Raw genomic sequence first — 60,948 nt, 5'->3', positions numbered from 1 at the left:
TTGTAAAATTTTTTAAACCTTGATTTTTGAATAACATTGTCGCTATTTCAGATTAGGTTTAAATTATAATGTATTGGTTATTTTAAAAAGCTTTGTAACTAAGTCAGTTGAATGGAAGAAAAGTCTCAAAAAATGGATTTTTGTTCCTACCCCCACGTTAGTGGGGAGGAGGAACTATATACTCAACTGGGTTTTTTTGTTCAATTTTGGCCGATGGATATATTCATAGTAGAGAATTGTGAGTGGTATCACTTAAAAGCCCGTCCAGCGTAGAATACGAAATTAAAAAAAAATTTTCAATTTTCATTTTTTACAGGGAGTTATACGAGGTTTAAAGTTTTGTGAACATTCGACTGTTTTTGTTCACATTTTCAGTAGTCTTTGCTAAAATTTGGCACAATTTAGCTAATATAGTTCAGAATAAGTTAATTTTTAACGGCAGAGTGCTGTTGTTACCGTTAGAGATAAAAAAAGCGTTGCTGAATTGTTGGATTGAAGTTTTTTTGGCTAAAAATTGTGATAAAATTTTCAAAATTCAAACTTTTTTCATCAAAAATGGCACAAAATATGCTTTTTTGGTCCACTTTGTTAAAGTTCGCCAGACTTAGTGACCTAGAAACCTTAAAACAGACTCCGACTCCCTAATCTCAAAAAGAGCGCTAGTTGAAATTAGACGCCGTATGAAAGTCTTCTGGATTTAAAACTTTGCCGGTTTTTGCAGATTTAACTCTATAATTATACAAAATGCATCGTTCTTTTTTTAATATTTGAAGAATTCCACTCAGCAATTGGTCTAATTCGCAAACACTTGGGACACTTGGTCGGTTTGCATGGCGCGCAACAAAGTCAGGGAGATGTTCGACAAAATCATGGATTCTTAGAATCAGAGACTTTTTAGTTTTTATTTTGATGCTGCCTTTTTTCAAAATATTTTGCTTCTGTTGTTTTTTTTAATGTTAACTACTGACAATATTTTTTATTCCCGGCTCCGTTAATGACAGCTCCAATTTACATAAACTTGAGGCCAATTGTAGATAGTTTATTTTCGGAGAACCAAAGGGTTTTTATTACTTTGAGGAAGAGTTTTCGTAAAATTTAACTGAATTCTTGTCTTTTGCCTTCAATTGTTATTCTTTTGGCAGTCTGATTTTTAAGTTTAACCACTCAAAGATCTAAATTTGTTCCTCAAGAGTTGCATGTGAACCTTTTCTATTCACTCGGTTGTTACCTAATGTCTCTTATGTTATTGAATGTATTTGTTTTAAGGAAATTTCTGATTGTTTGAACTTGTCAATTTTTTATATTATTTTAGTCAACATTTTGTTTATTCTCAGTAAGTACAGGTCAATCTTTCCTCCGTATAGAATACAAACTAAATTTTGGGCCAATTGTTTTAACACAAGGTTTTCTTGCTTTTGAGTTTTCATACAAAATTTTCTGATTTTTGTGCATAATTTCCCATTTTGCTGTTGTTTTTGTTTCTTTTGAAAATTGTAACATTATTTAACAATCGAACTGAAAAACGTTTTACAACATTTGAAACTAAAAATTTTGTTTGTTTCAATAACATATGGCTTGAAGGGCTGCGACACCGTTCTCTTGCAGAAATTGGTAGTTTTTTTTTGCCCTTTATTTGTTGTTAATTTTTGTTTTCATATGCCAAATATTGTGTAATTAGAGGTCTAAGTGGCCAAATATAGATAAACAAATGAATTTAATAACTGATATCGCTAAATAGCTAATGGTTGTTTTGACTTTCGAATTGAATTTCTAAAAAAAAGAGTAATAGTGTTCTTCAACTTATCCCTTTTTGTTCTGGTCTGCGTTTTTTTTCGTATTTTACAATGTTGTATTTCCTAATTTAGCCTCATTTTTTACAGCTGTTTTTAATGTTTTGTTCAATCAAACAATAATTTTTCTGTTGTTTAAACGTTTTAAATGATGTCTTCAGGGCTTAGAGAATTTGTTTCAGAAGAATTTTGTGAAGTTTATAAAGTTTTCAGTTTTTGTGGTTCTTTTTGTTGTCATTTTGTGATAGTCGTTTTACAAACATTAACGTTATGATGATCAAAGGAGACGAAAACGAAGATGTTGTATTCTCGCGGTTAATATCTTATAGATTTAATGGCTTCAAAACTGTGGTTTTGTAAAGTTGTTTGTGAAACTTAGTAGTTCAGCTTGTATTTAATGTTATTTTATAGTCTAATGATTTAGTCTCATTTATAACAGTCGCAATTAGTTTTCCGAGTAGTTGCAAGACAAACTGTCTACTCTGTTAGTCGAAAGCTTTTGTTGGCTGTGAATTTTGAAAATATTGGTTTTTAATTGAAAAAAAAAGAGATAGATTTTTGAGATCTGACAATTTTATTTCTGTTAAATTGTAGCTAATCATCTCTATATACAATTCAGATCATTTATCTATTGAAATACAATTTGCTCTTCATAACGGTTTTATTTTCCTCAAATGGTCTTTCTTCTTGGAGCAAACATTTTTCATAAAACCAATTTTCGTGATTTTTGCATATTTGCCCCTTTTTTGTAGGTTTTTAATCTCTTTTCACAGCATCACAATAATGGGCGTCTTTTGATTTAAAAATTTTGTTACCCAAAAAACTCTAACGAAGATTTTTATTGTTTTTAGTGATCAGCTTAATATTTAATTGATTGGAGGGGACATCGTTTTCGTGCATAATTTTTCGTGCAAATTTTTAGTTTTTGCCTGTACTTGTCGTTTTTTTTGTAGTCGTATGACATATCCTGGATAATGAAAGGCCTCAATCGCTCTCTATTGTGGTATGAAAGACTCTCTCAATGATTTCGTTTGATGCGTAATGTTTTTAATAATTTCGAATTTAAATCTTTTTTAAAAAAAGCAATGTTTTAATAAACTTTGGCCCTTTTGCTCATTTCTAGTCGACTTGTTGCCAAGTCGCATTTAGGAAAAGTCCCATGTTTTATTCCAAAAAAGTGCCGGTTAATCTTCTGAGTATAAATTTTATCTGATGCCATTTTGATTTGGTTATTAGTGGTTTTCAAAAAATGGACAAAGAGTTTCGGTCGTAATTAATATTTGTAACTATTTGATTTTTATTGCCGTCTTTTCTTGTAGAAATATTATGGTAGCCACAGGTCACATAGGACCTCTAGAGTAGATTGTTTTATTCTTTTAGTAGTTTGTTGAACGATATGTTGATATGTTAATTTTTTTTTATCTCTGCCTCATTTGGTAGACAATTAAGTGAAAAATGTAGATAAGCGGGGTCGGAACTTAATGTGCGAACGCACATTACCGAGCCTCCTTGTTGCAATGAAAGATTAAATGGCTGAATGCAAAAATATTAAACGCGGGTGAAACAGGTAAACAGGAAATTAGCAGTAAAGAGGTAAAACTAACTCCAGGTTGCAGGTTTAACTAAGTTGGCTCGTTAGCCTTTTAACAAATGGTCTAACAACATAAAGTGGATCAGTATAAATCCTATCGATATTGTCTGAGAATAATATGTCGCCAAATTAATATTGGCACGGACTGATCAAACCCAGTGAATTTCAGTCCAGTTATGCCAGCAACTGCATCGTCTTCCCGGCGAGCTGGTAGAAAAGCAGTGGAAATAGAGCCCGAAAATGATCAATCAGCTGTTCATAAAGATGAACCTTCTACAGTGGAGAGTGCGAGATCTCGAAGACGTGCAGTAAAGGTATGTAATTGTTGCTTTCTAACAACAAATAATTTAATCTGGTTAGAATTTTGAATGTTCAAGTGACTGCATCAAGTGTTTTCAAAGTTCTATTTTTGTTTTTGATTAGTATGTCTTAATGGTTTTTTTAAAAAGTAGAATTTTTTTCTACGGAGTCTTTTCGAACGGAAGCTTAACAATGTGGCTCGTGCGAGTGTGTGGGTCAATATCGTCAATGAGAGAACGAAACATGAGTTGAAGGAAGATGAGAAATCAAATTCACTACAAAGTTAGAGCAATGATTGCGGAAAGAGACCAAAAAATGATTTGGCATGTGGTTAAGAATTGTTGAGGATTGTGATGTAAATAATAAAGTCCCTCAATACAGTTGTAAATCAATACAGTTGATTTAGGTAAAGCACTAGCCGTTTTGGGAGCATTAGACCTTAATAGTCACCAAAGCATTCGACCATACAAAAAAAGCCAGAGAAAACGAAACTCATTTTCTTAAAAAGTAGCTGAGTCAAAAGCTCCGAAACCAATAAAAGCAAAGTAAATAATCGATGCAACTATCTGTCTTTGATCAGCCGATTGTGATCAAAACTCTTTGGAGACAAGTTAATTAAATGGACGAAAATTGATGGCTAAGTTGACATGATAAGACAGAAAACAGTAAATGTGATCAGAACTCAAAAATCACCTAATTTTGTCATGGTAATGAGAACAATCAGATTTAATGAAAACAATTTGGATCTTTTGTGTCTGTGCCCGTAGTACGTCATGCACTCACAGTAACTGAGCACTTGCAATTGTGCAAAATAAATTGGTAAAATTCATAGAAGCATTAGTGAAAACATGTTGAAGTAATGAAAACCAATACAGAAGTAATGAAAACCAATGACGAGAACAAAAAAGATGTAAGACAAGAGATCAAAAAACCCTTAATTTTCATGAGAACAAAGTGTGGAAATCAATAACTGTTTGCCAAAAACTAAAAGTCCTTGAGAAGACTCACTTGATCCTTTTTGGACTGCCAAGAAGGTCACTTAATCTTTCGGTTAGATCGGCTAGCTGTCAATACAAAATTATTAACAATAGATCTATAAAGTATTCAAAAAGCTAATTAAAAAGATAAACTTTTTCGCGGAAATATAAATATGGACAAATATCAAAATTTGTTTTCAAAAAAAGTTTTGAAAACAAGAAGGTCGAAAACAATCATATAACTCCAAACTGAAAACAACTAAATGGTACACCTATGTTTCATTTGAATGCGTGCATACCACAAACAGCTTGAATTACTCACAAGACAACTTAACACAACGGCACAAGACGAGCAAATTCAAAGTTCCACAATGTTTTTTTTCCTCTGAAGTGCCATTTAAATATTGTTCAAACCATAGGTGCAAATTCAGGGATTCAGACAGCTGACACTTACGCACAATTAGAATATGTGTATGACCTTTAGTAGCGTTCGTAAAACACTCATAAGAGTTAATAGCGAAAACAGACCGCATGTGTTCTACGCGTCAGAAATTGTTCTCTTAAAAATTTTAAAATTTAGTTAAACCAGTTTCTCGCTCCGCTTTAGGGGGCTTAGTTTGTGCATAGCAGATTAGGGGTATTGGCTATTTTATTAAAAAAATTATGGGCTTTTGTATGGTACCGTGCTGATCTTTCTAAGATGCGTAAAAATGTTTTGGCCGGAGAAAAAAGGTCGGCCTGATGTCTATAGCTTAACTTAGATAGCCTCTAAGTGTTCAAATCACTGAAGCTGCTGAGGAGAGATGTGATTATGATGAGGGGAAGTTTTCACGGTTTAGACCCCTTACTCCGTCCCCACCTCCCGCACCTCATTCCACCCTCTAACCCGAATCCCCTTGAGACCCTCAACTCCACTCAAAAACCCATCCCTTTCCAACCCTCGCTTTAATGTGAATATACAAAGAAGTTTTGTATTTTTCTAAAATGATCAATCTGTAATAATTTTCATGAATTAGGGTGATAAACAAGGATTTTAATTATTGCAAAATTTTTCATAAAAAGAGGAGTGTAGCGTGGTAACTGTCTGTCTTATTGTGCAAGGTACCCGACTACAAGGAAGATGATGAAAATGAAGGTGGGAAAATTGCGTCATCCGGGAAGCAGTCCTCCAAAACTAGCAAGGTTCCAGTCAGGGCGGGTGGTCGAAAAGCCAGAGGGGCTAATAAAGAAGCCGCTGTAGACAAGCAACTGGAAACAGCCACTGCTGGGGGTGATATTTTAGGTACCACACTGATCTAACCTGGACAGTTTTCTTGAAAAATGTTTGTAAATGAGGGGAATCTCGCAAAAGGCTTTAAAATGAAGGTATCTTGCAAAAGCTGGTTAGTTTGTGAGTAGAATTTGTGAGGAGATTAGTTGCTGTGACAATCTTCCTGTGTCGTCTAGAGGCAGCCATATTTGGTTTTTCCCCGTTTAACTTCATTTCTGCCCTACTTTCAGGTCATCACGTCTTCATTCTTAAGTAACCTAAAAATATGCGTTTTACAATTAAAGTGTGGGCAGAAAACAGGTCCCAAGTGTTCGCAAATTAACAAAGCTAGAGTTTTGTCTTTCAATTTCAGCTCCAATCTCTGACCCCGAGAATAACTTGTTAATGTCTGGAACTGATACCATCTCCCTTAAAGCACCGGTCACAAAAAGCAAACGTGGCCAGAAGAAAAAGAAATTAGCTGAAGATGAAGTAGAAAACGATGAGTTCAGTACACTGCCACCGCCTCCCCCTCCTCCTGCAGAACAAATCTTAGCTGACAAGTAAGCTTTATTATCTTTATATTCATGTCAAAGGCTGGATGCTGAGCATCACTTTGTTCACTATCAGGAACTTTCAAAGTTTCTCTATTTTTTTATTTGGTATCTTTTTAATTGCTCTCAAATAAAGTTTGTCGCTTTAATATTAGTGCTGCTGGTCTTATGCGATATTTCGTACTACCGAATTTTTGATCGTTTTTTTGTCTGACCATTTTTTCCTCTTCAAAAGCGGGATAAACAGTTAAAGCCCGGAGGACATTAAGTTCTGTTAGAGCCTTACGGCTTACTAGTCTGTAAGTATTCCATTCACCGAAACAAATTTCATGGTGGCAAGGGTGATTCTTAGACCCCCCCCCCCTCATCCACACACACACACACACACACACACACACACACACACACACACCTTCACAACACCCCACGCTCACCATTACCCCCCCCCACCCCCACTTCACCACATTCCCCCCAACCCGCTTCACCACATCACCAATCACCACCCCTACCAACTTTACCCCCACTCCACCGCATTCTATCCGTACCGCGCGCGCTCACCCCCTCTCAATTAATCTAAAGCTAGAATCCCTAAGCTGCAGCTACCTTCCCTAATAGTTCTGGGATAGCTCCAAATTTTTTTTGCGTTTCAACTTGTTAGCTTTTGCTAATTGTTGTCGACTTATGAGGGCAAGGGACAGAAATCATTCTTTATTTTGACGAATGAAAGTGAAGTTGGCTTGTCGCAATTGACTTTTTTTCGATCGTTTTTTGGGAAATTAACTACTCTCGTCAAGTTTTCGGCTGATGATGATGCGTGCGTCATTCTTACCGGTTGCCTTGTTAACCACAGTTCACAGTGTTCTTGACTCTAATGGTATACTCATGTTGTAACGCTATTTCTAGGCTTATTTTTTAAAATTTTCTTTAGAATTTGTCTTGTAATCTTTTGGTAGCTTAACTTTTTATGTATCCATATATACAGTTGCAAATTTTAAGGAGATATGACAACTGTTGAAGTACTGTATGCAAGTTAGCTAGGATTTGAATCTTTGTTACTATTTCGTTTTAAATTAGGACGCTGATCATTTTGTTTGTAGATAATAAGTTTGTACCGACAGTCATTTCTTAAGAACCGCAATGTTGGAGAGTAAATAGTTTTTGTTCATTTAAACGAAATTGTTAATTAAATCTAAAAAGGTAATTAAATTAAAGATTTGAACTATATGGCCAAAAATTTTTTTTAGCCGACTCTGGAAAAATGGTTGATTCGGGAGGAGATCCCGGCCAGTTTTGCTCGAAACGTTCCGCCTTTGTATCGAATGTAAGATACAGATGAGCTCTGCTGGTTCACATGTCTGTCGTGTTTGGAAAGCTGCCATACGTCGAGCTCCAATTTATCTGCTCTTTGGTACTGCTCTTTTTGGTAAAAATTTGATTCTATTTTGCGGTTGAGAGTGGTCGGACGATCTGCAAAAACACATTTCGGAGCCTTCTTAATGTCGTGAATGCGGAGTAAATTGTTGATTAGTTATTAGTTATGCGAGTTTGACACTGTTTGAGTAAAATGTTAATATTTTTTTAGTTTTGCCCTTATTGTTGCATTTTGTTGCGTCTTCACTTAATCTAAAAATAACGGATTCCATTGACTTTGTTGCGACCAATTTTGACAATTTATATAATTATTTTGCAGCTAATGATTTTCATGCTTAAACACCAATTGTTTTCGAACAGTTTCAGTGAATTTTTTTTACTAGTCTTTTTGTTTTATTGGGATTTTCGTAACCCCCTCAGTGTAATTGATAAAGGATTTCATGTGCTTATTAACGCTAAATATTATGATGTTCTTCAAGATTTCAGTGTACTGTCATGTGTTTTAATGAATTCCACTGAAAAAGTATCAAAATACTTATTTAAAAATTATCTGTTATTTTTTGATTTTATTAATAGCCGCCGTCAGCCTCTCAACGTCGATTGTTTAGTTGTTCTCCTTTTTTTAATTCGCTTTTTCTTTTGATCACGTTTTTCGTTTAACATCAGTCACGATTTTCACGTTTGACTTCTGACTTACTTCACTCAATGTTTCAACTAAATGGATTTTAAATTCTTTCTCGTATTGAATTACGTAATGTAGTAAATACGGTCAAAGTGAAAAGAGGACAATCAAAAGAAATATTTTATCAATAGCCGCCGTCAGTCTCTCAACGTCGATTGTTTAGTTGCTCTCCTTTTTTAATTCGCTTTTTATTTTGATCACGTTTTTCGTTTAACATCTGTCACGATTTTAACGTATGACTTCTGACTTACTTCACTCAATGTTTCAACTGAATGGATTTTAAATTCTTTCTCGTATTGAATTACGTAATGTAGTGAATACGGTCAAAGTGAAAAGAGCACAATCAAAAGAAATATTTTATTAATAGCCGCCGTCAGCCTCTCAACGTCGATTGTTTAGTTGCTCTCCTCTTTTTAATTCGCTTTTTCTTTTGATCACGTTTTTCGTTTAACATCTGTCACGATTTTCACGTATGACTTCTGACTTACTTCACTCAATGTTTCAACTGAATGGATTTTAAATTCTTTCTCGTATTGAATTACGTAATGTAGTGAATACGGTCAAAGTGAAAAGAGCACAATCAAAAGAAATATTTTATTAATAGCCGCCGTCAGCCTCTCAACGTCGATTGTTTAGTTGCTCTCCTCTTTTTAATTCGCTTTTTCTTTTGATCACGTTTTTCGTTTAACATCAGTCACGATTTTCACGTTTGACTTCTGACTTACTTCACTCAATGTTTCAACTGAATGGATTTTAAATACGTTCTCCTATTGAATTACGTAATGTAGTTAATACGGTGAAAGTGAAAAGAGCACAATCAAAAGAAACGGGATCAACCAAAAGAGCTCGTCATAATGCTTAATGTTATCAAAGTTGATTAATTCGATTGCTAGCTGCATTGGTATTATGCTTAATAGCCGTCAGTGCAGAATTTGGATAAAGTGTAATTTTAAAATCGGACCGAATATGCAGTTTATACACACCAATTAAGAACACTCTGACTGACACTTAGAACAGTTCTGTCATTTTCTTCTACTTTTTTCTATTTCAATCCCAATGTGTGTCAAGGGGGTCAACGGTGGCTAGTTTCCAACAATTTGCCGGCTATGTTTGCCTTTGCTTGTAACTGAATGTAAGCTTAATGCTCGTGGTTAGCGTCTATTACAGATTAAATGCCGATTCGTTGGTACCAAGCATTTTTTCTTTGAATTTTGACGAAAAGTTGCGAAAATTTAAATTTCTAATTTTCTTACAGTTTTTCCTCTGTTTCAAAATTAGAGATTTTGTGCTTATTTTGGCTGGTCTGACTTTGTGTGAGCAATTAAGTTGTTTCGAATACTTGAAATATTGTTTTCTTTCGTATTTGTACTGTACAAATTGAAAAAGTAAATGAGTTTTTTTAGCTCTTTAGTTAACTTTTTTATTTTCTCTTCTTTGATGCTTACTGCCATCAGAAACTAGTTATTCGACAGGCTGCTTTGTGGCGAAGATATCTTTGAGTCGTTTCCGGAGTTCTGGCTATGTTTTTCCAGTTTCATTTGATCGGGTAATTGAATACTCTTTCAATCGTAGCTCAAGACGTGTCCTGTTACGATTTTTATTTTGTCAAGATTTTGTTACCACCATATCACTTCGCACTCACCTCAAATCTGCTTTGTGATAATTTTTTGATGCAATTTTGAGTTGCGTGCGTGACCAGCTCTCAAAATAACGTTTCGGCTCTCTGAAATTGACTTTCTGTAACTTTAATTGAGGGGAAAAAAGAACACTGAATTCCGAATCATGTCAAGGAGTATACAATTGATGTTAGTCCGGCAGTGTAAGTATTTGCAAATTACTAAATACTTTATCATTACAACAGAAAATCTATGTGAATTACCTTTTCGTGGCATATTAAATGAAAAAAAAATACGTATTATTTTGTGTTTTTACGTCCACCCAACAACAGTAAGTCTAGTTCATATTTCCAAAACTAAAGTAGTCACGCGATTTTGAACAACTAAGCTTCCACAAACAAGGGTTCAAGTTAAAAACTGAGCAGAAGATTCTAAGCAGCTTGGGAATTTTTTTTGTCTCGTTTGATTTTAATTTCACTGGGTGTCTAGAAAGCTGTCGGTGCTATTTTCTGACAATCTGCCAGCTATATTTGTTATATTTCCCCGCTGGTACTTTCTTATTTTTTGAAACCCGCTGTGAGTGAAGTGTCTCTTTATGCACAAACTGCTTTCAGAAACGAACAGTTATACACTGAGTGCAATAATGATCTCGCTGCTGACAAAAGAGCGCGGAATTCCTCGGCTGGAAAAACGTCAAATATTGGGAACAGTACATTTGTTGTGACATCTAACACCAAGTCTACTACTGCGCGAACCTCTAATGAGCTGCAACTGAGCGAGACGAGTGAGGATGACGACGATGATGACGTTGAAGAAAAAGAAAGAAAGCGTCTCCAGAAACAAGGCAAGCTATTCAAAGTGATACTGTAATGCCGAAAACAAAGTTTCAAAACTACAAGTTTCAAAATACGGAAAGTCTGCAGTAACAGAAGTTAAAATACCTAAGAATTCCTGTATACTTAGCCGGAAATTGACATCAATGAACTTCCAGCGTTTTGAAACTTGAGAGTTGTGTGTTTTAAGCAATTTTTCGTCTGACGCTTCAGACTTTTTCGTATCCCGTTCTCAAAACGGTTTAATCAGGTAAAACCCAGCAGTTGTTTACTTGTTTACACAGAAGGAAACAGATTGAATGGATCAGTATAACAATTATGACGCAGCTTTTCACCCAAAATTGTGTTTCAGCTGCTGCCAATCCTTTCTCCTTCAAGAATTACGTGAACCGAGTGGCAACATCAACAACAAAAGTGCGTTTCAATCTAAATCAACAAGAGGTATTTTCTGATCAAATATCGCACATCTGTTCAGTGTTTGTCTCGTTGCTTGCAAAGTATTAATGCAAACTATGTAGTTACGACCCCTAGCTTCAAAGATTATTAGGATCTATTCAATTTTTTACGCATTTGTAATGGGGGTGGGGGTAGTGTAGTTGTGATCAATCATGGTACTTTTTTGATGAATGCAATATGGCTCAAAGCAGTTGCTCATTAGGTTGACAAGTGTCTATGTCAATAACAATGATGAATTGGTCCCGTTGCTGATGTTACCCGGAACTGATCAAGTGTCGACGGTTCAATCATACGCGTTGTTTATTGTGACGGTCTTTTAATGAGGGCTTTTTCCCTTCTCCGTTGGTCATTTTGACGTCGAATACGAACTAGTCTAAATATATATGTTAGAACGTCCAGTAGATACATGTAGCAAAAGAAGTTGCTAAGAATTTAAGAGCTGTGAAAAGAGGACTACCTGCTGACAGAAAAGAACTGATGAACATATATCTTAGTCGTCTAAAGGGGCTAGGATTTACGTTCAAACTTATTTAGAGAATCAAAGGGTAAAAAATAGGCGTCTTTTGGTGACAATTGAAGTGTCAAAAGTGATGTTTTTCTAGCGCCATAGGGTGATTAATTAGGGAAACAATCTCAGATTTAAGTGGGCAACTAAGTAGGGCAAGAAACTCTGACAAATGCGTGGTAAAACAAATGCGTTGTGTTCCTGTTCTCCAAGCGCATTTCTTAGACTTGATTGACTAAGTTGAGTTTCCTCGAGGTTTTAGTGCCGGGGCCTTTTGCCCTTGATTCCCTACAAGACCTACAATAGGCCTTTTTGTATGTATTAAGTATTAATAATAGGTATTTTTAATCTAATTTTAATAGCCTTAAGTTTGCTTATGACACTGGGACGATTTTGAGGGCGAAGTAGACTCACGTGTCTTTGCTCAGTGCTTACCGATTGACGTCCAGTAGGGTATATACGAACATAACAAAGTCTTGAAAACTTGTCAAATTATACTCAGAACGCTAGAAGAGGATAAATGCTAAGTATATAAATAGTCACCCTATGTCAATCTGATTCTGCTGAGAGTTTTCGAACGTGCTGATGGGTTGAAATGCGGTGTACTTCAGGAGCAGACATCCTCATCTGCAGTTAGTGGCTCCTCCGCGGTAAACAGTGCCCCCGAAGTGAGCCAATCCGCTCATGATAAATTGAGTGATGAGCCGCCGATGATTACAAGTGAACCCTCGTCCGCGGAGACTTCGGACAGTGGTAGTCTGACATCTTTAGATGCCAAGGAGGTATGTAGATTGTTGTGTTCTTTACCAATTATAAACTGTCATTCACTCCCCTCCGGCGTCATACGCTGTAGGTCCACTAAAAAGAGAGATAGGTTGATACCCCAGTTATACGCTTCAGCCCCATTAAGAAGGAGGCTATAATGGTTTCCTTGGTGGGTTGTTTGATGTGCAATATTTTGATGAAAATTTTCTCTGATGAGAAAATCCACTTCTCAAACTTGAAATTAATGTTCGTTCCTTCTAGTAGTTCTGACTGAATTGCCGAGTACCCTTTCCTATTTTCGTATTTAGGGAACAAGAAAGTTTATATAATTCGAAGAGCAAATGTACTGTACTTTTGTAAACGGGTTATCTAGTTTGATAAATAGGTAAATTCAATTTAGAATTAATGCCCAGCTTCCAGTTTTTGTTTTAGTTGAAAAAGGAGAACACTCGGCTACGTGACGAAATAGAGCACAATGCGCATCTTCTCAGAAATCGAAACAGGAGGTAGGAGCATCTGAACACAGTGAAATAATGGAAAAAACAGCATTGATTATAGCTGCGAAGCTGTAAGCTGAGCGAAGCTATATTGCGGTGATCTTGGTTTTTTACAGTTCAAGGAATTTGAATTGTATTGGGGCGTTGTCTTTTTTTTAAGATCTGTTCACACATTTTCATGATTTTTCAAGTCAAATTGAAGTAGTGATTTTGGTCACGCCGAAACAGGAAGTGGAGCGAATAAGTGAGTGATTTTGCGGCGTGAAATTTTTTCGCCCTAATTTTAATGTAGAGTGAAGAACGGTGTTTGAACAAAAATTCGCTTTCTCGCTACTGGTTTTTTTTCACATGCGGCAATTTCACTTTGATTTTTACTGTTTAATAGCCGCCCTCATCTTCTCAGCCGGCTATTATAGCGCTCCTATTTTTTGCAATTCAAAGAATTTGAATTGTATTGGGGCGCTGTCTTTTTTTTTAAGATCTGTTCACACATTTTCATGATTTTTGAAGTCAAATTGGAGTAGTGATTTTGGTCACGCCGAAACAGGAAATGGAGCGAAAAAGCGAGTGGTTTTGCGGCGTGAATTTTTTCTAATTTTAAAGTAGAGTGAGAAAACTGTGTTTGAACAAAAATTTGCTTTCTCGCTAGTGGTTTTTTGTTCACATGCGGCAATTTCACTCTAATTTTTACTGTTTTTTTCGATTTTTTGGATCGGATTTCTTTTCTAAAAGCTTTTTCGCAGTCCATTCACAGCTCATTCTAGGCCTAGTTTTTTGTTTGAATTAAATTTTCATTTCTCCCTAGTGCTTTTTTTGTTCACGTGCGGCATTTTGACATTGTTTTTTTTTGTTTTTTCTTCTGATTTTTTGATCTGATTTTTTAAAAATTGTTTTCTCATTTCACTCCTAGTCCATTCTAAAATCTAGTTTTTCTGTTTAGTCAATGAAAATTCTTTGAATTGTACGTCAGGACTTGTCCTGTTATGTTTTTTTGTTTCGTCGTCTGACGCTCTTTTTTCGTTTTACATTTGTTCACAGGTCAAATTTTCTGAATGAGTTCTTCCTCTCAGTAACGGCATTTGCGCGCGTGACGTCATTTCTCTCTCGCTTTAGCAAAAGTTTTTTTAGGTTATTTGTGTGTTAGATTTTGATCATACGTGACTTACCTCACTCAATAAAATGACTTTTGCACTTTAAAACTTAAGTTTAGTTTGAATTTGTTTAAGGTCAAAGGAACTCGTTTGTGCAGTAAAGGTCCCTAATAAGAGGCTTCTGCGGATTGAATTTTAACAAGCTTTATTAATTTATCGCTGAATGTTTTTTACCTAGTTTTTTGAGCAGCGTCGATTTTTTTTCAATTTAGATCTGTATCTGTTTCTATCTCTATTATATGTCACGCAGGTCTATTCTTTCGCAGCTATTCCGGCAATCTGCTGGTTATGTTTGTTATTTTTAAAACGAGAGCGCAGCTTTTGGAGCTGCCCCCCCCTCCATTTATAATTGGCATATTTTCATTTTTACTTTGATGAGTGTTAATTTTAATGGCTTGATAACCTCTTATTAAGCTATGCTAACTTATTAGGGCAAGATCTGCAAAATTTTGTTCACAGGGAAAAGGGGAAACAGATTAATGCCTTTATTGTCTTAAAAAAGCTTTCTTTTGAACAGATTTCGACATACCGGTGAACAAGAGGAAAAAATTATTTGAAATCACTGTTTATGTAATTGAGTCGGCTTGTATGCAGTTTAAAACGAACATGCTTTTATGCAAAGTTGAGCAACTTGACGGCTAAAGATGATCGTTTGAAGATAGAAAGCGAGATGAGTGCGCTGTGTTGTGTTTAACAGAGTGACGGAGCTGGAGGGTGAGTTGAAGGCTATCAGGGCAAAGGAGAAGAAAGAGGCGGAGACCCTGGATAGACAGCTGAAACAGTTAGAGAGTAACTACAGGGCGGCAGTAGGCAGAGTAAAAGAGCTAGAAATGCAGGTAGACATTTGCGATGCATCCGTAAATACTTGATATTGATAATACATATAAAGGGGCCTGAACTTAAACATGTGGATTGGTGACCCAGTGGTTTTTCCACTCCATGATAATTTTTCGGTGGCAATTAGTGAGCGTATCTGTACATTCTAAAAATTCACTGTCATCAAGACCGGAGTTACTTCACCGGAATATAAAAATTTTAAAAATTCAAATTTTACACTGAATTCCAAACCATATCAACGAGCATACAACTGATGATTGTTCGGGAGTGTAAATATTTACAAATTACTTATTAATAGCCGCCCTCATCTTCTCAGCCGGCTATTATTGCGCTCGTATTTTTTTTTACTTCGTCAAACTTTTTTTCGCTTTACCATTTTGCCGCTTTTTCGACATTTTGCGTGAAATCTTTTTGACTTCTCTCGGCTAGTTTCTCTCTTCTCTCATTCTGCTAAAAGTGATTTTGAACATCAGTTGCCCAGCAAAGCAATTCAAAATGTCACTATAAAAAATTGAAGTCAGAAGTAGAAACGGGATAAACCCATAAAGCCCAATTTTAGATGCCCGCTATTTGGACGTCGTTCCTATGTCTTAGTTACCATCTCTAATGCTTATTGGTATTGATAGTAGCCCCTGTAGCCTCTCTCTAAGAAACCGAAGTACGTTATGTTCAACTACGAAATGCCATCAAAATAAATCGGACTTAAAAACTGTTTTTGTACAAAAATCTGTTTTTTTTCAATATCTTCTATTCTTTCAATCCCAATCATGCTTATTGGAATCAACAGCGGCTATTTTCCGGCAATCTGTCGGGTTTGTTTTTAAGTTCACTTATTAGTTCATTCCAATCTGGTATCGCTATTCCCACAAATGATTACCATTTTGCTAGAAACAATTTTTAGGTTCCAGAAGAATTTTTTGTTCATTTTTGAAACTAATGAAGATTCCAATTGATTAGTGGTTCTCCAGATGATGGTGTAAAAGCATCTTAATCGTTTTTTCCAAAATTTATTATGATCTTTTTGCTCGTAAAAAATTTACGGAGAGTATTTTCTGACTGCATTTAATATCTTTAACAGATTTAATTTTTTGTCGAAAATAATGCCTGTAATGCCCAATTTAGCGGATTGACCAGGGATACGTTTAGATTCTGCTCATTTTTGTGAATTGTGACTGCTGAGTAGTGCAAATGACTTAATGCCAGGGCATTTAAGACGAGTCTCAAAAGTTTATTTGGAATAGGCTTTTTGTCTAAAATATATTGACTGTAGTGCCCAGTTTAGACGTTTTTCCAAGGATACGTTTAGATTCTGCTCATTTGCGTGACTTGTGACTGCTGAGTAGTGCAAATGACTTAATTCCAGGGCATTTAAGACGGGTCTCAAAAGTTTTTGTGGAATAGGCTTTCTAATAGCATAAATTGTTTTTATTCCTTAGGCCATTTTTGTCGGATATTTCTTACTTCCCCTTGAAACGTTAAATTGCTGTCAATATGAACCCCTAAGTTTTTTACTTCAGTTTACTCATCTATTGGAATTGATTTTCTTTTTTTTTGCTCTTACCAATTATGAATTCGTTTTTTAGGTATTTATTGTGAGTCGGTGTTCATGAATACATGGAATTAGTTGCTTGGCATTTTTTTATAACTTGGCCTTGCTTTTGTTAAAAGAGGTATCTAAATTTAAATTTACCGTATCGTCAGGATATTGTATATGTTCAGTTTAACTGTCAACTCTTGTTGCCATATCTCTAATGTACACATTGAATAAGAGCCGGCCAAGTACTTTCCTTGTACACCCCTATGAAGCGTTAATTCGACTGATCTGCAGTTTTGTAAGATAAGAAATCGGCGGTGGTTCGTAAGGAAACTGTTGATTAGATTTTTGAGCTTCCATCGGAACGTAAGTTGTCCAATTTAATATTCCAAATTTCGTAATTGATTGAATCAAAAGCTTTTGATAGGTCAAGAAAATCTGCTGTGACAAAATTGATTGTCAGTTGTTTTTGATGATTTGCGTATTAGAATATCGATTGTTGATTTTTACTTAGTAATTTGTTATTGTGAAGTTATTGACAAGTTTCTTTAGCCCGTTCCCGTTTATAAATTGTTTGCCCTGTCAGTTGTTCGAGAGCATTCGTCTGACGTTAGTCGGTTCATGTTTTTTATAGCTGCGAAGCTGTAAGCTGAGCGGACCTATGTTGCGGTGTTCTTGGTTTGTTGTTTCGTTGTTTGACGCTCTTTTTTCTTTTTAGTTTTTCTTCACATAGTAGAGCTGAGAAATTTATTGAGTAACTTATTGCTCTCACAAACGGCTTTTGCGCGCTTGGCGTAGTTTTTCACTCTCTTTAGAAAAAGTTCGAGGTCATTTGCGGGATTATATGTTCATCATACGTGACTTGCACTCAATGAAATGATTTTTGCACCTTTAAACTGAACTCTGAATTAAGGTCAAAGGAATTTTTATGTGTGATAAAGGTCCCTTATAAAAAGGCTTCTACGGAATGAATTTTAATTTAATAGTTTATCACTCAATGGTTTTTACAGAGCTTTTCGAGCGGCGTCAAAAACTCTTTAGGCTTATGTCTGTATCGGTTTGTCATATTTTGCGACACGCAGGTCTTTTTCAAAGCTTTTCCGGCAATCTGCCGGCTATTTTAGTTGTTGTAAGAAACTTCTCATTATTTCTAGTGTTTTGTTAATTGCTGTCTGTTGTTATATTATTTTATTCTGTTGTCTTAGTGATTTTTCGCATGACAAATTTTTCGTCCAATTTTAACTTTTCGTCCTCGAAAACGGGATAAACAGATGAAGCCCGGCGGGTACTAAGTGGCGTAGCAGTTCTATTAGCGCCTTACTAATCTCTGAGTATGCGATTCATCAAAACTGTTGGAGATGAAATCATAGTGTGAACGGCGGTTCTTTAGAGTTTGACTCGCCCTACTCAAGCACTCGAACTCCATCCCCACTTTATTAAAAGTAAGTTAGCCTCCCTAAGGGGCAGCTTGCTTCTGAGGAATCAACCTCCCGTCTGTCGGTTGAAAGCGGTTCTTCCGAAGTTAGTAGTTTATGTTGTGACGTTTTTCAAAAAAAATTGTGGTAAACTGGTGAAGACCGAGGGCATTAGGTTGCTGAGTCGCTCTCTAGAGACTCATTAGGCGCTAAATTATAGTTTTAGCGAAGCTGCTGAGGAGCGCTTGAGGCTAATTACATAGCGTGGAGGGCAATTTTGGGAGACTTGAACCCCCCTCCCCCTACCCCAAGCTTTCATCCTCAGCCTCATTCTCTGAAGCCCGCCTCCCTAAGTTTAAGCTAGCTACGATAAACGCCTAACCATCGCTCGCCTGTTGTTTCAGAGCAGTTAGTAAAAAAAATGCGATGATCGCTAAGTTGAATCAGTCTCTGACAGTTTTTAGTTTTTTTTAAATAGTTAAATATGGGCTTGTGTAGTTTTTAGAGAGCCTGAGCAGATACAACTACTGTCAATATTTTAAGTACGGCTTTCGAATCAGCGTCTCCTTTGCCAGCCTAGTATGCTAACCATTGCACGAACTTTTCTTAAGCTCTACTTTGATTAAGTAGAGCTTCTTTTCAGTTTTCTTACGTAGCATGATTAATTGCTCGCAAATGAGGTTTAAAGAAATTATTGCAAACGTATGTCTTTTTTATGCAAGAAATGTTGCGTGACTTTTTGTTTTCTAGAACTTTTTTCCCGCTCGCTTGAGCTATTTCGGTTGACTTTCCGCCTTCAAAAACGGAATAAAGGGGTAAAGCTCGATGGAGTGCCTGAGCAGCTCTCATCGAGCTTTAGTGGACTCTAAGTGAAGACGGTTCACCGAAGATGGAGAGTAAGCAGAACTTCATGACCTGAAGGACAATTTTCAATTAATCTACGTTTGGGAACCTCGCACTCTTTTTTGCTTCGCCGCGCGCCACGCTTCTTTGCTAACCCATCTCCTGCCCCCCCCTGAAAGCATAGTGGCTATGCCTAAGCTTATTCTAGCTTATTGTACAACCGAACACAAACAAGCTGTCTATCCCCTCGCATGTGGCTCGAGAGCTATTCATCCAACAGAATTAAGCAAAATTTATATTCTCATCATTGGCAGGTATTTCATCTTGAGCAGGGACAGGGACATTCAGCAAATGCCACCTTCCCTCATTCACAGCCAAGCAATCATCAGACTAGCCGCTCATCTCAGGAAGTTCCCGAGGAGTTTGTGAACAGAAGCCGAAATATGGCTCAGCAACTTAACTTGGTCGCTGCAGAAGGCGAAACACAGATAAAGTTAGTTTTTATTACCGAGACAGCGTTGTTTGTTGATAGACACCCTCATCTTCTTAGGCGGCTATTCTTATGCCCCTATTTTGTTTTTATAGCTGCGAAGTTGTAAGCTGAGCGGAGCTATATTGCGGTGCTCTTGGTTTTTACAATTCAAAGAATTTGAATTGTATTGGGGCGCTGTCTTTTTTACGACTCGAAGAGGAGTATTGGAGAAGTCCTTTTTAATAGCCGCACAGCGATAGCTGGGGCTATTATTGGCCTTCTCTTGGTTTTTACGACTCGAAGAGGAGTATTGGAGAAGTCCTTTTTAATAGCCGCACAGCGATAGCTGGGGCTATTATTGGCCTTCTCTTGGTTTTTACGACTCGAAGAGGAGTATTGGAGAAGTGCTTTTTAATAGCCGCACAGCGATAGCTGGGGCTATTATTGGCCTTCTCTTGGTTTTTACGACTCGAAGAGGAGTATTGGTTTTCTCTCGGTTTTTTACAGGAAGTAGATTTGTTCACGCGTTATTTTGACCTAAAAGCGAAAGTGAGAAAAGCTGTCTTGGTGAACAGATTTTGGCTAAGTGAGAGAAGTTTTTTGATCAGGCGCTGCGTTTAGTGAATGACTTTTTGACTTTTAAAAGTAGTTTTTGACTGAACTGCACATATAGATAACCGTTTTTAGCCGTTTTTTTCGTCTAAGTGGCCCAATTTTTTTGCTTTTAATTTGGTTTCATGTAGCAATAAATTTTATTCGATACTATATTGAAATGTCAACCGCGGACATTGATGCCACAGTGTTTTGCAGAGCCTGAAAATGCGTTTCAAGTTCAAAAATGGCACATAATTCTTGATTTTTTAGTTAATTTTTGGCTTTTTTTCTATTAATTTCTTCATTTTTGTTTTTTTAACCGTCTTTTTGTCAAAAATCAGTGAATATGGCAACTTCTCTTTGATTATTTCTATACTCAACGCCTCTTTCTCCCTCGATGTAATTTTGTTTCATAAAATTGTACATTACTAATCCGATTTTGGTAGTTTTTTTCCGATTTTCTTCAGTTTTTTGTATTTTGGTTGTAATTGCTTGAAATAGTTTTTGTGTGCAACATGAGGGACTTTAATTTCGTTTCAATAAAAATTCCATAATTTTTTGGCGCTAAGTTTTGAAAAAAAACAGTTAAAACTTTTTCATAAATGCAGTCTTCACTTAAAAGTTCTTTGACCATTTTTTTGCAAAATGTTTCGTATTTATGAATTTTGATTTTTCCTATTTTTTGTGATCTTCAGGAGGATAGATCTTTGTATCGGATGACTAGTTATCTTTTCTATGTCTTGGATGCTGAATATTGAAATGTATTCGTTTTTCTTGATTTTTTAAAATTGATTTTTAACTTTCAAAAATCAAGAATGTCTTTTTGTTACGGTGTTCCTTACATTGTGCCCATATTCTTCTCATTCTAGTTACTATCATTCTAGCTTTGTCCTGGCACTTACATTTAGTTTCGGTATTTTGGTTTTTTTAGTTGTAAAAATGAATGATTTCAGCTTTTTCTCAGATTTTCGTTTGGTTTGCAATTGATTTCATTCAACATAAGGCAGTACTGAGAATTTGACAGCAAGCTTTTTCCAAAATATCCACTATTGATTATTTACTGCAGCTTTCTTCCGGCCTTGGTATTAATTTAAACGATTTTTTGCCTTTGAATATTCTTCTGCTCAGGTATTTTCTATGATCAATTTTATTTTTGATTTAGTATGAAATCACGTTGTCTAGCATATATACAACAAGGAACCGGTGTGTGTTGTTTTTTGTCCTAATCGCAGTGATTAGAAGTGTAATTATAGGTGTTTTCTGATTCTTAAATTTAAACTTTCTTTTTTGAAAAGATTCAACTTAGTTCCTAAGATTATTATCTGCCGTTTGCTTTCGCGATCTTTTTCAGATTAGAATCATGAATTATTTGAGGGCTATTAATAACCTTGTCAGCTTTTTCAGACTATCAGGTTTTTGACCACCTTAATTATTTTGGATTTTTTAACGTTACCAAACGTTTTCAATCATATAAAATTTTGCTGCATTTTGTTTCTCTTGTTGACAGTGGTTTAAGTTTCGCCAATTTTTAGAGCAGACCTGGAGAGGTAGTGAGTTATTGGTTTAATACAAAAGGTAATGGCTTCCGCTGCAATTGCAGTTTTGTTAGTGAAGTTTTGACGCTTCGAGTCGCTTCCAGAGTTCTTCTGGCTACGTTTTTTTGTTCGTCATGATTTTTGTTACGATCATATGACGTCACAGCCACTTTTTGTTCATTCGTTCATGCAATTTCAACTAAATTGCATGTTTTTCATGTGTTTTGATGATTTTTGGGCTAATTTTTGCAATTTTTTTTACTTTTGTTTTGTTTTACAGCGGGAACTGAAAAGACCCGTAATACTTGAGCAATTTTTATTTTAGAATTGGCTACCGTTTTGTTGATATAAAGCTTTTTTTGTGGAAAAATATGACGAAAAATGTCGAAAATTGGAACTATGTTTCTTAATTTTTTGCAGTTTGTTTTTTTTCTCGACTTTAGACAAGTTTCTTAGCCTATTATGGCTTGCCTATTGTTTGGAGAGCTTTTGGATACCCTATTGGCTGGAAGGAATTTTTCTTTGAATTGAGGTACTTTTGTAACATTAAAAAATATATAAACTTTTTCCAGTCTTTTAGTCAAAGTTGTTTGTAAGAGCTTATTTTTTTATAAGTTGGCTTCAAGTTTTGCTAAAAATTCTCATGAGTGGTTTTAGTAGGTACTAGTTGTGTTTGCGAAGTAGTGTTTGCATAGATAGATAATTTGGGATCCCAAGTTCTGACAAATTTTGATCAGATTTTTAATAATAATAGATTTGATTTTTTTAAACATTTTTGTATTACGGTTTTGTTTCAAGATAATCCTAAATTAGTTGAGGCACGTTTTGTGTGATGAGTAGTTGGAGGGCTGTTATGTGGATTTCCACTTCAAGTCGTTTCCGGAATTCTTCTGGCTATGTTTTTTTTTAAGATCTGTTCACACATTTTCATGATTTTTGAAGTCAAATTGGAGTAGCGATTTTGGTCACGCCGAAACAGGAAATGGAGCGAAAAAGCGAGTGGTTTTGCGGCGTGAATTTTTTTCCCTCTAATTTTAAAGTAGAGTGAGAAAATGGTGTTTGAACAAAAATTCGGTTTCTCGGTAGTGGTTTTTTGTTCACATGCGGCAATTTCACGTTGATTTTTACTGTTTTTTCGATTTTTTGGATCGGATTTTTTTCTAAATGGTTTTCCCAATCCATTCATAGTCCGATCTAGGTCTAGTTTTATGTGAAAATTCTTTGAATTATACGTCAGGACTTGTCCTGCTATGTTTTTTTGTTTCGTCTGACGCTCTTTTTTTCGTTTTACATTTGTTCACACAGCAAATCTGAAAAGTCAAATTTTCTGAATGACTTCTTCCTCTCACTAACGGCATTTGCGCGCGTGACGTCATTTCTCACTCGCTTTAGCAACATTTTTACGTTATTTGCATGATTAGATTTTGATCATACGTCACTTACCTCACTCAATAAAATGACTTTTGCACTTTAAAACTTAAGTTTAATTTGAATTTGTTTAAGGTCAAAGAAACTCATATGTGCAGTAAAGGTTCCTAATAAGAGGCTTCTGCGGAATGATTTTAACAAGCTTTATTAATTTATTGCTGAATGTTTTTTACCTAGTTTTTTGAGCGGCGTCGTTTTTTTTTCAATTTAGATCTGTATCTGTTTCTATCTCTTTTATATGGCACGCAGGTTTATTCTTTTGCAGCTATTCCGGCAATCTGCCGGCTATGTTAACAATGCAAAGTATTTTGATTTTATTGGTGCGCTGTCTTTTTACGAATCGAAGAGGAATATTGGTGGAGCGTCTTTTTTTCGATGCTTCTAAAACAGGAATGAAACAGGATATGAAACAGTGAATTTAAAACAGTATTTAAAAGTCAAAGCTGCTTGTGAAAAAGTGTTTATGTCAAACGGCTGTACAAATTGAAGAGCGGAGAGAGTGGTTATCTGTTTATCGTTTTCGAGAGAGAGAAAGAGCGTGAAAAGTAGATGCAAAGTTTCGCTAAGTGAGCAAAAATTTTTGATCACGTGCGTATTTTTCAAAGCAGCTTTTAATTATAACGTTCAGTCAAAAATTTTGCCAAAATTATTTGAACTAATAATAGTGTGTTTGAAACCATTCAGTCAAAATTATTTGAACTAATAATAGTGTGTTTGAAACCATTTTTTGATCATCTCAAGCAACTATTACACTTTTAGATTTTTCCCAGTACTTTAAGTTCTTTTCGTTGTTCTTAATCTTGTACTTAATGTCGTTCAAAACTTAACATTCAAAAAATTGGCAGTTTTTTTTAGTTTTGACCGCGCTCATGAATCTATGGGTGTATAACCGTTTATTCTCACCATTGACAGATTTCTTTTTTTTTGTGCTGCATGAAACAAGATTCAATGCCCTTTTAACCGCTTCAGTTTGTAGCTAATTTTTCGACTTTGTAACCATTTGTTTTTTTATGTGCCTCTGAATGTTTTTATTTTTGTTTTTAGTGAGCAGTAGTTTTATGATCTAGAGGCTGCATGTATTTAAGTCCTCTCAAAGGAAGTTTGCAGGAATTGTAATAGGCCTGGGGTCTTTTTTATGCTTTTTTTCGCTTGATCGATTTTTCGTCTTACCCATTTGACTTTTCGTCGTGAAAAATGGGATAAACAGTGAGTGCCCGGAGGCTATTAAGGTTCTTAGAGGCTTTCAGTTTGAACCCCAAACTTCACACCCCACCTCATCCGAATCAGCCCCCCCCCCCCCCTCACACACACACACACACACATAAACATCAGCTCTCGTCACCCCACACCTGCTCATCATTGCACCCGTAAGCCAGGGTGCGCGACTACCCCCTTCAATTAAGCTAAAGATAGCCCCTAAGCAGTAGCTAGCTACTTAACTCCAACTGCTCGCCAGTCGTTTGAGAGCACTTCACCCGACGTTAGTTGGTTGTGTTTTGTTTATTCTCATGTTTGTTTTAGATATTAGATCTTTGGATAGCCCCCCGGATTAGTCGCCTAAAGTATAGTGGCAATTTTTCGATAATAAGTCTAAAATGGTAAAGAAACCCATAAATACAAAAATGTCTAGAACTCATTCAACATCTTTGGAAACAGATCTTTTTTAACTGTTCATTACTTCGTTTGAACTTTTGAAAAGGTGTCCGGGAAAAGTTTACAGAACAAGAACACTACCGGTAATTTCAATATTTGTTGAAAATTGAATATAATTTGTTTTATATGCTTTCTGACAAATGTTGGTTTTGTGTTCTAAAGATTTTATCTTTTAGTTTTCAAATGAATATGCTGACATTTGTTTCCAGTTTTTTGTAAGTTTCGAATTTCGCAACTGCCCTTATCTCTTGCCCTTCTATTTTGCCTTTTATTTCCGTTGTACATAGGCGGTGCTTACTGTTCATAGTGTAAGCATTAACGTATTACGATGCTAAAGTTTTTAATGACCTTGACAACGCTAATTTTACTTCTACGGGAAGTTGTTAATTGCTCTCAAACGAAGTTTATAGCAATTATATTAGTCCTGTGGTCTTCTTTAATGCGATTTTTTGCTTGGCCATTTTTTGTCTGACCCATTTGACTTTCTCAAAAACGGGATAATACCTGTATTACCTAGAGGGCATCAAAAGCTCATAGCCCTTCAGCCAACTAGTCCCCAAGTATTCACAGAAATTGTTTTGAAACTTAGTCTTGAATCTTTGACCCCCTCTGTCATCTCCCCTCAGTCTCTCGTCCATACTCCTCCAACCCGACGATAAGGACCCCCTCTTGTCCAGCTCTGAAGGGCAGGACTCGTGGTGTGAAGGTCGGTTCTTACAGTTTGACCCCCCGCCACTTCACCCCCACCCGCTGTCTCACTGCAACCCCCGTACCGCCGCCCCCATGAAGTAATTGCACTCTGTACTGTTTTCTTTGTCTCTTTTCTCTAATTTTTCCTTCTTTTTGGATGATGAATGGAATTAGAAGTTAGCTTCTCAACCGCTATTATTTAGGCGCTTCCCTTTCTTTAAATTCGCTTTACCTTTTGATCACGTTTTTCGTTTTACACTATTTTCACGTGACTTCTGACTTACTTCAGTAAGTGTTTCAAGTGAATGGATTTTAATTTCTTTTACGCATTTAATTACGCAATGTGGCGAATACTGTCAAAGTCAAAAGATCAAAATCGAAAGAGACGGGATAAACCGATTAAGCTCTGTCATTAAGCATTAGGTTATCAAAGTTAATTGGAGTGTTTGATAGCTCACATTGGAATTAAGCTTTCAGTTTTGGAAGTTGAATTAAGTATAGTGTTGGAATCCAAGTGAAACTGCACGCCAAATTAGAACACTTCTTGACACTTACAAAAAAAAAACAGAAAAAAAATGGTTTAATTTATCTCTTTTTTCTTTTTCTGTTCCAATCCCGATGTTGTTGCGGCTATGTTATATTAGTGTTGTCGTCTGATCAATGAATTTCTTGACTTCCGAGGTTGTTAAATTGGCGATTAGTACTCTAGGCGCTTCAATGGGCGAATTTACAAAAAAGGAGGTAACGAAAATGTAACGAAACAATAGTGTAAGTAACAAAACTGCTGAGTAGACAAGGTAATGGTGTGACATGTTCAGTAGGCTCAGACACCTCTCCTAAGTCCGTTCTTGCCTCTCTGCAAACTCCGCACCGCCACCTCAAGGAAGAAATTCCACTGTTATTTTTTATGTTACCTTTCTCTCTATTTCCTACTTTTTGTATTGTTTTTGTTTCTCCTAATAATTGTAACTTGTTTCAAGTTTGTTCTTAACTTGAATTGTAACATCTTTCTCTTCGAACATTTACCTCTGTTTTGACAAATTGACTTCAGTTTTCAAAGATTGGACTTTAACAGTTGATTCGTTTGTGAGGAATAGTAATTGGCAACCGCTAGTAATGTTGCCAAGGTGAAAGTCTTTTTGAGAATTTTTGATTGCACGTAAGTCCGTGCAACCTATCTAAACTACAGACCAGCCACGTACCTATCAGACCCTCCTGCCGACCCCCACCCCCCCCCCCCCAACCCACCATATATATCTATCACCTATCACATATATATATATATATATATATATATATATATATATATATATATATCAAATTTTCCTTCGCGCACCTACTGCACACCCCCACCTAACCCCGACAAACCCATTATGTACACCCTCGGTACCACCTCACACCCCAGCAACCTAACCCTACTTATAATTACGAACACCTACCCCCTAAACCTAACTAACCACACACGTCCTACCGCCCCATCATACCTACCCCCCTCACACACCCACCTAACCTCATTCCTAACTAAAATAGGTTGTTTCTAACTATATGTTGCTTTGTTTTTATATTTTTGAATTAGGTGGAGTTGGTTAGTTATGAGTTCTCATTGCACGAATTTTCGAGTCGTTTCCGGTATTCTACGGCTATGTTTTTAATGCAGCAAAATTTTTGCTTAACTGTTTTGATTTTTCCAGTGACTTTTACGTCCTTGAGTATTTCGTTTTGCGTGATAAAAATTTCTCTCTATTACAAGTGCAGCAGCTGATCTCAAGTGGCCGCAGGTCACTACTAAAAGTCAAATAAAAAGTGCGCCGAAATTGGTGTAATTTTTACTCTTGAATTTTATAAGTGGTTATAGCGGTATATGATAACGTCTAATGACGTCATCTGACGCCTCTTTAGTGAATATAGGTACTCCCCCACTCCGACTGAAGCAGGATGTAATAGCTTTGAGATCCCGCTAGTTGTTCCAGAGCAATTTTCCGACACTAATCGGTTATGTTTGCTTTTTAGAAACATGCTGAGTGGAATTGAACGTCTTCGTCAAATGGCCGATGTTATCAGCAACATGCACAAGTTCTCAGAACAACCACCCCAGTGAGCTAGAATAGAAGGACAGCAAACAGCTGTCAAAAAGTGCCATGCTAAGATTCACGCACTTATAATTTATAACAGTTCAATTACAGACTGCTTCAAACATGATCAAATGTCAGCTGAGACCTATGGCCGTTATAGATGTCATATTCTTGAATATTCGGGTAAATTTTTTGGGTCTTCATGGTTTTACTCAAAGCAAATATCGGCTCCTATAATACAACTTCAACGGATTCCAATATAATTAAGTGAGCGGTGATAAACAAAAAAACAATAGCGATTTTTTGCTTTAAGATTAGAAATAGCATTTATAAAGTAGTTCGACTATTTCATTCAATTTGGTCCAAGAAGTCAATTCGCAAAACTTGATCAAAAACTTTGAGAGAAAACCCCAAATATTTGTTAATACTTGAGAGCTATCCCATCTTAAGCAAATTAATGAAATTTCAAATGATTGAAGTTTAGTGAACAAACTATTTCTTTCAATAGCCTCTAAACGATCATCATTGACCCTTTGGTTCCTTGAGGTTGGTATAATTACCAACCCGAGTCGACATTTCTTAGTAGTCATTCAAGGATTAAACTTGATGCCATGCAAATCATGCACTATTTCCTAGCATGATCCTTGTATGACTTCAAAGGTATTATACATGATCCTCGTAAGAAACAATAGAAATCGTAAATGATTATGGTCAGAGCTCATGAGAGAAAAGCATATGAGAAGGCTTATTGCGACCAGGAATATTTGCATCAGTTGGAATAAGACTTGTATGAAATCATTTAAGATCCTTGCATGACTACTAAGAAATCATTTATGATCCTTGTATGAATACTAGGAAGGAAATTGTTCGAGATCCCTGTTGGAAGCTGCAATGTGATAACCGAGGCTACTATTGGCCTTCTCTTGTTTATTATTTCTCCGTCAATATTTTTGTTAGGACCAAATGACGTCACAATCATTCACTTCGAATCTGCTTTTTGTTCATTCGTTCAATGCAATCTTATTTGAATTGCGTGCGTGACGTCATTTTTTACTGTTTTAGATTTTTTTAATAGCCGCCTTCATCTTCTCTTCAGACTTTTATTCCGCTCCTGTTTTTGATTACAATTCAAAGAATTTGATTCGTATTGGGAAGTTGTCTTTTTTAAAGATCTGTTCACACATTTTCATCATTATTGAAATCAAATTGGAGTAGTAATTTTGGTCTCGCCCAAACGGGAAGTGGAGCGCAAATGAGGGCTCTTGTGGCGAGATTCGTATGGTAAGATCAAAACCGAGTTAGCTAGATGTCAATACCTGCTGAATATCCGTTACAGATCAGATGAAAAATGCTTCCTGTACTGCTTCACAAAATCTGTAGCTATGCTTTGCTTTTTATTGCACTCAATGAAGTTGAACCTTACTTCATCGGTATCAAAAGTGGGCCTAATGTGATGTCCGAGTTTGTCAAGTCGCTTGCAAAAATCGTTGAACAAATTTAGGAATTCAAGCAAAAACACCAAAACTGCGAAGGTGAGCCAACAATATCTAAAGTCGAAGCAAGTCGTTGCTGGATCGGTGAGTCTGAATCAGATCAAAGCCAGCAAAATCCTGCCACTTCACGGTGCTGGAACATTGCCACTCCACTGGAAAGTTTTTTGGCTGGGCACACACTTTCTGCAATTTAAAACGCAGAACAATAAACTTCACCCCAGTTTTTGCTCACAATTTAGCAAATTACGATCTTCATCCTGTGGTGCTACCACTACAAAGTTTGAATGAGACGAACACAATTTCAATTGTTCCGAACTTGATTGGGAAATTTATTTCGCTGCAAATTGCTGTAAACGTCAAGTCAATTCATAACAAAAAGGGCGTGGCGAAAGCAGTACAAATACATACGACTCCGGATTCATTCAAATTTATGAATGCATCGCTCGACAAGTTAGTGCAAAACTTGTCCTCTGACCAATTCACATTACTCGAACAGCATTTACAATCTTGGCCCGAATCGTCCACTAAATTGCTGAAGCAGAAGGGATGCTTCCCATACTGCTACATTAATAGCTTTGAAAAGTTGCGAGACACAGCTTCCACCCTTTGAGAGAAATGGACAACCAGCTCGCAGCAATTTGAAAATACAGTAACCGAAGCTGAAAATGCGCGCGCGATCGAGAAATTCAATTTGAATCAATGTCAAAATATCGGAGAGTAGTACAAGTTGTATCTAAAAACAGACGTTTTTCTCCTTGCCGCTGTTGTGTTATGTTTCCGTAATGTACACTACGAGACATGGAGCAAATTGATGCCAGTATTACACGGCATCGCATTTGTCTGGTGACGCAATGGTGAAAGATTGCCAACCAGATCTGAAACTGTTGACTGATCGCGAACAGTTGGACATGGGGGAAAGTCTCATACAGGGCCCAGGAAATACTGCAACTTTTTGAAAACACCAGATGATGATTAGACTGGCTTCATTGTCGAAGTAGACTTCAGCTATCTGATTTGAGCTCAGATTTTCTTTTGGCACCAGCTGAAGAAGCGATTGATTGAAGCAGGCTGAGTCAGTACCAGTGTTATTTGTTAGATGAACTGCGCGCTGCATTATCACACTCTGAATCTCTATGTAAAATTGGGACTAATCGTAAAAAAATTGCACCGCGTGCTGTCATTCAAACTAGACAAGTTGTTGACTCACTATGTGCGACTAAACACCGAAAAGAGAAAGCAGGCAAAAACCAAATTTAAACATTTTAAATTAATGGTCAATTCTTCTTTCGGAAAGACTTGCGAGGGAAAGCGAAACCAGATTTAAGTGAAACTGACGCGCACTGAAGTGGAAACTCTTAAATGGACAGACAGACCCGAGTACAAGTCATCGAAAATTATCTGCGAAGATCTAGTAACTGTAACCCTTCAACAGCTTGAAATATTATGGGAAAAGCCGACATTAGCCGGTGCGTGCATATTGGATCTGGCTAAGAAATATATAATTGAATTGCATTACAAAGTAATGAAGAAAAACTTTGACTGCAATTTGTTGTTCCTGGACAAAGCATCGTTCGTTTATGAAGTGCGATCAAGAGATATCTTAGCCGATTGGCAGCGGAAAAAAGGCGTAGCTGATCAATTTGATTTTTCCAACTTCCCTACCGAGCATCCTTTGCATAAAAAGGACAACGCACGTGTTACCCTCAGATTCAAGGATGAGATGGGAAGCAGGCTTATATGAGAGTTCTTTGGACTGAAACACAAGTTATGCTCAATCAAGCTTGCTGAAAGTAGCTTTAAGTGTTTTGTTCAATTGTGTACCAAGCCACACACACAAACTACACACTCAGACACAAAAGTGACATCAAAGCAGTAAGTTTTTTCGCACGTTACATTGCCGCTATAAAGTGTCACTAGTTTTTTTTTCTGGCTCGGCCGGCTAAGCAATCAGCGAAAAGAGTAACTTGATGCACGACGTAGCATGACCCACGAACCATACAAGAGAACGATTCTTGGTGGCGAGGTAATGCGCCTCTTCAACACCTCAATAGCTTCGAACAACCACAGGCTCCACACAATTGTTGTAAACAAAAAGTCGTTTTCGGGCTACGATGACAGGCGATTCATTATGAGCGACCGAGTCTCAACTCTGCCCTCTGGACATCAGTCACTGAGAGATGACATGTTCTTCCGCACAATTGGAAAAATATTAAGTAATTAAAATTTTAATCACTAAAAACACAAGAAAACCTTGCTATTTAAAAGTTCTTGTGCTCATTCTGTTATTGGTTGAATCATGGCACCAAAACAAAGCAGAAAACCGCAAAGAAAACAGACTAAAGAACAAACTAATTCTTTACTAAGTGAGCTCATATCAATTATTCGAATCACAGCAAAGACAGTCTAGAAACTACCAGAGGAGCAAGTGACGAACAAGGAAAAAAGCATTCAAAAAAGAAATTGAAAACCAAAAAACAAAAAAGCTATGTTAAAGCGTTTGTGCTCAAGCTCTTTTTAATTGGATCATAGCACAAAAACAAATGAAATCCAGAAAATTGGTTAGAAAACCAAAAAAAATGTATCACTCAATGTGCTGTTTTCAAGTTTTATTCAAATCACAGCACACAAAACCATTAAAAAACGAGCAAAAAAGGAATCAAAACATTTGAAAAATAAATCGAGACTACAATGCTGTTTGAAGACTGTCGTCATAGTGCTATTGATTGAATCAAAGCACAAAAACAAAGAAAAAAGACGTAATGGAAACATAATTGAAACTACCAGGGAAACAAAGAAAGAAGAAGGAAGTATACGATAAAAAGAACCGCGACACATCAAAGCTATCAAAAACTTCTCATACAAAAACTGCTCATACAGTAATGGATTAAATAATAGTACAAAACAAAGAAATACGCAAAAAATAGACTACAAAACAAAAAAGTTGTTGTGCTCGAGTTATTTATCAAGTCACAGGTTAAAACCATTAAGTCATGAAGCCAAAAGAAACAAAGAGAACAAAACCAGAAATCAAAAGAACAACTGACATTAGCTGCTAGTTCAAAATTCTATAGAAGCTACTCCCACTCTCACTCAAGCCTAACTAAGTGCTCTACCACTGTAAGGAGCATCTCACTTTCTTGACATTATTAGTTCCTCTTAATCTCATAAAGGAAAAGATCAAATTGTGCAGCTGAATATACGAAAAGCTGTATCCATAAAGTAACAAAGAAAATGCATTTGAAATTTAGTAATCAAAATAGAACTGAGTAAGTTAACGTATGAAGCAACAGTTAAGTTAATACATCAAAGACTTCAGGTAATTTTACGTTTAAAAACAACAAAGAACAGGTAAGCAACTTAACAGTAAGAACATTAACTTAGGTTCTGCGCAGCAGAGCACTCATTAACAAACTGCTATTACAATTTCTTTGCAACGTCTTTAACACAAAACCCAAAAGTTTCACAAGCTTTCAGAAGAAATTGCAAGCTTTCAAACTTGCCGTTTTCGACAGGATGAAAGCCACCGTTTTTTCATTGAACAGCATCATATACATATGCGTGTTTTTTAACAAGTTTTGTCCCAAATGCTTTTTAGGGACCTCGATAGCTTCCATAATCAAGTTATTTCAAACATCTTTACGGGGCAGAAGTTTAATAACTCTCACTCGAGTGCGGTTTTCATTTAGAGGCTTATAGAAAGTGAAAGGTTTAATGCTTTAGGATCTACTGCTGCAGGATTTTTGAGCCTTTCAAGATCATTTTTGCCTAACTTGATAACAACGTATCGAAATTGCATTGACTATAGAATGTCGTTTTCTCCAAGATCTATGGCTCGTCTTCCGCTAACTCAACATTAATAGGAAGCTGTTTGAGGTATCTATCGTTCAAGATGTTCCTTATATGCTGGATAATAGAGTCGCCAATTCTCAGTATTGCATTTTGTTTCGGGTTCATTGCCTATAAAAAGAAAGCAGGAAAAATTTCCAGAGCGACAACCGACCGTGCAATGGCCAGACCACCGACCGAAAGAAAAAGAGCAAACCGTGAGACCTAAGGTTGAACTGAACCACTGTCGGCAATTTCTCAACTTAAACTTGAACCCTAACAAAACATCGAATATTTGAAAAAACTCAGTTAATTGAGGGTCTAATTATGTTCAAAACCCTCTCTCATAACGCTGACCATGTTCACATCTTTGGAAGATTCTAAAAGAACGCATTTCATTGAAATTAAGCAACGTCAATTATTTCTAGATTTCCGGGCTTGCCTTCTGAGAAAAAATGTTGAAAATGGAGAGCATCAGAATCACTTAAGTCCCGGAAAAAAATCATCAAATTGTATGCTTTTATAAAATCTTACTGCTGTGATTTTCCCGTTATGCGCATTTAATAAAAAAAATCAATTCTAACAGGCTTTTTGGAAGTCAGCTGAGCCAAACTCTTTGAAATTTTGCTTTCATTATAAATGAAAGAGGGAGATGTGTAAACACATTGCAAAATGTATCGACTTCTTATTTCAGTAAGATTGTAAGCAGTGGCGAAAGCTTGATTAACATGGTTAAGTGTGCAATACAGAGACGTATTTATTGTTTTTTTCTTTCGAGAGACCTCTGTTGTAGGAGAAAATTACAAACATTTTTGTGCGGATTACTTATGGATCCTTTCACTGTTTTTGTTGACATATGATTTGCAGACTCAAACAAGAAAGTCGAAACCAGCCACCGGCCCAATTTTTTTACTTGATCAATTAAATGTCGTTTTGTGTGCATGTTGAAAGATTGCGATTCCCAGCCAAAAACATGCAAAAAAAGTGAACAGAACAGTTTTATGTTTTTCAGCGTAGGATATCAAGTACTCGGCTATCAAGATATCGTACAAAATGCTCACTGAGAAACCTTATAGCTAACGAAAGTCTGTTGAACAACTCTAAAAGCTTCAAGTCCTTGATATAATTTTGTCGTTCAAGTAGAGGACCGGTATGGAAAAAAATAGGCGAAAATCTGCTGCTTTCCAGTACTTCACTTCTTTCATACTGTTTGCCTTATGTAGACTCTCATACGGAACCATAGAATTTAATAGATTGCTTTCAAAAACAGCTTTTGAGTTTTTAGTTACCTTAGAAATTATAACTATAGCTAAAATTTTTGCAGCACCGAGAAAAATCTGATGCATGGGGTCAATCGGAACTTACCACGGAATTTAAAAAAAAAACATAAGTTAGCATAAGATCAGCGACGGAATTAACGTTTGATGTACCATAAAAGTGAGGCTGAGTTTCTGTATGATGCGCCTAAACTATAATTGGAATGAATTCAGAACAAAAAATGAAACTTCAAAAAGTTACCAGTACTTTTCGAATGAAATACCTTCAAGGACATAAACATCAATAGCTATCAATTGAAGGGATCAAATAAGTTAAGATAAAATCTCGTTAAGAAGATAATCGGACCTAACAATGCTCAGAATATTCTTTACGACTACAAAAAGATCCTCAATTACCGATTGGATCAGTAACAAAATATTCCAACTTGTTGTTGCTTTTTAAATAATTTGTTTGATTAAGAAATGAAAGATTGAAAGTGTTTGTTTTGGTCGTTTTCTAGAGTAGGCTAATTAATCTTTAAAAAGACTGATTTGGTTGGGTCAAGATGTCTACAGTTATTTGTCGAAAAGTTGTTTAATCTTGCAAGATTTTGAATCCGGGCTGAAAAATTTTTCATCGAATTCGGTTTTGTAATTTGTTCACTAAACAATAATGTGCTTCAAAGAAGTTTTCTGAAACATTTGCACCCTGATTTATTTTTTGCCTTGATTGATATCTTGTAATATTCTTGCAAGATTCTTGCAAGTATTGAATAAGCTTGCAAGATTCTTGCAAGTTTTAACTTCACTCATCACTAGAGCAGTTGAATTAGATTTTCTTGCCTCGTCAGCTATCACGACCCGTTTTCTGATTTGATAATAATAATAATAATAATAATAATAATTGTGGTTCCTGCGTAAGCGCAGCGGAACAGCATTAGGCCTATAGTAGCCTGTTCTCAGCTGCCCCTTTTCTTATTTGTGGGGAACAATAACGGCCCAGAGATGACGACCAGTTCTCTTTGATTTCTCCCCTGATATGTCACCACTTAAGTTAGTCGAGCAATTTGAAGCAATCTGGCAACGTAATTTGTGATGTGGATGTCATTGTCATTAATTGGTGCTACTTTAGACTAGATTTTGTTACTTGTGACGTATTTCATTGTGATTTATTGTGTTTAATAAGTTGATTTACTTTTTCCTTTGAAATTAAGTCTTCAAGAAATATTTTATGTTGTTTGTCAAGATCCAGTAAGATTTTTAGAGTAGGCCACAGAAATGCGTCTGTATTTTGTGCTATTTGCGAAATTCATTTCTTACCAACGGCTAATATAACAGTTAGATGAAATCAATAAATAAATATGCACTAATTTGTGTTCACCTATATAGTACGAATGGCAGAACATCAATGATTGACTGCAGTTGCCCCCTGTGAGATGAATTAGAATGACCAAAATGAGTTGATTCATTCATGAATTAAATTGACCAAGTAACGATTAGTGTCTGTTCTGATGCTTGTTTTTCGTCGGATCAAATCTGTCTTCAGGTCCAATGTGACCTTTATTGGACGTAATAATAATTATTCATCGTTATGTGTAGAACGTTTTAGAAAGAGCATGTGCTAGGGTTGGTAAAAGTTTACGCACAAAACTAAGGGGGGTGTCATTAGCTAGTTCGATTATAACTGTTAATGAGAGAGAGCTGGGCTTACAGCCTAATTGTGCGACAAACTGACATCCGTAATAGCAATCGTTGGACCAGTATGGTATCAAAATGCTGCGTACACCTGAAGATTAAAAAAAACGTCAAAAAAACAAAGTTAACATTCTGAGTTCAAATCAGATATAAAGAAAAGCGTCATTAATTGCTCGCAAACGAAGTTTAGCAATTATATTAGTCCTGTGGGCTTTCATGCGATTTTTCGCTTGACCCATTTGACTTTTCCTCCTCAAAAGAGGGATAAACAGGTAGCGCTCAGAGGGCATTAAATTGTCTTAGAGCCCTAAGCCTCACTATTCTTTAAGAATGAGATTCACCAAAACTGTTTTGAGGAGACAATTTCATGGTGTGAAGGGCGATTCTTATCCCCCCCCCCCCTCAACACTTCCATTGTCCACCCTCTTCCACCTGTCGATTTGAACTCCCCTCTCATCTAGCCTTCTCAATCCTACAACCCCCCCACCCCATTGCTTGACCCTTCAACACACACACACCGGGCACCCCGCCTTAATGCTATCAACCCTAAATACCTACTACCGAAGGCAACCGCTCGGCTGTTGTTTGAGAGCAATTCACCCGACGTTAGTGGGTTATGTTTACGCCTTAAGCTTTTCAAACAAATGTCTTTACATCTGCAGCAATTTAATTCAAAATTTTAACACTAAATTTTCTCCATAGTTCTATCTTTTTTCGTAATTGCAGCTTCGAAACCACCCAAAATGTTTGATTGGATTCAGATCTGGACTGTTATATGCTGGCCACTCCACTAACTCTTTTTGCGGAGAAAGGATCGGGTCATTATTGTGTTAAAAAATGATAAAAAATGAGGACCTCAAGGTTCATATTTTCTTCCTCAAAAATGTCAAGTAACATATAGAGGTCAGCTTCTTTGGACATATAATTAATAGCCGCCCTCATCTTCTCAGCCGGCTATTATAGCGCTCCTAATTTTTTTACAATTCAAAGAATTTGAATTGTATTGGGGCGCTGTCTTTTTTATCACGACTATTGTTTTTGTTAAGAGGTTTGGTTATGATTTTCTTTTATTTTTAGGCTGGTGTTGGTAGCGGTTTGAAGGTTTCTGGAAATTTATATGAATTTTATGCTAATTCGGATGTTTTTCATGTATTTTGCTGATTTTTGGGCTAATTTTTGAGATTTTACTTTTGTTTTACTGCCTCAAATGGATATTGTACCCCTATTACTGGAGACCCCTATTACTGGAGAAATTTTTAGTTAACAAATAGTTGCAGTTTTGTGGATATGAAGCAATTTTTTGTTGAGAAATATGACGAAAAATAGCGAAAATTGGAAACATTTTTCTTAATTTTTTGCAATATTTCCTTTTTTTAGATACATTTCTTAGCCTATTATGACTAGCCTATTGTTTTGCGATCATCTGGATACCCTATTAGCTGAAATGAATTTGTCTTTGGCTTTTTGTGCTTGTGTATTCTTAAAAAATTTATAAACTTTTTCCAGTTTTTTAGTCAGTTGTTTGGAAGAGCTTATTTTTTCATGACCTGGCATCAAGTATTTTTAAAACTTCTCATGAGTGGTTTTAGTAGGTACTAGTTGTGTTGATGAAGTAATTTTGACAGAGATGATTATTTCGGGGTCTCGATTGACGGCAAATTTGATAAGATTTTTCACCATATTCTAATAGGCTTGATTTTCTTAACTTTTTTGTTTTATGGTTTTATTTCAAGATAATCCTAAATTAGTGGAAGCACGTTTTGTCTGATGAGTAGTTAAATGGCATTAAAATGGATTTCCACCTCGAGTCGTTTCCGGAATTCTTCTGGCTATGTTTTTTTTTAAGATCTGTTCACACATTTTCATGATTTTTGAAGTCAAATTGGAGTAGTGATTTTTGTCACGCCGAAACAGGAAGTGAAGCGAAAAAGCGAGTGGTTTTGCGGCGTAAAATTTTTTTGCTCTAAATTTAAGGTAGAGTGAGAGAACGGTGTTTGAACAAAAATTCATTTTCTCGCTGGTGGTTTTTTTCACATGCGGCAATTTCACTTTGATTTTTAGTTTTTTCGATTTTTTGGCTCGGATTTTTTTTCGAAGTGGTTTTCCCAATCCATTTATAGTCCGTTCTTGGTCTAGTTTTGTGTTTAGTCAATGAAAATTATTTGAATTGTGTGTCAGGACTTGTCCTGCTATGTTTTTTTTTTCGTCGAACTTTTCTCGCTTTACCATTTTGCCACTTTTTCGACATTTTGCGTCAAATCTTTGACTTCTCTAGGCTAGTTTCTCTCTTCTCTCATTCTGTTAAAACTGAATTTGAACATCAGTTGCTTGGCAAAGCAATTCAAAATGAACAGAGTCAGTATAAAAAATTGAAGTCAAATAGAAACGGGATAAACCTATAAAGCCCAATTTTAGATGCCCGCTATTTGAACGTCGTTCCTATAAGTCTTAGTTACCATCTCTTATGCTTATTAATTGCTCTTGAACGTAGTTCATAGCAATTATTGTAAACGTGTGTGTCTTTTTTGCAAAATTTCGCTTGACAATTTTTACTTTTCGAGTGACTTTTACGCCCTTGACTTTTTGCATTTCGCGTGATCTAAAATTCTCTCTCAATCACAATTTCAAGCAGCTAAACTCAATTGGCGGCAATTTAATACTAAAAGTCAAATGAAAAGTGCGCCGAAACTAGTGTCATTTTTTACTTTAAATCTTAATAGTGGTATATGTTAACCTCTAATGTGGTTATTTGAAGACCACTACAGAACTTCTTAGTCCCATTTAGCCCCCCCCCCCCGACTGAAGCAGGCTGCAATTGATTTAGAGCTCCCACTGGTCGTTCAAGAGCAATTCTTCCGACGTTTAGTCGGTTATGTTTGGAATTAATAGTAGCCCCTGTAGCCTCTCTCTAAGAAACAGAAATAATTTCAGCTACGAAATGCCATCAAAATAAATCGGACTTAAAAAATGTTTTGCACAAAAATGTATTTTTTTTTCAATATCTTCTATTCTTTCAATCCCAATCATGCTTATTGGAATCAATGGCGGCTATTTTCCGGCAATCTGCTGGGTATGTTTATCAATATCATATCCTTTTTTGCACCCCCAAACAGCGATTGCTTGCTTCTCTTTTTTTGTTTTTTTTTTCGAAGAAGTCTGATTCTATTTCTTCGAAAAACTTGAACAATCCCGCCCCTGACAGTGCGTACTCTGCCAGTATAAAAACAGAGTTCTGCAAAGAAGAAGAGCTTCTTGATTACATTAAACACCATTTCGATCGAAAACACTTGCTGTTTCGCTTCACACTGACTTGTCGCCGTATCTCTTGCGAAGCTTTGGTTTTTGCGATTTCATCTCACTAGTTTGGAAATTGTATCGTACCAGGAGAGAGAGTTATGATCCGCTCTTGTGTATTCCAGTGAGGTTTTCGGATCTTTTGGTCTCAGAAGTTCTGTTCGGGTAACGATTGTGTGCTGTATAATGGAATGTATGCGTTTTAATCACCATAGCGTATATGCAGCGTAACCTAATGTATTCAATGCAGAAGTTATTGCAAGAATTGAAAACGAATGGCTTGAAGTTTGTGAATGAGTTTCGCTTTAATAGAGAAAGACATTTTAATGATTAGAAATTTGATTCAATTGATTCAATTTTATCTCAAAAATAGACAATATAGAAAAGCTTGCGCATGAAAATTAGGAAAAAGTAGCGGTGAGAGAAATCTAATCAGAACTTGGAAAACTCTTCAAGTCAAACAGTCTGAGGAGCATAGAAATGGGGAGGTCCGCAGTCCACTTTTTGACTAATTTTGAAATTTTGAAATCTGAAATCAGAAAATTTCGAAGCTCAGACAACGTTTCAATATGACTCAAAAAGTGAGCGGTAGAATCCCCCCCCCATTTCTTACTACTGAGCATAAAGGGAACTGTGACTGTGAATGCTCCCATTAGTGTCTTGTTTTCGCAACAGGTCAAGGTTCTTGCCTAGAATTTTAGAACTGTTCAAGGCCTACAAAATTCGTCGAAATAGCAAAAAGATCTAAATATCGCGAAATATATCAAGTCTACTAAATGCTACTTTCGTTTTCGTGTTAAGCAACACATTATTACATATTCACTATTTTTCCGAAAATATTGGTGTTGGTTGTCAAGTATTTGTTTTTTTTAGAAGTTCTCCGATAATCGAAAATATGTTTATTCTGTCTTAAAAGGAAGCAAGCATATTCATTTGAACAAAAGACTTAACGGCAGCTGAGAGTGATATCAGTTAGAAACCAATGAGTTGAAATGGTCGAAATTTGATCTATAATAAAAATATCTAACGTTAGTTTTTGAGCTGAACGAAATCGGATTCAATTGGAAAGTATATTATACATTCAATTGGTTAATTTATAATGCGTTTACAAAATTGAAATTGGTTTTAAAATGAACTTTACATTAAATTGGCTCAAAACCTGAAAGTTTGCAAAAATTCAAATAAACTAACTCCTCAAAAATTAATCGAAAATTACATTTTAATGTAATGATCAGTGATGTCATTCAAATATTTCCTGACATCGATTCGACGGAATTGTCGCAAACTTTATCTCTACCCCTGAATCAGAATGAAACCCCCCCCCCCCCCTCATCAAAAAAATGCGGCCCGAACAAAACATGCAAATAATATTTTTGCTCAAAGAAAATTAAATTTTTCTGAACGTTCGGTCCTAATAAAGGCTATTTGCTTAATTAAAGTTGGGTGCTGCAATGAGTTGGAATCAATCAACTAAATTATTTATAGAAGTGTATAAGTTCGTCACGTCAAATATTTCATCAACTGAGCTAATGACACTCAAAATTATTCACCCTTTCGAACAAAAAGAGCTCAAAGTTAGTCTTTATAGAGATAGATTATATCTCAAAATCTTCAAAACAGTTTCTTTTGTTTGCCGTCGCAGATAAGGACGCATGTGTATAGTGGTTGAATAGATTCAAATTGTTCACTTATACTTTGAGTTATATTCAGTTAGTTTGGACGGGCATACGAAATGAAAGTGTTGTTAGTCGGCTGCCTTTGTGCCCTCGTGTCGCTTGTGGCCTACACTGAGGTAATTAATCTTGGCTCTTAAAAAAACTTAATTGATTAAAAAAAACTGCATTCACCGCTTTTCTTACATAATTTTGGCTTTGTTTTGATTCTGCTACTCTCTCGTGAAATCAGCCGTCTTTAGAATATTCTGTCCATTTTTGTCAAAAACAATGCGCAAAAAACTGCTGACAGAATTCTGTTAAAGTAATAAATTAGCTATTGGGGCTTCTACTGTATGTTAAATTGATAGCACAATTTGTACATTTTGTACATTTTTGGTAGCACAATTTGTACATTTTTGCCATAACTGCTCCACAAAAATTGACGAGAAAAAATAAGAGAATTAATTAAGAGAAAAAGATAATAAGAATTAATTAAGAGAAAAAATTAATAAGAGAGCCATTGTGCCCCCTTCTGGACAGTGCCTTTTATGAACCCTAAGTGTGCCGTTATTGAAACAAAATTGAACCAAAACGATTATCCTGTTTTAATGATTTTAAAAGCATTGTGGAACTTTCATAAAGAATTCAACTGGCACACCATCAGGTGTTAATTGTCTTGATCCCACTTGCTGAAGAGAGGTTTAACGTTTTGTGAACGAATGAGTGAATGTTCACATTTGGGTTAAATTTTCGAAATTTTGACAAATTTTGCTAATATTGTATAAAATAAGATAATCAACATTTAAATTGAAAACAGTTTCAGAGCACATGTTAGTTTTCTAAATTGATTGCATTGACGTTCTGCAAATAGTTTGCTTTTTTTCCATAAAGCATTTTTGGCCAATTTTTGCCAAAGCTGTAAATTTTGGCCGATATTGCACATACTTGTTAATTACACTGCCTTAAAAATAAAAGATGCCATTTGAAGGATATTTTTGGCTAATTTAGCTTTTCTTTGATAGGATTAGAGTGAAATCAAGTCGTTTTTCGCTAATTTTGTCCAATATTTGGCATAGCTACACCCCAAAAAATGATGACAGGGTCCTATCAAACTATTGAGAAGGCTATTGAGGCTTCCGTTCAGGACAAAAATGTACTTAAGTTACAGGTCGGCTACATTTGTTGATATTTTGGCTGCCCATTATTAAAATTGAGCACAAATTAGCTGTAATTAAAGTTCTGTCAGGTTTTTTTGGTAATTAAGTGTTTCATAAAAATTGGCGTGTTGTCAGCAGTTCGTGTCCCAATTTGTTCAATTTTGGGTTAACCATTGCTCCAAAAACTACTAGCGCAAGAAGCGTATAAAAATATGAGAACAATTGAAATTTCTTTGATTGATCTGGAACTACTTTTCAAACAGATCTCTTATTCGCTTGAAACGATTGCCAACCATTTACACTTTTTTACGGCAACTACTTTTATATATGTCAATCCTCTAAGTTTGCGATGCGAATCAGTTACTTATGTTAGAAATATGCTGAATTATGAAAATGGTGATAACAGTTTGTCAATAGTTGATGAAAAAATTTTCAAGCTGTCAATTTGATAGCGTACAAACCTTTTTTTAAAAAATTAAAGTTTCGTTTGTTCCGTTGAAGTTCTATTCTTGCTTTAGTGAGTGCTCTGGTATCAATTGAAGAAACTCAGATCCAGATGAAATGTCTGCGTTTTGGCTGTTAGCGTTGGCAATGGAAGTAAAAGTGCCTTCCAGTCGACAAACAACACTTTTTAAAGCGCGCAATGTTTATCGTCCATATTCCAATAGTAATTGCTAAGTACGCAAACAACCAGTAACCTGGCTATCTTTCAAAACAGAATTGAGGTAAATATGTTGCCTTAAATCAAATGAAAAATTTTTTTGAATTCCAATAAACATTTATTTAGATGTCTAATTATGAATGCTTTTTCATTTCATTTTTCTACAACAATTTTGGTTGCATTTCTGGAATACAAAAATAGTTTTCAACAAAAATAGTCTTCAACAAAAATAGTTTAACAAAACTTCATCTGGAAACTTTTGGGTCCACAGTTTTTCAAGTGATTATGATGACCACAAAGCGTGCTCACTACTGACTGAATTCTAAAGGATTTCCATTTTTACAACAAAAATAATTGAAGTTTTTAAGGAATATATTGACCGGCCTTCTTTAGTATAAAAATATGAGAACAATTGAAATTTTTTTGATTGATCTGGAACTACTTTTCAAACAGTTCTCTTATTCGCTTGAAACGATTGCCAACCATTTACACTTTTTTACGGCAACTACTTTTATATATGTCAATCCTCTAAGTTTGCGATACGATTCAGTTACTTATGTTAGAAGGATGCTGAATTATGAAAATGGTGATAACAGTTCGTCAATAGTTGATGAAAAGTTTTTCAAGCTGTCAATTTGATAGCGTACAAACCTTTTTTTATAAAAAATTAAAGTTTCGTTTGTTTCGTTAAGGTTCTATTCTTGCCTTAGTCAGTGCTCTGGTTTTAATTGAAGAAATTCAGATCTAGAAGAAATGTCTGCGTTTTGGCTGTTAGCGTTGGCAATGGATGTAAAAGTGCCTTCCAGTCGACAAACAACACTTTTTAAAGCACGCAATGTTTATCGTCCATATTGCAATAGTAATTACTATTGCTAAGTACAGAAAAAACCAGTAACCTGACTATCTTTCAAAACAGAATTGAAGTAAATATGTTGCCTTAAATCAAATGAAAGTTTTTTTTGAATTCCAATAAACATTTATTTAGATGTCTAATAATGAATGCTTTTTCAATTCATTTTTCTACAACAATTTTGGTTGCATGTCTGGAATACAACAATAGTTTTCAACAAAAATAGTCTTCAACAAAAATAGTTTAACAAAACTTCATGTGGAACCTTTTGGGTTCAAAGTTTTTCAAGTGATTATGATGACCACAAAGCGTGCTCACTATTGACTGAATTCTAATTGATTTCCATATTTACAACAAAAATAATTGAAAAAGTTTTTAAAGAATATATTGACCGGTCGTCTTTAATTCAATTTTTCTTCATAGAATCGTAGTTAACGACAGTATCGGATTCGTTTTTCAAAGACGTTCAAGTTTACTTTTGAGGATAAGTAATAACTAGAAACACTAATCACGGTTCGTGTAGAAAAACAATATGTGAAAATTTTATTTTATCCTTAACGCATGTTATGTTATCTAGGATTTGCAGTCTTTATGTTTTATGAATCATTCAAAAATTTTTGTGAAATTTTTTGATCTGCAAACAATCTCACTAATTTTATTGTTCTCTCTTTTTTGCAGTCCGAAGATTTTAGATTAATGTGCCGTTTTATCATTTTTATCTATTCATGCATTTTGATTTACGTTGAAGTCAAATAGGAGTAATTCATGGCTGTGATTTCAGTCTTTCTTACTCATCAAAGGGAGGAAGGAACATTCAAAGCGAGTTGTCGGTTAGGCAGTTTTTAAGCGAAATTTTTAGTTACTAATACATCAGTTTCTCAAAAAGAAAGCTTTTAGTTCTGGTAGCTCTTGAACGTTTTTATACTTTCCTAATTTATCTGTTATTTTAGTTCTTTCTTGCACTGATAAAATATTTTTTGTTTAGATTTTTATTGTGCATTTTTCTGTTTTGAAATCACGTGTTCCAACAATTTTTTCGCAAAGCAATATGAAACTTTTGCATATTGCTTGGTTTTGATACTGCTGTTGTTATCTTGCAACTTAGCTGCAGTTTTTGGGCGTCTAATTTGCTTGATAATGATGCTGTTTTGAATTGATTAAAAACGCTGGTTTAGAATCAATATTTTGTGTCAGCTCGCGGGCTTATTTTGCTGCCCTTGTTCTTCTGATTTTTTGCCAGTCCTTCATTGCAATCTTTGTTTTTTCAGATATTCCGGGACTTCTTGTTTCTACTCTTTTAATCAATTTGGTTAAAATTCTGTTAAAATACTCTTTGTGAATAATCAAATTTCTAATGAAAACAGCATTTTCTAAGCCATTTTCTTTGGCAGTATAATTTGTCGTGAAAGTAGTTTTGGCACAAATAACAATTCTCTAAGAATTGCTTTTCGGGTTCATTGTTTTTCAAGCCTAAGTTTCAAAAAGTTTACAGCATTTTTCAATTATTACCCACGTTCAGCAAATTTCAGCAAGCACTCTTCAACTGGGATGACGATTTTGATATACAGTTAGCGTAATTAGATTCCACATTTTCAAATTCTTTTTCAAATAACGAACCATTTTCAAGCTGAGCATTATGCAACGTTATATTTTTAGGGGGTGAGTAAATGTACTCAATTTTGCGCATCTTAAATAGGGTTTTAATAACGTTTCTATCTCTGCCGCATTTGGGCAATCACTACGACCCAAGAAGAGGTGCGCGACCCAAACCAGTTCTGATCAGACTGACTGGGGTCACGCAAGGTAAGTAAAAACGCGACCCTTCCACAGATTTTGGCAGGACTACCTACAGTCTGGAAAGTTTGGTCAGAGCCCCGCCCAGAGTCTGGATAGTGTGCTCATAGCGTGGTCTAGAGTCTGGATAGTTTTGGGGAATGAAGAAGAGAGATAATTAACCCCAGAAGTTACTGTTCTTTTCGAGATTATTTCCCAATTATAACCTGCGGAAGGTGTTGCATTCTTCAGGTGTGTTGTTCAGAACCCTCTGGAGGAAACAAATTGAGTGACCCTTTGAAGTATGCATCTCTCATTGTCTACTTTGAGGCTGGATGCCCTTACTGCACCCGATTCTTTGCAGAGATCTTGCGACCCGCCTGTGATGAAATCGGTTCCATCCTTATGATCGACTTTGTGCCCTGGGGAAATGCCCACGTAAGCATGCCAAAGCATTACTCTGCCAACGTTACTTGTCAAATAGCTGTTTTTAGCGATTATTCTAAAATATACTTATAATTATAATTTTTGAAATTTTTATACTTACATTTTTTTATTATTATACTTAAAATTTACTCAATTTCTAAGTAACAGATTTCCGCGGAGAAGTAACGGATTTTAAGACCGCTGGTCGGACTTATGAAAAGACTTTAGGTCAACCCTTATTAGGAGGCCGACCGTGTATTTAAGGTAAGGAAATACACCACCCCCTGACAATGTCGATGCCTCTTGGGGGGGGGGGGGGGGGTCGTTTGGTGCTCGGTTGGGGGGCGTCGACTTGCCTTCTTTCTGATTTTTCTAGTCTGTTCTTTGATGTTTCTCAAAAACCTTAGTCCTCAAAATTACCTTAATTCCATTGTTGTCACGTGCACTTTTGGTTTCAAATTTCTTGTGTTATGAATCAATATCTCTTAGTTTTCATGGATTATGACAATTTTGCGGTAAATGTTTAGCGCCAATGAAAAAGAAGATTATCGATGTTGATAACACTCAACCCCCCCCCCCCCTCGAGGTCAACTTTATAAGTCTTTTCATAAAGTTGACCTCTCAACTGGGGCGGTAACAGTTTTGGTGCTCGGTTGGGGGGCGTCGACTTGCCCTCTTTCTGATTTTTCTAGTCTGTTCTTTGATGTTTCTCAAAAACCTTAGTCCTCAAAATTACCTTAATTCCATTGTTGTCACGTGCCCTTTTGGTTTCAAATTTCTTGTGTTATGAATCAATATCTTTCAGTTTACAAGGATTATGACAATTTTGCGGTAAATGTTTAGCGCCAATGAAAGAGAAGATTATCAATGTTGATAACATTCTCGGGGCCTGCCTAACCTAACCTGGTTGGATTGGTTTCGGGAAAACCTGTGCTAATCTCAAAGCTGGGCGGGTTAGAAGACCTAGAGCGGTTTTTACTTCACAAGATCTAGCAGTTTGGTCGGGGCCGGTGAACGTCCTTGTCACGCGTCCTAAGGGCCAATTTCTTCTCGGAGTCCACTCTTCCAGTACCCAAACAACATCGTTGACTTCAAGCTTTTATTCTGGGTTGGTCCACTTCCTTCGGGTGTTCAGGGTAGGCAAGTATTCTCGGACCAGCCTCTTCCATATTGCGTCCAATCGTTGTCTGATCTGCGTCCAACTTTTCGTCTTCAGTGAAGGGTTCTCGTTGAATACACAGGCTGGTATGTTAGGGAAAGCTCGTCCAAAAAGGAAGTGATTTGGGGTTAGTGGATCTTCGTCTTCGTTATCGCTTCTGACGTGGGTCAAGGGGCGTGCATTAATAATGCATTCTGCTTCTGCGACAATGGTTGTGAAGACGTCCCAAGTCAATTTGGCAGAACCCAAGTTCAGAAGAAGAGCTCGTTTTACTATCTGTACGAGCCTCTCCCACACGTCTCCAAAGTGAGGAGCAGATGGGGGGTTGAGGCGCCATTCAGCTGACTGGTTCAACAAGTTGTTCTTGAAAAAGTTGTGGTCCATTTTGTCTTCTGATTTGTTTTCTGGCACCCAGGAAGTTGCTTCCGTTATCACTGAGTAAGAGCCGTGGTTGTCCCCGTCGAGCAATGAATCTACGAATGGCTGTCATACAAGCTGATGTTGTCAGATCTTCTGTCACTTCCAAGTGCACTGCTCGAGTCACTAAGCAATTGGAAAGACAGATATAGGCCTTCTCTTGTTTGCCTCTTTGAATAACGGTGAAGGGCCCAATATAATCAAGTCCTACATTCGTGAAGGTTACGGGTGATTCGTTTTCTGGAAATCGGGCATCAGGCAGATCTGCCATAGATGGCTGAAGACCTTGTCCTTTAAAACGTCTACATTCAAAGCACTTGTATGAAATGCTGCGTAAGGAGTCTATTAGGCCAAAAACATAGTAACTTTGCTGTACAAAGTTTTTGGCATACTCTGTTTCAAAGTGCATGCAGATTTGATGGCAATTGTCCAGGAATAGTCGGGCGATTGATTCGTTTGCGTTAAGAACAATTGGATGCTTTGTGTTATATCCCAATGTACCTCTCTTTGTTCTGCCGCCAACTCTTAAAATATTATCCTTCAGAAAGGGTGAGAGCGGCAGAAGTTTGTCTTTGGATGGCAAATTCTTGTTTTTATTCAAGAGAGCGATTGAAGGATCAGACGCATTCTGCTGTGATACTTGGATAAGGTGGTTCCTGGCGTTTTCGACGTCGTTGATGTTGAGTGCTCTTTTGGATTTAGTTTGCAAGATTTCGATGAATCGAAACATTTGGGCTGTTGTTTTTAACAACTTCGTCCATTTTGAGAAATTTTTGGCTGCAACCACTGGTTGAATTGTTTGTTGCACCATTGTGGTGTTTGTCTTCTCGGTGTTGAGAAAAGTGCTCCAGTTTTCTTTTGGTTTGAACAAAAATGGTGGTGGGCTTAGCCAATTTTCTTTAATGTCAGCAGGAACAATACCTCGCGAAACGTGGTCGGCTGGATTGCTTTTCCCACTGATATGTCTACAGCTGCTGGTTGGCGATTGACTTTGAATTTCACTTACCTGGTTGCCTACGAAAAATTTGAGTTTTTCTGAGTTCTTGATCCAAGACAGGGCAGCCATGCTGTCACACCGAAATGTGGTATCCTTGAACTCTATAGTATGGTGTTTCTTGTTGAAGTGAGCTAAACGGGTTCCAAGGACGGCGGCTTGAAGTTCGAGTTTTGGGATACTAAGTTGCTTGATTGGAGCAACTTTGGCTTTGCTCATTAGGAAACAGCAAGATACGCCGTATTCAGAGATAATTCGGACATAAGCAACGGCACCATAGGCTAGTTGAGAAGCATCCGTGAAAACGTGTAGTTCATAGGTTTTTTTGGTCGCTACATCTAGTGTCAGACAGCGGGCGATTTCGATGGGGGGAGAGCACATGTAATTGTCTATCCAAATTTGAATTGATTTTTGCTTCTCCTTTGGCAGGCGGTCATCCCATGCTAGACCCTCTTTCCATATCTCTCGTAGTATAATCTTCAGAGTGATGATCACGGGCGCTATAATACCTAGCGGGTCAAAAAGGCATTCAATTAGAGAGAGCAGTTTTCGAACAGTGTAATTCTCTGCGTTGGTATCGAAATTTGATGGTTTTTGATGATAAAATTTGTCAGTTGATTTATTCCATTGAACAGCAATAGACAATGTCATCACCATCGCTGACATTGTCTATTGCTGTTTGCTGATTGAAGACAAATTTTGTCAAGTTGAAGCCGGCTCTCATTAGGGTTTTCTTCAGCGACACTGCGGCTTCTTGTGCAATCTCCACCGTTTCGAAGGAATGTACAAAATCGTCCATGTAAAAACTGTTTTTGACCAGATTTTGAATCGTTTGGTTCGGCGCGAAATCTGCTGCCGTTTTCTCGAGGACAAAAATAGCTGTTGATGGTGAGCATCGAGCGCCAAAAATGAGACGGGTGTACTGGAATTGCTTCACGCTGTGATTGGTAGGCCAGAGAAATCTCATTGAAGGCTGGTCTTTCTCAATTATACCTACTTGCATAAACATCGCCTCAATATCGGCGCTGATTGCAACTGGATTTTCTCTGAAGCGAAGCAGGAGACCAACTAGATTGTTGATCAGGTCTGGGCCTGTCAAAAGGTTACTGTTCAGAGAATTCCCTTTAAAAACAGATGCAGCATTTGAGGCTCGCCGTACCTTTCCAGGCTTTTTGGGGTTGTGACTGGGTGATGTGGTAGGTACCATACGCGGCTAGGGGCGATGCTAGAGAAAATAACTGGCTTGACATAACCCTTCTCGATGTCTGTATTGAGTGTCTTCTGATACATCTCTTTCAGCGGCTGATCTTTGCTTAGTTTCTTTTCGAGGCTTTGAATTGGTGCCTTGGCTACAGGATAGCTGTTCTCCTAATATACTTTTTCTTTCCAGAGGAGACCAATTTCGTACCTCTCGCCTGTGTGCCGCACTGTATCATTCAGTATTTTTCGTGCTCTGGTGTCATCTTTTGACAAAGGCCTTTCATTTTCATTTTCCGTTCCCGATGAATCTATCTTCCAGAAGCTGGTTATTTAATCTGCCAGAGGATCTTCGTTTGTTGTGAGCGTCATTTCTCTGTCGAATGCTTCATAGCTAAGAGAAAGGAAGTTGGTTCTTTGTTGATCCTCATGGCCGAATTTGATTGGACCAGTTATAGTCCAGCCTAACAGATTTCTGATTGCAAATGGCGTGTTTTTGGGTCCCTGTAAAAACTCTCTCTCGAGGATGTACTGTGTTGCGTCAATTTCAAGTAATATTGGGATGCGATTGTTTTCCAGTTGTGGAAAACTGATGTGTTGCAAATGAGGATGTTTGCTGCAAACATCATTCAGTTCTGAAACGGGGGCATCATCAAGATGCCAATTGTTAATTGAATAAACGTAATCCAAGCGAAACAGTGGTTTTTTCCTGTTAAAGGGTCCAATATCAATTTGTACATATTTGGCTTCCATTGAGGAATCACCAATGGCTGTCGAAACGCTCAGTTGATTCCAGGCTCGTTCGTGCTGCATTGAGTTTGGTTGCCATGAGATCGAAAACATATGATATCGTTCTGCAGCTGTCAAGTAAAGCATAACATTCGCATGTTTCCTTGGGACCGTAAAGTTTAATGGGAACCATAGGAAGCTGATTTTTAATTTTTCGAGGGAAAACTGGCGTATAGATTGGTGATTCCGTTTCTCTGCTGATCTCGTCAAAGCACTCGCATAGTGGTAATTCTTGTTGAAGAGCGTTTGTTTTTTGCTGTGAGACGTAATTGTTGTCATGTAGCATTGAGTGGTGTTTCCGTGAACAATGTCTGCATGAGACTTTCGATGGACATGGTTTTGCGTTATGGGTTGAGCTAAGACAATTGTAGCATGGAAAATTTTTTTGACTTCAGCATTACGTTCAAACGGTGACATATGCAGAAATTTTGGACACTTCCCTATGTAATGATCTCCTTGATCGACCGGACAGTTTAAACTCCTGTTTTGTTGAGATTGTTGTTTCTTTGGATTGAATGGTTTGTGAACGAAACTACTGTTGTTGCTTTCAAATGTTTTAGCTCTGTTAGCGTTGTGATAATGTTCGTTTGCGTTCTGGTTATCATTGTTCGGGCTTTGGTTGTGGTGGTTCTTGTTGTAGCCGGATTGGCTAAATTTTTGGTTTCCGTTTCTTTCTTTGTGCCTGAAATTAGATTTATGGTTAAGTTTACCTCTATTGCGGTCGTTCATGTCGTGATTTCCGTTGTTCGTGTCGTTGCTGGAAAAACTGTTGTCCTGTAGATGTTCACAGGCTCTAGCCTGTTTATCCATCCATATCGAAAGGTCTTCCAATCCTGGAAATGGACTTCCATTGTCGACTAGGTGTTTACTCCATTTCAATTTCAGTGACCATGGTAGCTTATCTCTGGACTAAATAGGTAGAATTCAAGTCTGCGTAAAAACCATGTGCATTAAATGTCTGGATTAGTTTTCTTAGCAAAGAAGCGTAGCTTATCAATTTTGCGTGGTCGCTTGCTTGTGGTCTCTGCCACAGTTCGAGTTCTTTGGTGAGGGCGGCGACAACGTGTTGAGGATTTCCAAAGCGTCTTTCAAGATCCAATAAGGCATCATGATAGAATCCGCGCCAAATGACAATGTCGATGCCTCTTGGAGGGGTCGTTTGGTGCTCGATTGGGGGGCGTCGACTTGCCTTCTTTCTGATTTTTCAAGTCTGTTCTTTGATGTTTCTCAAAAACCTTAGTCCTCAAAATTACCTTAATTCCATTGTTGTCACGTGCACTTTTGGCTTCAAATTTCTTGTGTTATGAATCAATATCTCTTAGTTTTAATGGATTATGACAATTTTGCGGTAAATGTTTAGCGCCAATGAAAAAAAAGATTATCGATGTTGATAACACTCAACCCCCCCCCCCCCTCGAGGTCAACTTTATAAGTATTTTCATAAAGTTGACCTCTCAACTGGGGCGGTAACAGTTTTCCACAGGAAAAATATTAATAAGTCTAAATATCGATTGGACGAATACTACTACTAATTATTTTCAGACTAATTCAGACACCAAAAAGCCATGGAGTCATGAGTTGCCTTTTTGGTCATCTGCAATAAGCCATTTTAATCCGCAAATATCACAAAGAATTAAAATTTTTGAAACTTTTGAATCTGGTACATAGTATAAACCGCTTAAATCGCTTAAGTTTCACTATTACGCCCAATTATTTTAATCGATTCTTCGTTTTGACGAACTGAAAGCACTGATTTTTCTAGAAAAATTTTACGGCAAATGCTCTCAGTGATTCATAATCTAAAATGTTGACCACATTTTTCAAACTTCATGTGTGTACGTAGCAAATAGTAACCTGGCCGAGGTTTCACCCCCTATTCTACCCCTTATTAGAGGGGATTAAGTTGTAGTCCGTTTTCCTCTGTTATTTATCGGGGACAAGAGTGTAAGAGTGTTATTTTCAAAAAATACACTTTGATTACATTCTTTTATCCACTCTTTTTACACTCTTTAAAAAAAGTGTAATTCAGGGTGGAATCAACTGTTCATAACGATGAGGAGCGTGACTTCCTTGAGAAAAAGAATGCTCTAAAAACTCTTATGCGTTTAAAGCAGCGAAATCCTTTCAAAAACATCTCTTAAAACATTGTTTCTTACTGAAATCTTTATTGCTATCATATCTAAACGCTTTTCTTCTAGACTATTCATTGCTTTTTTCCTTTTGTTTATCGTCTTGTCACCATGGTGAGCAACGAACAACCATCAGTACCAGTGACATCTGAGATCGTGAGTAACAATTACGCACAACAAAAAAATGAAGCACTTTGTAAGGAGGTTAAAGATCTTAAACAAAAAAATATTGAGCAAGATCAGGAACTACTAATTCTTCGGGCAAATAAAAAACATCACTGAACGATTGCGGGCCCAGGAGAGGTATTCACGAAACGATAGTGTACTCATTGTGAATCCTTCTTTTAACGCACGCACTAGTAAAAAGGTGACATACGACACATTAAAATTTTTTGACGATTTTCTCGGAGTGAAATTAAGGGTTGATAGCATTAAAGCGTGTCATATAATACCCAACACTGAGACAGAATACAAAATGTCAACAGTGATATGCAAGTTTTTTTACTTCAATGATAAGTTGGAAGTGTTCAAGAAGAAAAGAGCGCTGAGGAAAGCCAAAAATCATATTGACAATAAGAACATATACCTAAACGAGTCACTACCCGAAAACGACGCCCAGATAAAAGCTGAAGCAGTAAAAAGAAAGACAATTGTCAGTACACATAACTGCACTGTCTCTGGTTTGATTGATCGAGTTAGTCAAAAACCAACATACAAAGAGATCAATGATGTTGAAGACTTGGATAATGTTTTGGCTGAGAAGAAAAATACGTACAACGCGAGTCCAACAACAAAAACCATGATGATCATTATTCGCCTGCTCACAAAAAGCAGAACACAAGACAAAACTGACAATGACAAAAACTTCATAATATCAGAAGTCTTGGTGAAACTCAATAATTTTTGTTAACATATTACAATAACTGAACTGTTATTAACACAGAACTTAACGTGTGGTTAATTTTGATAACAGCGCAAGAGATCAATTAGGATAGGCTAAGGTTAACTTAGTGGGTTTTCACTTCTATAAGCGTCACTGTCTTGCTCGTGATTTCCGCAAGTTGTCATTAGCAAAGTGTGATGTACGCAGTTTTGCTGCAGGCGAGAGATGGTTACACTATACTAAAAAAATTCTGTGATTTACGCAGATGAAGCAAAAAATGAAAAGAAAGGAAAGAGAAACTTTTTATCATTTTTGTTCTCTCTTTTTTTAAACTGCTTGTAAATAAAACAGTTTATTTGATAATAAATTTGAAGATCTGAATTAAAACAATGAAGAAGGGGATGGTTCTTATTGGCTTAAATTTGCTGCCAAAACGCGCTGCTCTTTTATTTCGTAAAATGACATCTCAAATCTCCACTAATAACAATAAAAAAAACTCAAAACTTCTGCAAAACATAAGATCACTGTCGAAAAATTTTGGCGAATTCAAAATATTTCAAGAAAGTGAGAAACAGGCAATTGCGATTTGCTTAACTGAAACGTGGCTAAAGCCAACAGATAACTAACAAATTTTTAATCTAGCAATTCACTGTAGCTTATTTGGTTCAGAAAGAAAAAAGAGGGGTGGTGGCGTTGGAATATTTGTAAATTGCGCGGCTAATGCAAAACTGATTTCAAAATTGGAAAAAGTCTCAATTCAGGCTATATCAGTTCTGATACATTATAGAGGGACTGAAATAGTTATAACCTGTGTATATATACCGCCAAACTGCACCAATGAAGCTAAGTATTCTATTTTAGGAAGTTATTTGATGAAAAAGTTCTCAAACCAAATACCAGACATATACTTTGTGGAGACCTGAATATTAATTTTTTTCGCAAAATAAAAAAATAATATGACAAGCTAATATCAACACTTAGCGCTATTGGGCTCTCATTCGTGTAATCACAAGATGCAACCAGAGAAACCAATCACTCAAAAACGTTACTTGATGTGTTTTTTACGCTTTTCGAATCCTCTCAAAAAGTACTGAAAACAGCTGTAAGCGATCAATATACCATTAAATTGCAATTTTCTGAAAATACCAAATTTTCCATCAAAAAATGTAATAAGATACGAGTATGGTCAAAATTACAGAACACAGACAATCTGAATCAAGTAAGAGCAAAAATTGTGTCTTACAGCAACTTTCTGCTCAAGAAAAAATTAAATTCCATCAATCACAATGAGTCGTTGATTAAATTCCAAGACTTTTTAAACATTGAACTGAACAACATAATTCCGGAAAAAACCATCTGTTAGAAGCAAAAAAACTGGATCGACAACGAAGTAAAAAATGCTGCTACAAAAAACATCACTTAAGGCAATTGTATTTAAAAGACAAATCATCATCAGCCAAAGAAAAATATGAAAATCAATCCAAAGTAGTTAAGAAACTTGTCAGGAAAAAGATGAGACAATACTATCAAACAAAAATAAATAAAAAAGTTGGTCAAAACACTCGAAATTTTTCTTCATGCTGTAAAAGAAATAATGGGTGAATCCAAAAACCTAGAGATCAAGGAAGTAGAGTCAAAACTGGAATCGTTTATAAAATTCTTTGCAGACATAGGGAAAAAATTCACAGAAAAATTTAGTGCTTAACGCAATGAGACCTACACGAAGAAAATTTTCAACAGTCTGTTTCTCCAAAAAACAACAATAACTGAGATAACCAAAATTTTGAGTGATAAGAAAAACAAATGCAGTGTAGATGCTTGGCTTGTTTCCTGATTGCCTGAAAATTGCGAAAGTAATCCCAATATTCAAGGAAGGGGACGAAAGTGATCCATCGAATTATCGTCCGATATCACTGCTACCGGTGGAAAGTAAAAATTTTGAAAAAAATTATCTTCAACAAAATTATTGTTTTCTTTAATACAGAAAATGTGTTAAATGAAAATCAATTAGGTTTTAGGCAAAACCGCAGCAAAATTCTTGCACTGGTTGAACTCAGCGAAAATGTTTGATTTAATTGGCTAAATGGTAAACAAAATACGATCAGTACTTTCTTGGACCTCACAAAGCCTTTGACACCGTGGACCACCAAATCCTACTCGCAAAGTGCTCGAGTTGTGGTCTAATAGGACATTTTTTGAAATTTTTGAAGTCCTATTTGAGCAGAAAACTTCAATACACTAAAATAGGCTCGAAGAAGCCATCTATGAGGAGCACAGAAATTGGTGTCCCACAAGGCTCAATAATGAGTCCTTTGCTTTTTATTATATACATAATTGATCTGACCCTAGAAACAAATGACATAAAATCCATCCTCTATGCAGATTACACTGTAGTTTATACGAAAAGTGAACCCAAAACAAATGAAACTAAAATCAATGTAATTTTTCAGAAAACAGCCTCCTGGTTGAAAAGAAATCGATTGACTTTAAACGTTGAGAAGAGAAAATGCGTCGATTTTTCGAAAAGAGTGCAAAGGGTGTATATTAACAGTAAAACAATCCAAAATTTTGAAACTTTTAAGTATCTAGGGATTCATGTAGACCATAAATTAAGTTTTCAAGAACTTGCTAAAAATTTAGCGAAAAGAATGTTAGGTTTCTGCTCTCTTCACTACCGAATTAGGAAGGTCCTAACAACAAATCAGTTAGTTCAAGTCTATCGAACATATGTGCAACCAGTAATTCAATGCGGAGTCTTAGTTTACGCTAACACAAGCAATCAAGTACTCAAACCCCTGAATCAAATGGTGAAAAAAATAGCCGAAATCATAACGTTCAAAAAGTTTGACTCAATAACAAGTAAGCGGAAAGAACTGCTATTCTATAATGTATCAGAGCTCCACCTGTATGAAAAACTAAAAATGGCAAAAAACGAAAAGAATGTGAAATCCGAGTTTTAAAAAACTGTATCTCAAGGGAAGAGCTTCTCAAAATAGTAAATGCGCGAAACAGTTCTCGCAAATTGTATTTATTTCAGAACAAGTTTGAAAACTTTTCACTGCAACCAAAAATTCGTAAAATAGTTAATTGCTTGCTAAACTTTTTTCCCAATTTTGTCAATTTTATTTTTGATCTCTCAAAGCGGCAAGTAAAGGATTTTCGTCACAAGTTTTTGGACTTATATATTATTGAAAATGATGAGTTGCTATCTTGGTTTAAAATGTAAGAACAAACCGAGTACTAAACTCCAAGCTTCCAACGAATTTTTTTAAATGTAGCTAGTAAAATTTTCATAATCTTTACATATAATCTTTGATGTTTACGATCTCTTTCGCTAGAGACAGTTAAAAACAGGCCAACCTTGGCCTAAAAGTGTTCTTCTGGAGTATTAAATGCATAAATGAATTTCGATAATAACTTCTAAATGTAAAAGAGCAAGTTTCTTTTTCTTCTAATCAATACTCTGGAATGATTAAAGATTACTTTTTTACACAATTACACAATTTTTTATAGATTTTTTTTTTTAATTTTTACGCTCTTTCCACTCTTTTCCTCGTTATTTTTGGGTAAAAACCTCGGCCCGGGTACACACTCCAATTATTTTGACATCCTAATTAGAAACCAAATTCTCTGAATAGCCACCATGTGAGCAGGTACTAATCGGCATATTGTCTACCTTTTGGGAATTATTTACCAATTAGTTTTTATCTCATTTAAGTCTAATAGATAGATACTTTATCAACAACTATTGTCTACAAAACAGTAACAAAATCAAGTACATTTTCTAGAGCAATTTTCTGTTCATGCAGAGTATAATGAAGTTTATTTCCTAACCGCTGCTCACTCTAAAACCCTATGGGAAACTCGCCTTAACTCGGTTCAGTTAATTACCGGCTCAGGTAAAATGTAAGGTTTATGTAAACCTGAATGCTACCTTGAAGTTGATTTTTACCAGAAGTTCAGTTTTCATTACCTAAAATTTTTGCGAGAACGCGTATTAATCAGAGATTGAGAGCGACTTTTGAGCGACTACTCTAGAGATTAAGCAATTCTCAGACAATTAAGCAATTTTCAGGCCAAGGTTTTCGATCTGAAATCTGCGCTGACCAATAACAACCCACACCCTGGAAATCCCAGACCGAAATAAATTGCTGGAAAAAAGCTAGAAAGTGAGTTTCCAGCATTCTTGCGGCTGTTCATTTTTTGCAGCGACAAAATACAACCTCCGACTCACAGAAGCATATGCCAAAGGGAGCTTGTCTCAATTGCCGAAAACAGTTTTAGACAATTCTTCAGATGGTCCGAACAAAACAGAGAGAAAAAGTTTTTCATAAATTTGGACAAGATTTTGTTTCAATACCTTTGCATATGCTTTGCTGAGTCAGAAGTTGTATTTCGTCGCAGATTGCCTCTTTTGTTTAGTTTTTGGGCGTTACCAGAAAAAGGTGATAAAATGTTGCAGTAGGTTGTCGCTATTTTTCACAAAAATCCCTTTTTCTATGTTTAAATAACACAGTTATGCAAAAGAATGGAAATTATTAACGAATTAATACAAAATTGGAAAAAAAATCTGCTCACTGTACCTGATTTTCAAAAGAGGCTACAACTACCTGTCCTAAAACATGTGTCTTGAATAGCAGTATCAAGCTCGAGAAAATCTGACGAAAAATTAAAATGATATTATTTCAGTGTTGTTTATGGTGACTATTTTAGAGTGCGTATTGGGACAAGTACGACAGATATGGGTTCGAGTGTCAACATGGAATTGAGGAATGTGCCACAGACATGTTTTTGGTCAGTAAGTTTTAAATCCTAGCAAAAAAAACTTCTTCGAACACACCTTTTCTGATGGTTGGTGAAAATTGTATTCTAAATTTAACAGTTCCGTTATCTTACTAACAGCCATAAACTTTGTGCTCAAGTGAAGAGCAGTTACGCCAAAATTGATAACATTATAGCGCTTTTGTCATTGAATTTTTCAAAATATCTCAGCGTACTTTGACGTTTTCTGCTTTTTCACCATATCCAGCGAATTTGTTCATTTTTCGACGTTTCGCATTTCGTTCACAGTTATATTTAGAGCTGAAAATTTCATGATCATTCTTGTCTTAATAATGGTCATTATTTAGAGTTGACAGGGTCCAAACGCCACATTTAAGAATACCGGAATCGACTCACCTGAAAGTTAATTACTTTAGTTCCATATCGGACCGAGTTCCCTTTCATAATATATGGGAGCAAAACTCTCATTTCAATTCAGTTTGAATTCATCATTAGACTGCTTTTTTTCTCCCCATTTCTGGTTTTATTACCTCATGAGTTTATGGGAGCCTGTGCCCAGGCCTAGACCTCGACTTATGAAAAGACTTTAAAAGTCTAGTAGGGGGGGCCAATATTGACTATAATTACACGGTCGAGGTTCCTAGTTAAAGTCGAGCTAATATCTTTTCATGGGTCGAGCTAAAGTCTTTTCATAACGAAGAAAGTCCAGCTAAGGTCTTTTCATGGGTCCAGCATTAGTCTTTTAATAACCAGCAAAGTCGAGTTAAGGTCTTTTCATGGGTCCACCATTAGTCTTTTCATAAGTCTGTTTTTTTTGAAAATTCAAAATTTGTTAATTTTTTTTCCTGCTTTTGTACATACAGAAGCAGCACCGGAGCAAGACTAAATAGTTTTGAACCAGAGCAGTCCAACTTAAGAATCAGTTGGAAATCTGCCAAAGGACCAAATCTGATAAAGAGTTATTGCAGATCGAGTATATTACCACATTACTTGATTCTATGAAACCAGCTAGCTTAAGAGTATTGGTCCTAGTCCCATTAGCCATGAAAAAATTTCGGCGTTATTCAGTTTGTTTTCATTCCCAATATTATGAGCTGTCTTTTTAAAAAAATAATGCAGGTTTTTGAGGTATTTGTGGTTTTTTTGAATCGTAAAAGGTGCAGGACCATATATGCTGACTACGTTATATGCAATATTGCAGGTAAAACGTTAATGGCTGAAAAGCAGACTCATGAAAAGACTGATGATGGACCCATGAAAAGACTTTAACTCGACTTTGTTTGCAAACATTGAGTCGAGCTTAAGTCCAGCACAAACTTTGGGTGGAGCTAAAGTCTTTTGTAAAATTTTGGGTCCAGCTAAAGTCTTTTGCGAAAAATTTGAGTCAAGCTAAAGTCCAGAATCTCTTAAAGTCCAGCTAAAGTCTTTTCATAGCTCAAATGAGTCCAGTATGGTCTTTTCATGGCACATTTTGGTCGAGCATTGTCTTTTCATGAGTCGAGGTCTAGACCTGGGTGGTACTTAGACAGGGAGCGTTTCAAATGGACGACACCAAAATTTAGTATCAAATGGACGACAAAAATATTTAATACATGCAAAATCTCAATATTTTCTGATAATTTAGTCATAGTCGACGCGGCCAGTTGTGATAGATTGGGGCGTACTCAGACATTAAGTTGTATTAGATTCATATCAAGTCCCACGGGCCGCTGAGGCATGGCCAGATGCGGTAAAAATATATAATTTTTCCATCCTTCTTTCTCGTTTAATTAGTCATGGATGCTTGTCACTAAATTTTAGATAAAATGGTCAAAATTTCAATGAATAGCGAGGACTAATTTTGAGAATGCATGCGCAATTGTCATCTAGTTGAAACAAAATTCACTATTGTTCATTTGAAGCGTCAGATTTGTACCAAATAAGTGTGTTAGTAAATATCACTTTAATCATGACTTGAATGTTTTATTAACATAACCCAAATTTATCTCAGTTGTTGTTCCGAACAATTAACTTTAATTGTTCACATATTACCTTTCTTTTCAAAAAAATAATTTCAATAACCTCCCCAGAATTCAGTCATTCTTTCTGATCTCGTTTGAGCATCAACCTTTTCAGACTACAAAAAATTCATTGCAAGTACATCCCATTTAGAATGGTGAAATCATGATACATTTGCGTCTCTGCAAAATATTTACGAATCATCCCCTCCAATTTTAATAATTCATTAGCAACGCGAATAAAGTTAAAGTTCTACAATTGTGTATCACCATTTTCTGGTTGAGTATCACAACGCCTATTAAGCGAACCTTGAAGTCCAGTATATTAGTTTCTTTTTCTTTCATTTGTTAGCGGTTCAGAAAATTCTGTTAAAAAACACAGAAGGTAAAAATTGCATATAATGCTTAAATTTTTAATGCTTCCCTGTTTTTATATAATTAATTTTTTACAGAGTTTTTGATATTTGTCTGCAGTATCAAAAAATAGTTGAGTTTCCGGAATGATTTAGTTGTGAAATGAGGACAGGAACCGAATCTTTTGAGTACAGGCGGAAGATTCAAATATTCACGAATTATCAGAAGACCAAAAAATGGAATTATTCCCATTTCTATAGAGCAGCAGATGCTGAGATTGTTCAACAATCAAAGGAAACCAAAGAAAAATCTCACAAAAGCTATTTTTAATTTTAAAAGTTACTTAAACTCATAACGTCACAGAGGTATACCCAAATCGTCACGGGCAAATCTGACCCATCTGTGTATCTTTTGTTCGTTTTCCTATGTTAGAACATTGAAAATGCAACAATATTGCAAAAGAAAGATACCATATCACAAACGGCCAAAATTGAAGGAAATTGTGCATCCTGTGTTTGCAAAAGAGTCCAAATTTTGAACCAACGAATTGAGATCCATTCTGTGCACCCTATTTTTTGCGCGCTATGTATAGCAGTTCGATTTAGTTATCACTTTTGCAAACTCAGTGTAACTCGATTCCGCGCTGAATGTATCTAATCTTCATCAGTAATGTGTCTTCAACCCTCAATAGTGCTTATTTTTAAAAGTGATTTAAAGCATTATTAATTGATGGCAACTGAAAGTGGTTTAAG

The 60,948-nt window shown here is 36.2% G+C and overlaps 2 protein-coding genes across 3 annotated transcripts in view; both read left to right on the top strand.

Moving 5' to 3' along the window:
* The first annotated feature begins 3,510 nt into the window (after positions 1 to 3,510).
* LOC142343874 (uncharacterized) lies at positions 3,511 to 27,621 on the top strand. 2 transcript variants are annotated; one of them, XM_075395249.1, is made up of 10 exons: positions 3,511 to 3,695; positions 5,760 to 5,940; positions 6,281 to 6,470; positions 10,745 to 10,974; positions 11,316 to 11,377; positions 12,536 to 12,706; positions 13,122 to 13,195; positions 15,035 to 15,173; positions 19,281 to 19,459; positions 27,349 to 27,621. In XM_075395249.1, exons 1-10 carry the CDS (start codon positions 3,558 to 3,560, stop codon positions 27,434 to 27,436), a joined length of 1,452 nt encoding a protein of 483 aa, XP_075251364.1. In that variant the 5' UTR covers positions 3,511 to 3,557; the 3' UTR covers positions 27,437 to 27,621. The 2 variants fall into 2 exon arrangements, with proteins under 2 accessions (XP_075251364.1, XP_075251363.1); XM_075395248.1 differs by having other exon boundaries at positions 3,512 to 3,695; positions 11,316 to 11,404.
* Positions 27,622 to 40,596: 12,975 nt separating this feature from the next.
* LOC142343873 (gamma-interferon-inducible lysosomal thiol reductase-like) overlaps positions 40,597 to 60,948 on the top strand; it is a 34,928-nt gene continuing 14,576 nt past the window's right edge. The window contains exons 1-3 of the mRNA XM_075395247.1: positions 40,597 to 40,765; positions 45,322 to 45,507; positions 57,777 to 57,857. Of these exons, the coding sequence (XP_075251362.1) occupies positions 40,706 to 40,765; positions 45,322 to 45,507; positions 57,777 to 57,857 (327 nt within the window). The 5' untranslated portion in view covers positions 40,597 to 40,705. The remainder of the gene's footprint in view (positions 40,766 to 45,321; positions 45,508 to 57,776; positions 57,858 to 60,948) is intronic.

Source organism: Convolutriloba macropyga, chromosome 8 (genome assembly GCF_964194025.1).
Source record: "Convolutriloba macropyga chromosome 8, txConMacr16.3, whole genome shotgun sequence".
In the NCBI taxonomy this organism is placed as follows: domain Eukaryota; kingdom Metazoa; phylum Xenacoelomorpha; order Acoela; family Convolutidae; genus Convolutriloba; species Convolutriloba macropyga.
This window is presented reverse-complemented; position numbering and strand designations above follow the sequence as displayed.

Excerpts from the sequence above, each read along its gene's own strand:
- LOC142343874 (XM_075395248.1), top strand. The coding sequence starts at position 3,558 with ATGCCAGCAACTGCATCGTCTTCCCGGCGAGCTGGTAGAAAAGCAGTG. Across the intron at positions 3,696-5,759 it reads CTCGAAGACGTGCAGTAAAG|GTACCCGACTACAAGGAAGA; the intron begins GTATGTAATTGT and ends TTATTGTGCAAG. Across the intron at positions 6,471-10,744 it reads GAACAAATCTTAGCTGACAA|AAACGAACAGTTATACACTG; the intron begins GTAAGCTTTATT and ends AACTGCTTTCAG.